The 66,882-nt window shown below is 44.1% G+C and overlaps 1 protein-coding gene across 3 annotated transcripts; it reads right to left on the bottom strand.

Annotated features, from left to right (window-relative positions):
- Positions 1-13,375: 13,375 nt before the first annotated feature.
- On the bottom strand, positions 13,376-34,066 carry LOC136402988 (tubulin alpha-8 chain). 3 transcript variants are annotated; one of them, XM_066381158.1, is made up of 6 exons: positions 33,885-34,015; positions 27,007-27,182; positions 23,027-23,249; positions 21,381-21,529; positions 16,816-17,496; positions 13,376-13,687 (listed from the first exon to the last, which is right to left on the bottom strand). In XM_066381158.1, exons 3-6 carry the CDS (start codon positions 23,052-23,054, stop codon positions 13,394-13,396), a joined length of 1,152 nt encoding a protein of 383 aa, XP_066237255.1. In that variant the 5' UTR covers positions 23,055-23,249; positions 27,007-27,182; positions 33,885-34,015; the 3' UTR covers positions 13,376-13,393. The 3 variants fall into 3 exon arrangements, with proteins under 3 accessions (XP_066237255.1, XP_066237256.1, XP_066237254.1); XM_066381159.1 differs by lacking the exon at positions 33,885-34,015 and adding an exon at positions 33,809-33,839; XM_066381157.1 differs by lacking the exon at positions 27,007-27,182 and having other exon boundaries at positions 33,885-34,066.
- Between the last annotated feature and the right edge of the window lie 32,816 nt (positions 34,067-66,882).

The raw sequence follows: 66,882 nt of genomic DNA, 5'->3' as shown, positions 1-66,882 counted from the left end.
CTGCTATCCTCCTTCATGGACTCTGAATGTTTAATCTCAAAAATTTAGAAATATTAACTCAGACTGTTCTTTCAAAAGCGGAATAGTTACAGTTTATAATTTAGTAAAAAAATCAAGCTTGTATTTAAGCTAATCAGAATGCTAATGCTAACCCACCTGTTAATATTACAAAAAATAAACATTTTAGACAAAGACAGTTTGCTAATTTACAACAGCAATGTAAACAAAATATAGGGGCAAGGCTTTGCTCTTATCTCTACAAATACAGGAGACCAGTAAATACCTTCCAGAAAATTAAAGCCTTGGCATGAGTCGTCAGAAGAAAAAATAAAGAAACTAAATGTAAAGCCAAAGGTTATTAAAAAAATAAAAATGAAGACAACTATAACACAAAAAGCTGAACTGCCTACTTAGGGACAACTAAAGAAACTTACCTAAAAGACAAAAAATATTTTAATTAAGACTAAGACTTCAAAAACATCCTTGACTCTGTTTCTAGCAATGTTAGCTATTATGTCTATAACAATAAGCAAAACTAACTATTCTTATTAAGTTTATATTCCTTCCACAAAGAATATTAAACAGCCCAACATTATGTCAAAATTATATAAATCAACCTTTAAAAAATTCATCAAAAATATCCTCAATCTTTAATAATCCATTATATAAATGACATATTAATAATTCATAAAAATAATAATGAACTTTCAGTCATCTTTAAAAATGCTTCTAAAACCTTGAATCAATATGGCTTAATTATAACTAAAGACAAAATTCAAACACCTTGTCCTTTTACATATTTAGGGAATATAATTGAAAATAAAAAAATTAATTTACACTGCAATGAGATACCACCTCACACCTGTTAGATTAGCTATTATTAACAAGACAGGTAATAACAAATGTTGGAGAGGCTGTGGAGAAAAAGGAACCCTCATCCACTGTTGGTGGGAATGTAAAGTAGTACAACCATTATGGAAGAAAGTATGGTGGTTCCTCAAAAAACTGAAAATAGAATTACCTTATGACCCAGCAATTCCTCTACTGGGTATATACCCCCAAAACTCAGAAACATTGATATGTAAAGACACATGCAGCCCCATGTTCATTGCAGCATTGTTCACAGTGGCCAGGACATGGAAACAACCAAAAAGCCTTTCAATAGATGACTGGATAAAGAAGATGTGGCACATATACACTATGGAATACTACTCAGCCATAAGAAATGATGACATCGGATCATTTACAGCAAAATGGTGGGATCTTGATAACATTATACGAAGTGAAATAAGTAAATCAGAAAAAACCAGGAACTGCATTATTCCATACGTAGGTGGGACTTAAAAGTGAAACTAAGAGACATTGATAAGAGTGTGGTGGTTATGGGGGGAGGGGGGAGAGGGAAAGGGGGAGGGGGAGGGGGAGGGGCACAAAGAAAACTAGATAGAAGGTGACAGAGGACAATCTGACTTTGGGTGATGGGTATGCAACATAAGTGAACGACAAGATAACCTGGACTTCTTATCTTTGAATATATGTATCCTGATTTATTGATGTTGCCGCATTAAAAATAAAATTATTAAAAAAAATAAAAGAAAAGAAAAAAAAGAAAAAAATTAATTTACAAACTGACTCTTTAAATACTTTAAAAGACTTTCAAAAATTATTAAATAATATTAATTAGTTAAGACCCTCTCTAGAAATTCCTATTTATACACTAACAAATTTATTTAATATTCTTCAAGGAAATTCTAATTTAAACAGTCCTAGACAATTAACAAAAATGTCAAAAAAACCAAAATATTAAAATAATTTCTACCACATAAAAATAAAAAAATTATGTACATACTTAAAGAAAATCTATACTTTAATTATTAAAAATAAACTTAAAATAAGATAACTAACTAAAAATAATCTGAATAAAATTATTGTACCTTTGACATATAATCAAATTTCAGACAACTGGAAGTTAAATATTAATTGACAAATTGCATTAGCTGATTATTTTGGTATTGTAAATAATCAGTATCCTACAAGTAAAAAAATTCAATTTCTAAAAAGAACACAATAAATTTTGCCGACTAAGGTATTGGCTCAGCCAATTCAAAAATCTTTTACTTTTTATACTAGTGCAAATAAATTAAGTATCACTAAATATACTGGACCAATGACAAAAATAATAAAGACTCCATATTCATCAATTCAAAAGGCAGAATTATCTGCTATATTATTACTTCTTAATAATTTTTCTTATCCTATTAACATTATCACTAATTCACAATATGTAAAACATACAGTTAAACTTATAAAAACTATTTATATTTCAAGTAATAGTTCTGAATTACACAAATTGTTTCAAGAATTACAACTTTTATTGTGGGAACGAAATTCACCTATCTATATAACTCATATTTGTTCTCACACAGCTTTATCAGGACCTATGTCTACTGCAAATAATAAAATTAATTAATTACTCATTAAATCAATAAAAATAGCTACTAAATTTCATACAAAGACTCATACAAATAAAAAAAGTTTAATACAAAAATTTAAAATAACCAGGCAAAAAACTCAAAATATTATTAGAAAATGTCCTCAGTACAATGTCATAAACGCTCCTCCATTACCAGGAGGAATGAATCCTAAAGGACAGCACAGTAATGACCTGTAGCAAACGAATGTTACTCATATTTTTACTTTTGGAAAACTATCTTATATACACTATTTTATTAATACTTATTCTTCCTTTCAAAGAGCCACACCTTTGCCTGGAAAAAAGGCAAATTGTGTCATTCAACATCTTAGTAAAACTTTTAATATTATGGGCATTCCTAAAGCAATTAAAACTGACAATGATCCGGCCTATACATCTGCTAAATTCCAACAATTCTTTTCTTATTTTTATTTTTTTATTTTTCTGAAGTTGGAAACAGGGAGGCAGTCAGACAGACTCCCACATGCGCCTGACCAGGATCCACCCGGCATGCCCACCAGGGGGCAATGCTCTGCCCATCTGGGGCGTTGCTCTGTTGCGACCAGAGCCATTCTAGTGCCTGACGCAGAGGCCATAGAGCCATCCTCAGAGCCCGGGCCAACCTTGCTCCAATGGAGCCTCAGCTGCGGGAGGGGAAGAGAGAGACAGAGAGGAAGGAGAGGGGGAGGGGTAGAGAAGCAGATGGGCTCCTCTCCTGTGTTCCCTGGCCAGGAATCGAACCTGGGACTCCTGCACACCAGGCCAACACTCGACCAGTAAGCCAGCCGGCCAGGGCCCCAACAATTCTTAACATTTTAAAATATTAAGCATACTACTAAAATTCCATATAATCCACAAGGACAAGCAATTATTAAGTGCAGTAATTGCACTTTAAAAAAATATGTTACTTAAGCCTAAGGTTTAGTTTTAAGACTAAGCTTTTCCCCACACCCTTAACTGATTGTATAATCTGGGTGGTGCACTCTCATGAGGAATCCAATTATGCCTCAGATAAGTGACTGTATCAGAGACTTCCTTATTTGTATATTGGATTAAGGGTTTTTGGTTTTCTACACTATAAAGTGGGACAGACCAGGAGCTTGCTCACACAGTTCCTGCTATCACGATTGCAGGGCTTCCCTGATCCCTTGCCCTTCATGGGAAAAGCTAGTTTTCTGCTTTTCCTTTGTCTTCTTTTGTGGTTTGCCTGTCTTGGTGAGACACCAATAAATAGGATGGCCCACCAAAAAATAATAAAAAATAAAAAAATAATAAAAATAAAAAAATAATAAAAAATAAAAAATATGTTACTTAAACAAAAGGGAGGAAAAGGAAGGAGATTATCTCCTAGAATTATGTTACATAAAGCTTTATTTACTTTAAATTTTTTAAATACAGGAGAAGATAATTTGACTGCTGCAGACAGACATTGGACAAAAAATAACAGTTCTAAGATTAATCAACCTGTGCATTATAAAAATGAGCTGGGTCAATAGGTACCTGGTGTAGTGCAACATTGAGGAAGAGGGTTTGCTTGTGTCATTGCAGAATCCGGTGAAGTCCTTTGGAGTCCTGTTCACAGAATTAAACTAACAACATGAAAATGAGAAATAGACTCTTTCCATAGCTGCCCATTGCCAAAATAGAAGCATTGAATTTCAGAAGAAGAACCTTAAAGGTGCCGCTGCTTGGTACTGAAAAGGCTAAAATACCAAATTGGGGTCAACTTAAAAAGCTGACCTTTGAGGGTAAAAAAATGCTACAAGCTACTAGAAAAGAACAAAATGCTACTAATCTGTTTTTAGCAATGATTGCTTTGGCAACAATTCCGGTAAGTAGAGCTGAAAATTTTAGTTATTGGACATACGTCCCTAATCCTCCACTATATAAAGCTATTGATTGTGAAGATAGTGCCATTCCTATTTTTGTTAATGACTCTAATTGGCTTCCGGGACCTTTTGATGATAGAGGCCCCTTAGCACCTTTGGAAGAAGGAATAAAATTAGAAAATTATACAACAGGAGTTGAGGGATTACCTATATATATAGGACATGAGCCACATTGTTTAAAAATAGAAGCTCAAGTTTGGCTCTCTATCATATGGCATAGAGGAGGGATGTCACCTCAAGCTCCTCACATAAAATTTGGTCCTATACAATATCATTTGTGGAAAATAGCCACGGCACTTAAACATATGTCAATGTGGAAAGGAGAAATCTGGAGAGATCATCCTTCTAATCATACTATGTTAACCTTTAAAAAAAAATGAGACATATTTCATATCTACTTGTGTTAGATTGCCTTATATGTTTGTTATAGGTGAAACCAAATGGACAGCTGAAAATTATTCAATAACTTGCAATAAGTGTGCTTTTTATACATGTATTAACTTTTCTATTCTTTTTAATAAAAATACAAATATTGATCGACTTACAACCTATGCAACTTACAACCATTCAACTTTACAACCACAATCGCTAGCCACTACTGCTCCACATCTGGCAGCGCAAGCGTTGCCCAGTTGGGCGTACGACAGTGCGGACCAGCTTCCGGCAGCACTACCATCTCTGCGTGCACCATTTCAACTGTTATCCCAGACTCGGTACAGCAATTTGTGTTTTGTGTCTTGGATATTTTACATCAAACCCCTCCCAAGATATCTACCAAGAGGAAATTGTCTTTGCAAATATTAAACCAATTGTACTGGTAATGCAGTGTTTTACTTAAACCTGACAAATGTAGAAATAAGAAACAAAATGGTGTAGAGATGATACAAATGGCATAAAATGAACAAAGAAAATTATGATATATAACAATAATGAAAGAAAATTATGATAAAATATGACTTAAAGATTTTTTTAAGAATGCTTTTTTTATTACGGAGACAGAGAGAGAGTTAGAGAGAGGGATAGATAGGGACAGACAGACAGGAACAGAGAGAGATGAGAAGCATCAATCATTAGTTTTTCATTGCGACACCTTAGTTATTCATTGATTGCTTTCTCATATGTGCCTTGACCGCGGGCCTTCAGCAGACTGAGTAACCCTTTGCTCGAGCCAGCGACCTTGGGTTGAAGCTGGTGAGCTTTTGCTCAAACCAGATGAGCCCACGCTCAAGCTGGCAACCTCGGGGTCTCGAACCTGGGTACTCGGCATCCCAGTTCGATGCTCTATCCACTGCGCCACCGCCTGGTCAGGCTGACTTAAAGATTTTTATAACATCATTTCACAGTACTTGTACATATAGCCTACTCAACTTACAACCAAATCGTGTTACAACCGGTCTGTCAGAACCAATCGTGGTTATAAGTCGAGCACTAGCTGTAGTCAAAGTCTGTACATTTTAAGAGCCTGAACAGGAGTCTGGATTCCAGTACAGATGCATCAGATGTAGCAGGATTCCCCTTCCATGATGCTGTTACAACATCTTATTAAGAGGCTGGTTGGACTAATCATCACTATCATTATAGGACTAATAGCTGTAACCACCGCAGCTGCTGTATCTGGAGTTGCACTGCATCAAAGTATACAGACTGTGGACTTCGTACAGAAATAGCATGAAGATTCTGAACAACTGTGGACTTCTCAAGGACATATAAGTAGTAACATTAATGCTAAAGTTAATGATTTAGAACAAACTGTGATTATATTAGGAGATCAAATTGTTAGTCTGCAAAGACAAATTAAGCTAAAATATAATTGGAATGTAACTATTTTTTTACATTTAAATTTTATTTATTGATATTTAGAGAGAGGGGGGAAAGAGAGAGAGAGAGAGAGAGAGAGAGAGAGAGAGAAGGGGGAGGAGCAGGAAGCATCAACTCCCATATGTGCCTTGACCAGGCGAGCCCAGGGTTTCAAACTGGCAACCTCAGTGTTCCAGGTTGACGCTTTATCCACTGCGCCACCACAGGTCAGGTGGAATGTAACTACTTTTTGTGTTACCCCTATTCCTTGGAATCATACTTATTTCCCTTGGGAAAATGTTAAAAAGCATTTGTTAAATCATGGAAACTTAACTATGAAAATTTTAAATTTACAAAAGCATACTGATGCTACTTTTAAGGATCAGTTGAAATTAATGAAAAAAAATTTTCTAACTTATTTTTGATGGAATCAGTAACTTGTTTCCTCTAAAACAATTTAAAATTTTTGGAGGAACTGTAGAAGGCATTGTACTAATCATTTGTTTTATATTTCTTTTATTATATATAGTTAGAAGAAGAGACGATCAGAGTTAAAGCAAAATAGAGCAGCAATCTGCCATGTTATCTCTTATGTTACATAAAGGGCAAGCAAAATAGCCTTTGCATAGCATTCAGCTCTAAAAATTAAAAAGAAAATGTGTTATAAATTTTTCAATAAATAGAAACATCAGCTGCTAAAACTAAGCATTTCGGAAAGGCTGTTGCTCCTCCCTCACTCTCTGGCCCCCAAGATGGTTGGTTAGTCAATGACAGGTAAAATTCCTGATGACAAGAACAGCCTAAGACAGGCACAGTCGAAGAGGGGCCATCAGAAGAAGACTTAAGAACTAATAAAGGTGAGGCTCAAACCCTCACCCTCGAGAATGTAGGAGACTGCTCTCCTGAAGTAGTGGTCATTATCCACTGTCCAAGCCACCTAAAGAGGAGGACTCCATGGAAACTCTAGAAAAACTAAGCAGCTGATAATACTATCAATAAAGTAGCCATAAAACCAGTAGGGTTGCCTGACCAGGCAGTGGCGCAGTGGATAGAGCGTTGGACTGGGATGCGGAGGACACAGGTTTGAGACCCCGAGGTTGCCAGCTTGAGCACGGGCTCATCTGGTTTGAGCTAAGCTCACCAGCTTGGACCCAAGGTCGCTGGCTTGAGCAAGGGGTTACTTGGTCTGCTGTAGGCCCCGGTCAAGGCACATATGAGAAAGCAATCAATGAATAACTAAGGTCTTGCAACGAAAAACTAATGATTGATGTTTCTCATCTCTCTCTGTTCCTGTCTGTCTGTCCCTATCTATTCCTCTCTCTGACTCTCTCTCTGTCTCTGTAAAAAAAACAAAAAACAAAAAAAAATCAGTAGGGTTTTTGGGAAATTTTAGTAACTTTAATAGAACCCTTATTGCCAAAGGTTTTTTTGCAACCAATTAAAAAAGATTTTACCAACAAGAAAAGGAGCCCTGGCTGGTTGGCTCAGTGGTAGAGCATCAGCCTGGCATGCAGGAGTCCCAGGTTCAATTCCTGGCCAGGGCACAAAGGAGAAGCGCCCATCTGCTTCTCCACCTCTCCCCCTCTCCTTCCTCTCTATCTCTCTCTTTCCCTCCTGCAGCCAAGGCTCCATTGGAGCAAAGTTGGCCTGGGTGCTGAGGATGGCTCTATGGTCTCTGCCTCAGGCACTAGAATGGCTCTGTGGCCTCTGCCTCAGGCGCTAGAATGGCTCTGGCCACAATGGAGCAATGCTCCAGCTGGGCAGAGCATCGCCCCCTGATGGGCATGCCGGGTGGATCCTGGTCAGGTGCATGCGGGAGTCTGTCTGACTGCCTCCCCGTTTCCAACTTCAGAAAAATACACACTAACTAACTAAATAAATAAATAAGAAAAGGACAACTAGGTATAAATAAAAGTAGTTAGAAAAGTCAGTGTAGGCTAAAGAAAAAAGAAAAAAGGGGGATATGTAGGAGATGACTCTGCACCAATGTAGACAGCAGTTGACTGCAGAGCAAGGGTTAATTGGAGACAGGAGATCTTGGAGTGTGTTGGCCATGGAGAGACACTGGCCTGGGTTACTCAAGTGCATGTACACAGGATTCTTGGAGGGATGCCTGCAAGAACCAGATGTACTTTGTGATTGATAAGCTCTGAGACTCTGACTCTTCTTGTGTCCTTGTTCATGAAAAGAAACAGTAGATGTGCAGGGTTGGGGATGAAACGGATGGGGAAAAAGGCTTGTGTAACTTTCTAGTTTTAATTGCTGAGCTATGGTTTTTGAAACTCAATAAATATGCAGAGGCACTGTTTCTTGGGGCTGGAAGCGCCTAAGAGTTTCAGTCCTCTGCATGTCGAATATATAATCTGGTGTGTCTTTTGCCTCGCGAGTCCGAACCATGAAGAAATTCATAACATTTACTGGTTGATATTCTGATAAAAAGAAGAGCTTTCCCTATGACTCAATAATTCTTTTATGTTCAATGTGTGCTGGCATCATTAATTTTGATGCTCAATTGGCCAACAGGAGTTCTGTCAGACAGACACCTATGTCCTTATGACAAGCTCCTCATCATTTTCTGAGCATTTCTTTACCTTCTGACACAGATGTTGCGGGTTCATCTTGTACTTTTCCTGCCTTAGTCCTGAAATCAGCCGGTTCTCCAATGAATCATGGTTCCTTTAGAGGGAAATGGTATTTAGAAACCAAAATCCAAGCTCTGGATGTTCTCATTGCTACTGGGGTGTCATTTATTTTAGGTCCTTTCAACGGCAGAGTGGAGGAGAAGGAAGAGAGAGGAAAAGAAGAAAAATAAATGCATACTGAAGCCTCCAATTTTTTGTCCAATATTACAGGGTTCTTCACTGCTCTATTGCATCCCATAAAGATATATTCCTTCCTCTAGTGAGAACCCTGGCTCCACTAGTGTCAATCTGACAACACATGCACATCCACACTCCTACATACAGCAAAACTGCTAAGTTTAAGATTTCTTTTTCATTCTATGCAAAAGATATATAGGGTGGGGCAAAAGTAGGCTTATAGTTGTTCATATGGAAAATAATACAATAAGTAATAAATAATAATAAAATAATAAACTCTATGTTTCACATACTCACAACTGTACATCTACATTTGTCCCATCCTGTATAGTCACATATTGGGTTTAATGCTGTGGATCAGATTGTTTTCTTCTATGTGGCTATGGTATCCACTGGATATATACAGGTTGATATATTTGTTTCACTTTATATAGTTTCAGGATGCAATGGCATCCTATGTGTCTCTGCTGTGGATAAAAGTACAGGAAAATAAAACAAGATTACCATAAAATATGACAAGGTCATTTGAGCTAGGAAGTCATTTAGCATATAGTCCAAGAGGCTGAGAAATACAAAGCTGATTATGAGAAGCAGAGGGACGTCAGGGAGGCACACAGAACAGAAGAAAGAATAATAATATAGGCTGCGGCCAGTTGGCTCAGTGGTAGAGTGTCAGCCTGGCATATGGAAATCCTAGGTTAAATTTCCAGTCAGGGCACACAGGAGAAGCGACCATCTGCTTCTACTCCACTCTTTCCCCCATCTCTCTCTTTTTCTCTTCTCCTCCCACAGCCATGGCTCTGAAAGCTCAAGCAAAGTTGGCCCCGGGCACTGAGGATGGCTCCATGACCTCAGCCTCAGGTGCTAAAATAAAATAGCTCAGATGCCAACAAAGCTGAAGCCCAGCTTGGCATAGAATTACCTGATAACAGGCTTGCCAGGTGGATCCATGTAAAGGTGCATGTGGGAATCTGTCTCTGCCTTCTTGCCTCTCACTTAAAATATATATATATATATAGGTAAATGCACTAGACTTTCCTTCTCCCTCTTGTTTTCTTGAGTACCTTTGATGTTGGAAGTGAAAATTATAACATTGCCTAATCTGGTTTTCAAAGCATCTAGAATAAATATTTAAAAGAATTACATTATAAGTGAAGGAGGATGAAAACATGAAGGAATGCAAAGTTTCTACACTTCTCTTAAAACACCACCAGTAGACTGTGATATCAGTGTAATGTGACAAATAGAGCAGCCACTTCAAAATTTACACATAGATTCTAAACCACTATAAACAAATCAAAACAGAATTCTAAAAAGAGGTCCCCATCACCCATAGGGTGGCAGGAAAAAGAAGACAGAGAAATAAAGAACAGAGGGTAGAAATAAGGGGAAAAAAATTAACCAAGAGATCTGAGCCCTAACATATCAATAATTACAAAATGTAAATGGTCTAAATATGCTTATTAAAAGACAAATTGGCAGAATGAATTACAAAAAAAAAAAAACCATGAACCAACTATGCTGTCTATAGAAAACTCTCTTTAAATATAATTGTGTCGATGGGTTAATGATAAAATGGGAAAGATACATGCCGTGCCAACAATGATCAAGAAAAGCAGCAGTGGTTGTACTAATGTCAGATAGAGTAGATTTCAGAGGAAAGAAAATTATGAGGGGTAGAACAGCATATCACACAACGATAAAAAGATCAATCCACCAAGATCACAAGGAAACCCTAAATGTATGTGCACCAAAAAGGACAGATGCCAAATATGGGAAGAAAAACTGATGGAACTAAAGGAAGAAATAGAAAAACTCACATTTATAGTTGGAGACCTCAAAACCCATATGTGTATAAACTCTATACACATAAATTTGACAAGTTATTCCAACTGGATCAGTTTCTTGAACAGCACAAACTATCACAACTCGCCAATACAAAAGAGAACGTTTACATTATCCTCTAACTTTGAAAAATATAGAACTGTTAATTTTTAAAACTCAAAAAAAAAAAATCTCCAGGTTCAGTTAGTTTTACTGTAGAATTCTGCCAAATATTCTAAGAATTAACATTAATTGTACACTTCCAGAAAATAAGAGACCACTTCCCACTTCATTTTATGAGAACAGTATTACCCTGACACCAAAATCAGACACAATGCAAAAAAGAGAAAACTGCAGACCAATATCCTTCATGAATGTAGATGCAAAATCCTTCACAAAATATTAGCAAACAGCCTGACCTGTGGTGGCATAGTAAAGCATTGACCTGGAATGCTGAGGCCGCTGATTCAAAACCCTGGGCTTGCCTGCATATACCACCAATATGAGGTGATGTTTCTTATACCTACCTCCCTTTCTCTCACCTCTCTCTAAAATCAATAAATAAATTTTTTTTTAAATTAGCACATAGAATTCAGCATTGTATAAAAATAATTCTATATCTTAATCAAGTACAGTTTTATTCTAGGGATCACAGACTAGTTCAATATCCAAAAATCAATGTGAAGAAAACAAATTATTCCAATCTAAAAAATAAAATTATGCAGCCTAATGGATATCATACATGTTTCTGCTTTTCTTTTCACCAGGTCCAATAAACACACTTTTTGGAGTTAAAAAAAAAAAATCAGTGTGATCCATCATTTCATTCTATTTTTCTCAGGGCTTCCAAAGAATATCGAGTAGAAATATTTAGTAAAAGTCAGCAATTAATGAGGCCTACATTGAATGCATAGGTACCTACTATGGCCCCAATCATGGATATCTTACCAATAGTTAATTAGAGCAGTCTTGACCCTGGCCAGTTTGCTCAGTGGTAGAGATTGGCCAGGCATGTGAATGTCCCAGGTTCAATTCCTGGTCAAGGCACACAGGAGAAGTGCTCATCTGCTTCTCTACCCCTTCCCCCCTTGCTTCGCTTTCTCTCTCCCTCTCTCTTCTCCTCCCCTCCTACAACCATGGCTCAACTGGAATGAGTTAGTCCTGGGTGCTGAGGATGGCTCCATAGCCTCCACCCCACATGCTAAGAAGAGCTCAGTTGCTGAGCAACACAGCAACTCCCCAGATAGGCAGAGCATCGCCCCCTACTTGGCTTTCCAGGTGGATCCTGGTCGGGATACATGCGACAGTCTCTCTGCCTCCCTGTCCTCTCACTGGATAATAATAATAAAAAAAAGAGCAGTCTTGATATTTTCTAAAATCCCTCCAAAGCTATCAAATTCACAGAAGAGATGCATTAATTTGTCCTCTCCTTTGTAAGTGATATACACTTTTGTTTTTCCCTCCGTTTGTCATTTTATGAGGCAGCAGTTGGAAACTGGGTGAAACACTAAAGAAGAGAAACAGTATAGGGTTTGGTGATCCCTGCTCCCTGAGCCCCATCTCTTACTGTCTCTAACACAAACTCTCTCAAACTCAGTTTCTTCAGTTGTAAAATGAGAATATCCACTTTGAGATTGTTGGGAGGACTAGAGATAAGGTACATATGGATATAGAGTACAGTCGATATCCTGCTTAAAACCTCCCAATGCTTCTGCGTGTACTTAGAAACAATCTAAACTTCTTACCGTCATCTGTGAGACTGAGGCTGCTATGAGCCCTGCTTGGCTCCTGGGTCCTACTTCCATCTCCCACCGTGTCCAGGCACACCGACCTCCTTTCTGTTCTTCAGACACTCCACACTTGTTACCAAAAACGTGTTTTGCCCTATGCCCACATCCCTACTGCAGAACTCCCCATGATGCCTCTTTTCTTTGGCCAGGCCCCTATGGGGCCTTCTCTGACAACCAGGCACTTCTTGTCACCAGAGACGGATTTAATGGCAAGAGCAGTGGGCAAGAGCACCGGGTGCGCACCCTGGACCCAGCTTCTGAAGAGCCCTGCAAAACCCCAACTTGACACTTTTTTTCTAATGTAAGGGGCCCAATATTTTCTTCTACACCCAGGGCCTCAACCAACCTTAATCCCCCTCTGCTGTCACCACTGTCTGTTTACTGCCTATCACCTAACACTATCTGAAATTTCTCATTCATTCATTCGTGTCTGCCTTGTTTCTCACTAACTTGCCAGCTCTTAAGCCCAGATCTTTCTTCTTCCTAGTGTTTTAACTTCCCCACCAGCATGCTGTGTTTCTGGGTGGACACCACTTAATCTGGAATTTTAAATCCTAATTAGGCCTCATCACTCTAACTTGGCTTCACCTTAACCCAGAGAGAGTGACTCTCATTTTCTTTATTGACACAACGCTGTTTTTGACCAAGGGAGGATCTGACAGGGCACAGCATCCATTTTTCAGCCCAGTCACTGGCAGGTCCCAGTGTCAGACAGGGACCAGGCTAGAGCTGGGCGTGTCATCTATGTGCTTGGGGGGAGCAGCAAAAATAAAGAGACACAGCCAAGAGGAGCACATATATTTAAAATTCTTCCCCTTCATTTTCTTCTTCAAATGAATCAGTCCCCACTTCTTCATAATCCTTCTCCAGGGCAGCCAGGTCCTCCCTCGCCTCTGAAAATTCTCCTTCTTCCATTCCCTCTCCAACATACCAATGGACAAAGGCCCGCTTGGCGTACATGAGGTCAAACTTGTGGTCAAGGCGGGCCCAGGCTTCCGCAATCGCCGTGGTGTTGCTCAACATGCAGACTGCACGCTGGACTTTGGCCAGGTCCCCTCCTGGCACCACAGTGGGTGGCTGGTAGTTGATGCCCACCTGGGGAAGAGATAGAGAGAAGGAGCAAAAAAGAAGAGGCAGAAAAGCCAATGGATAACTCAAGATGGGGCAACTGCACAAAACGGTGCAGGTGCAGGACACAAGTGCAGCCCAGGAGTGGGACTGCAGGGCTGGGGGTGGGAAGAGGGGAGCAGGCGGTAGAAAGCAGGCAGGTAGAGAGAGATGAGCGCGGAGGAGAAAGTAAACGTGAGTGGTGTTGGGTACAAGCAAATTCAAGAAGAAGAACTGGGAAATCTAATGGCGAAGACAAGGAGAACAGGGCTGGTAACAGGAGTGTTTGTGGGGAGAGTCAAGCAAACAAAGGAGGGTACTGAATGAGACTGTTATTAAGGGGGAAGTGTACAGTACATATTTATCTCTAAAAGGGAATTAGGTTCCCTTTTGGAGGCAAATTAGTTTCTAGACTTGAAGTTATTATAATGTTTATTCTTTCCCAAATGGTCATCTGAAGTTCCTCTCAGTGATGCTGTCAATAAATTTAGGGAAATTTCTCTGCCAAGAGTGAAGACTGTTTGAAAGGTCATGGAGATATTCCAGTGCAATAAACAAAAAGATCCAGCCCTGGTTGGGTAGTTTAGTTAGTTAGAGCATTGTCTCCAGATGCCAAGATTGTAGGCTCGATCCCCAGTCAGGGCACATAGAATAATCAACATATGAATGCATAAATAAGTGGGACAACAAATCAATATCTCTCTCTGTTTCTCTCTCCCTCCTTCCTCTCTCTCTCTAAAAATCAATCAAGGCCCTGGTCGGTGGCTCAGTGGTAGAGCGTCAGCCTGGAATGTGGAAGTCCTGGGTTCGATTCCCAGTCAGAACACACAGGAGAAGCACCCAACTGTTTCTCCACCTTTCCACATCTTGCTTGTCTCTTTCTCATCTCCTCCCTTCCTGCAGCCATGGCTTGATTGGAATGAGTTGGCTCCGGGTGCTGAGGATGGCTTCATGGCTTGCACCTCCAGCACTAAAATTGGCTCTTATTGTAATGGAGCAAAGGTCCCAGATGGGTAGCATCACCCCCTAGTGGGCTTGCCAGGTGGATCCCAGTTGGGACACATGTGGGAGTCTCTCACTGCCTCCCGTCCTCCCACCAAAAAAATAAAAATAAATATATATTTTTAAAGATCCAAAAGGTCCTGGCAATGGTGTTAGTGTTATACAGGCCCTATGTCTCTAGGGAGTGAGGCTTCTTAGAAGAAAAGCAAGGACTCCATGCAACAAATTTTAGTTGAAACTCTTGCATGGATTGAGCCTATTTTTCAGTTCTGGTAGCATGGCAGGGTCCATCAAGCGAATCCAGCTCAATCTGATGGTGAGGCACAGCTAATATTAGAAATCTTCCTTTTCCCCACACACATATGAAACTAAAGCCAACCATAAGAACTATAGGAACCTGGCAAAAATCTAAGGTGACAGACTGTGGTAATATTTATGGCACACTGAGATCTATGGTGCCATCCAAAAATACCTCTTCTACCCACACCACCATACATTAATTGCCAATCTCTTAATTCATAGCTTTAAAATGCATGTCCCCTTGAGACATGGAGGAAGGAGTGGCAGCAGGCTATACAGCCAAGGTGGTAACCCATTAAGTGGATTTCTCTGCCATTCTTCTTGGACAAAAATGGCACCTTGGTGATAAAGGTGATGCTGAGACAGAAGCAAAGACCAAAAACAAGAAGGGAAAGGACAATGACTATGATGAACTCAGCTGCATTACATATTTTGCTAGAACTGGCCCTGACCAGCAACACCTTGTTGTGTGGAGCCAACTCTCCTTTGAACAACAGCATCACTTGACTTAAGTCAAGTGCCAGACAAGCACCCTTGCGAAGGATGAAAGAGCGGGAAGTTCAACAACACCCTCACCCGCAGTGTGTGTTGTTGTTCTGGAAAGCAGATCAAGACCCCGGCACTAGCTTATCTTTCTGGACAGAACCCCAAGAGTTTCAGCTTAAAATAAAGGAGAGGGAATGAAGAGGTATCTCCTTTTTGTTCATTTCCCTGCCATCCTCACATCTCATTTTTTCTTTTTTCTTATTATTTCCCCATTAGCATGTTTTGTTGTTTGTTTCCATTTGAAAGAGAAAAAAAAAACTGCATTTTTTGTAAGGTTTTTGACTGTTTTCACAAGAATGACCAGAACTGACAAAAAAAATAGGCATAGTCTAGGGAAAAAGAGATTGTTTATAGCTAGGAGTAGAGCAGTAAGGAAAAATGCTACACTCCTTACTCAACAGATCAGCTGGGCCAGAGCTTCATGGGCAAATGGGTCAACCAAGAGGCTGGCACACAGTGCCTTTTTCTTTGTAAGTCCCACCAGGGAAAAACTGAGACGTGCTTGCCACTGTCTCCAGTCTGGTGCTCAGCAACCTCTGAATTATTGAAAACCTGACTGGGTGGTACTAATTAATATAAATGGTGCTAGCTGTTTTGATGATAGCATCTGATTAAAGGCCATGGAGCACAGGGCACAGTGATCAACCAGTTCACATGATCAGAGTCAGAGGCATGCCCTGCTGGCGCAGCTCAAAGGGGCAATTTCATCAACATTCCATATTCAACGAGCCCTGAGATCCAGAGCTCCTCCCTGGATATTCTACTTCTCCCCATGAATATTTATCTTTTCACAATAAATTAGGAGAATACTTCTTTTGTTAAAAGAAGGGAATTACACCTCTCTGGCAACTTGAGTAATTTGGTTAACTCTATTTTTCTAATCTATTGTCAGATCACAGCTACCTCCACCCCTTTATCCTGTGTACCCTACTTGCCCACACAGCTTCTTTCTGGCCTGTCCACTCCTCCTATGAAAGAAACATCCTTTTCTACCTGACCATTGAGATGTTTACAGATCTCTCCCTTTCTTTCAATAATCTTTTCAAATAAATTCTCCCCTTTCCTAAAATAAATAAAAGAATGAGTGAATGAAATTAATGTTACACTTGGCTTACGCCCCTCTTCCCATATCATTCCATAAAGCCTGACGCCTATGGAACTGCACATCAGTCCCATACCCTGGAGTTTACATAGCTTTTTCCCCGTCCTTGGTAATTCACCTCTGTCTCTCTAGTTGTCTATCTCCTTCCTAAGTCATCAGCTCTTACCTTGAAGCCTGTGGGACACCAGTCTACAAACTGGATGGTCCTCTTGGTCTTGATGGCAGCAATGGCGACATTCACATCCTTGGGTACCACATCCCCACGGTAAAGCATGCAGCAGGCCATGTACTTGCCATGTCTTGGGTCACACTTCACCATCTGGTTGTTGGGCTCAAAGCAGGAGCTGGTTATCTCAGCAACGGAGAGTTGTTCGTGATAAGCTTTCTCAGCAGAGATGATGGGTGCATAGGTGACCAGCGGGAAGTGGATGCGGGGGTAGGGCACCAGGTTAGTCTGGAACTCAGTGAGGTCCACATTGAGGGCCCCATCAAAGCGGAGAGAAGCTGTGATGGAGGACACAATCTGGCTGATGAGGCGGTTAAGGTTGGTATAGGTGGGGCGCTCGATGTCTAGGTTCCTGCGGCAGATGTCATAGATGGCTTCATTGTCTACCATGAAAGCACAATCTGAGTGTTCCAGTGTGGTGTGGGTGGTTAAGATGGAGTTGTAGGGCTCAACCACTGCAGTGGAGACCTGGGGGGCTGGGTAGATAGCAAACTCTAGCTTGGACTTTTTGCCATAATCCAGGGAGAGGCGTTCCATCAGCAGAGAAGTGAAGCCAGAGCCAGTGCCCCCACCAAAACTGTGGAAGATCAGGAAGCCTTGCAAGCCAGAGCAGGCATCTGTCTTGGGAGAGTAAGACATGAGAGGAAACCATGAAGACAAGCTTCCAATAATACTCTTGTGAGGACAGAGGAAGGCAACCCTTCTGCTGCCCCATTCCATCCCTCAACATTTTTATGTGGGTGAAATCAAAACAGCCTTGAAAGAGTAAGGAGACACATCTTAGGACTCACCTTGGGAGAACTAGCTAAAATATTAGGCAGCAAATTGTACATGCATATGCCTCTGGGTGCATGAAGGTTCCAGTCCAGTGGCTTTGAACCAGGAACGAGAGTTTCAGAACTACAGTGGTTAATGACTATGGACTTTGAGAGCCCCCAACTCCTTGCCCACATCGCCTATCCTCATCATTTGATTTTTGTGGAAACGGCTGACCTACACATTTCAGCCCAACCTTGGAAGGTGGCCCAGGGAAACAATTTCAGAAATATAAATTGTTGGGGACCAAAAATCAAACAGAGTATTTTGCAGTTTGGATATCTAGGGGACAGAAGTGTTGGGCCCAACCGCCTAATTAAGTTAACAAAGGGCTGTGCTTCTCTGCTCTTTCTGCCAGCCCCTATTCCCCAGAAGGATTAGAAACATGTTTCTTCTTGGTGTAAAGTCAGATTGACTACTATGCTGGGGGTTGTCTTTGAGTAGCCTTGGAAACGTCATTGAATTGCTAATGGCCCACATTACCCACGAATAAAGACGGATGTCTTTCTGAGGGCAGCCATGTTTCGGCAGCAGAACAGCCGTTGGCAAGCCATGGCATCCTCCCAAACCCATCTTGTATGTATATATCTTTAAGTCTCTCTCTATCTTTAATTCAATTTCGTACCTTTTCCTGCTCGGGACCCTGGAATATACTCATCGTGGCTGGGCTGTGGCAATAAATGGAGTCAGAGAACCTGAATTTTAATCAATTTTCTATTTCCCAGTTGCAAACTTTGAACAAGTTATTGAACCTCTCCAGACTTCTGTTGCTTCTTAGTTAAAGTGGGACAATAAAAAATATACTACATCTATACGTCTGATAAGGGGTTAATAACCAAAATTTATAAAGAACTTGTAAATCTCAATACCAGGAAGACAAACATTCCAATCAAAAAATGGGAAAAAGAAATGAATAGACACTTCTCCAAAGAGGACATATAGATGGCCAATAGGCATATGAAAAAATGCTCAACATCACTGATCACTAGAAAAATGCAAATTAAAATCACAATGAGATATCACCTCACACCAGTCAGAATGGCGCTCATCAACAAAACAACACAGAATAAGTGCTGGTGAGGATGTGGAGAAAAGGGAACCCTCCTGCACTGCTGGTGGGAATGCAGACTGGTACAGCCACTGTGGAAAACAGTATGGAGATTCCTCAAGAAATTAAAAATCAAACTGCCTTTTGACCTAGCTATACTTTTAGGAATATACCCCAAGAACACCATAGCACTGTTTGAAAAGAAGAAATGCAACCCCATGTTTATGGCAGCATTGTTCACAATAGCGAAGATCTGGAAACAGCCCAAGTGTCTGTCAGCAGACGAGTGGATTAAAAAGCTTTGGTACATATATACTATGGAACACTACTCAGCCATAAGAAATGATGACATCAGATCATTTACAACAACATGGATGGAGCTTGATAACATTATACAGAGTGAAATAAGTAAATCAGAAAAAACTAAGAAGTATATGATTCCATACATAGGTGGGACATAAAAATGAGACTCAGAGACATGGACAAGAGTGTGGGGGTTACAGGGTGGGGGAGGGGAGGGGCACAAAGAAAACCAATTAGAAGGTGACGGAAGACAATTGAACTTTGGGTGATGGGAATGCAGCATAATCAAATGTCAAAATAACTAGAGATGTTTTCTCTGAACATCATGTACCCTGATTTATCAATATCACCCCATTAAAATTAATTTAAAAATATATAGAGTTAAAAAGAAAGAATTGTTCTTCCTTGGCCTCCTGAATTTCAGCATAAATCAGACAAGGATAACAGAAGAATACGGACACTATTGCAAAATATTCCCCAGGCTTATTAGTCAGTGCAGTGCCACAGGCTGGTCATCTCGGACTGGTCCATGCCCTGAGGCAGTACTTTCCGTCTCTTCTGCTTTATTGCAGGGGCCTCAGCCACTGGGTAGGGTACCAGGATGAGAATCGGTGACTAGCAAGTGAAGGAAACAGATGGCACATCCAAAGTAGAAAGATTCAAGGACACTTTTATCAAGGCATTGTTCCCAGGCAGGGCAGTGTGTGGTTATGGGGACTCCCAAGTTGAGGGTCTTTTGGTGAAGGCTGGTTTGAGAAAGCCTTAAGCTTTGGTTGGGGAAAAGCCAGCCACAGGGCATTCTAACTCTTCTGCCAATCAGCTCCCTGTGCCTGCTGGGCCAGTGGGGTCCCCACAGATGACTGGCTAAGCCATCATTCTCTGAGTGGAGCACACAGCTTGTACTGGCAACAAGCCTCTAAGGAAAGATTTCTTCACCAGCCAGTGCTTGATTCCTGTGACTGGGTGTTAGGTCATGTTTTTGGTATTAATAAAAAAATTCTTTAAAAAAAATATACTACAGGCCCTGGCTGATTGGCTCAGTGGTAGAGCGTTGGCCTGGCGAGCAGGAGTCCCGGGTTCAATTCCCAGCCAGGGCACACAGGAGAAGCACCCATCTGCTTCTCCACCCCTCCCCCTCTCCTTCTTCTCTGTCTCTCTCTTCCCCTCCCACAGCCAGGGCTCCACTGGAGCAGAGTTGGCCCGGGCACTGGGGGTGGCTCTATGGCCTCTGCCTCGGGTGCTAGAATGGCTCTGGTCGTGACAGAGCGACGCCCCAGATGGGCAGAGCATCGCCCCCTGGTGGGCGTGCCAGATGGATCCCGGTCGGGCACATGCGGGAGTCTGTCTGACTGCCTCTCCGTTTCCAACTTCAGAAAAATACCAAAGAAAAAAATATATATATATACTACATCTTATAAGGTTATTGTGACAATTAAGTGAGATAGCATAATATGCTGAGCAAGAGCTTGATATGCACTAAGCACTCAATGTTAGCTCTTACCAGAATGAAGAGAATTCATAGAGTAACAGAACTTTCCCATTGGGTGTGATCTATGATTATTCAGTCCAGTGGCTTTGAACTTTTTGGGATCAGACAGCTTTGAGACTGATGACCATTACGGCCCCTTCTCTAAACTGAAAAAGTGGTCATAAAAAAATTCAGCATCCTTAGTTCCCAAGTAAAGAAGCCCTGATCAAGTTTCACCTTTTTCATTGTACAGATAAGAAAATGGGGGCTCAAGTAGATAAGGACCTCTCTGCAACTAGATCTTTCTAGTTGAACCAACCTGATTTAATCCTAAATCTGCCTCTTTCAATCTGTGTGACCTGGACTAAGTTATTGAACCACTCTGGCCTTCAATTTCTTCAGCTATAAAGTATAGGGAAGCAACTTCCTTCATATTATTATTAAGGAGATTAAATTAAGGTATATATTTAACCAACATTCACAATGGCATTTGTAAGTGCTGAAATGCATCAATAATCACTACCTCTACCTCCTCTCTTCCCAGTTCAATGCTTTGTTAACCTATGCTCCCAACAAGCAAAGTGCTTAGCCTTCCTTTGGCCTGGAATTTCCCCCAGACACTACCACAGAGTATCAGTAAGTATCAACAGGGCATCAGCCAGTAGGGTAGTCCATGATGTCCAGGCAGAGGGAAGGGCACCATCCCTATAAGTGTTTCTTACAGAACATAAGCAGAAATGACCAAATCATAGGGGCTCTACCCTGTAGCCAGGGGCCATGTGCCTCTATCCATTCTGCTCAGTGAGGTATGAGTCTAAGCCTGTCCACGTTAGCCTGGCTCACCCATCCCCTGTCCCTGTTAACACTTACCAACTTCCTTATGCGGTCCAGCACCAGGTCAATGCTCTCCTTGCCCACTGTGTAGTGGCCCCGGGCATAGTTGTTGGCTGCATCCTCCTTTCCTGTAATCAGCTGCTCTGGATGGAACAGCTGGCGGTAGGTTCCTGCTCGAATCTCATCTACCAAGGGAAGAGGATCATCGGGTCTTACCATCTTCTTTCTCATTGGAATACCACACAACACCCTTCTGGGTCTCCACCTCCCCTACCTGTAAATCTCTACTGAGATGAAGTCAGACAACCCTATAACAAATCTGCAAAAGGCTAAGATAATTCCAAGTTTACATAGGCACTAAAATAATCAGAAGCCAGTGACTCAAGCAGAGGATGAGAAGCCAGCTGCTGTACTGGCTGGAGCTTAGGAAAGCCTTCGATGTACAAGCTTACCAAACTCTCAAGTTGATCACCACTCCTTCCTGCTACCTTGACCCCTCAAGGCTTCCCTTTTATATTTTCTTTCATGCTGCAAAGTCCCCCCCCCCTGCCCCCGCCAAACTTAGATGCAATTTCACTTGCATTAAAATATTCTAGGAACACAGAGAAAGATTCAGGGTAATCTGGCCAGTTCCTAGGCTCTCCCAGGAATAGCACCCCCACCAACCTCCATCTCAAGGTGGTGATAATACATGTCAGGCATTAGGATGCTTTAGAATGGCGTTGAAGCAAAGCTATGCTGCAGGTTCTAGAGGAGCAGGCACCTTAGAAGGCTGTCATGAGGCAGGCTCTGCTCAACTCTAAGCAACCACACGAAGTGGATGCATGGCAGGCCAGATGCACCAGGCCCCAACTACACACCCTCTTCCCTTCAGAGATCTCATACTGACCCAGAGAAAGCACCCATTTGCATGGTGGCCTGGGAAGGTGATCTGCACTTTTCATATTTGTACAAAGTACCCAAGGGCTGGAGTCCTGGCGTCTGCTGTGCCTAGAAATTAGTGTTCAGGCCTTACAGACATCTTCCCAGACATCTCTGTGACACTTATCCGTACGCTGCTTGTAAGCCAGCCTTGGAGCTGAGGAAATCCTGATGTTGAGCTGAGGACTGACACGGGTCAGATGCAGGGAAGTGGTGCTTGGCGAGGAGGGCTCAAAGAAGACCTGAAATCTTGTTTTCTAAGATCCAAATGAGGTTCGTGCTAGGACTACACTATTCTCTGGCAGTAAGAGAATATGCCTTCTATTACTCCTTTTTGTGTGCCAGACTCTGCAAGGTTATATCAGACCTCTGAGAATAAGATGCAATTATTATAGAATCAGAAACCTAGACTGAGAAATTGACTACCAGTATTTGGGGATTTCTTATAATATTGAAAATCATTTGTAATTTTAACCCTTAGTATATTGTAAACAATCTTGACAGTTTCATCTGTCTCCACAGATTTAAGCAGAGGTCATGCTGTTGGCACAGTTTAGAGCTGTAATGGGAAAGCAGAGTCCTGACTCCTACTGTGAGCTCCCCAAGACTGGAGAATTCAAGGAGCTGACAGTAGTCACAGAGGGTAGAAGGGCACTAACTAAGCCACTCCTTCTCTCCAGTTAGAGAGCTTCCTGAGAATCACAGACAAAGCCTCATATCTCATGTTGCTTTCTGTGGAGAGGGCCCCCGCCCGTACTCACCTACCACAGTAGGCTCCAGGTCCACCATGACTGCCCGGGGCACATGTTTGCCATTGCTGGTCTCATTGAAAAAGGTGGTGAATGAGTCGTCATCATTGATCTTACTGGCCTGGGCACCAAAGGTGCCATTTGCCTGAATGCCATGTTCCAGGCAGAAGAGCTCCCAGCAGGCATTGCCAATCTGAACTCCTGCTTGACCCACATGAACTGATATGCATTCCCTCTGTCGGGAGAGTGCAGAATCACAGTCAGATAGCCCCGGAACCCAGCCACGTCTCTGTCCTATCTCCCTCTGTGTCTGAGGATTTGTCTCTCCTGGCATTCAACTCATCCCCCAGCCACGCCATCCCAGAACCAGGTTCTGAAGGGTCTCAGGTGTCTGAGCGCCATGGCATCTGAACCAAGAATCAGCTCTGAAGCACAACCACTTTGTGGTTTCTCTAAAGACTGCTTTCCAGGGTTAATCCTTTTGTACCAAGAAAAGGAAAAGGGAAGCACCTGCACAAACAAAACATAAACCATGAGACGCCTATACTAATGAGGATGCCAAAGAAACAAAGAGTGGTAACAGCAGAAACTACCCTTAAATTCACTAACGCACACACTGGTAGCATTCATACTCATGCTAATCCCTGACTTTCCTAGAGGACAGGCGCAAGCGTGTGTGCACACACACACACATGCATGCACAGTCTCAGAATATCATAGAGCAGATAAAAACTTATGAAAGGCATATGCTTTGGAAGTATGTATCATGAGTGTAGCTAGTGCTCTGGTTACAAATGCAGGAATATGAAAGGGTTGTTACTTGAAGAGCCTGGACTCAAATTCTGGCATCAAAGACTCTCGACTGGTACTGTACACTAAAGTGGCTCCGGCTCTAGGGCTGTTGATTACTGGGAATGCAGCTTGTCTAAACTGACATGTTTATAAATGTCAAACACACATTGGGTTTCAAAACCTAGTATGAAAAAGAGGGCAAAATACCTCATTCATAGCTTTTATATTGATTGCATGTTAAAATATGTTGGATATACTGAGTTGAATAAAATGGACTAATTGATTAACAAAAAAATAAAGGGTTGGGCATCAGACTGGGATGCGGAGGACCCAGGTTCAAGATCCTTTGGTCGCCAGCTTGAGCGCGGGCTCATCTGGTTTGAGCAAAAAGCTCACCAGCTTGAGCCCAAGGTTGCTGGCTTGAGCAAGGGGTTACTTGGTTTGCTGTAGTCCCACGGTCAAGGCACATATGAGAAAGCAATCAATGAACAAGTAAGGTGTTGCAACAAAAAACTGAAGATTGATGCTTCTCATCTCTCCATTTCTGTCTGTCTGTTCTTATCTATCCCTCTCTCTGACTCTCTCCCTGTCCCTGAAAATAAATAAATAAATAAATAAAGGGTTGGTACATCAGCACGGGAGAATTGGGAGCCTATACACTAGATTCTGCATAAACTCTGAGAAGTTGGGAAGTTTCTTTATAGCAACCATAATAACCGGCTCCCTTGCCTATTTCAGGCCAAGTGTTAAATAAAGCTGACCTTTGGAGTGTCCTTGTGTCTGTGTTACTCTGATGTGACCTGACTGGTCCTGGCACTAGCAGCTTAGGAAGGGGTGCGGGGGCTGTGTGTGAGAGATGTGTGTGAATAGAAACTAACCACGGGATTTTGCTGGGAGGAGTGCCTCACCTGGCTCTCACGCCTACCTGTGGGGAATCAGAGACCAGTACAAGGTGACTCTGTGCCCACAACTCCCACCAGAGCCCAGCAGGGAAGCATGTGCCTTGTCTGTGGGTTTCTATTCTTATCCATGACCCTACCTGGCACTTTCCAGCTCCAGGTAACCCGAGCCAGGAAAAGATCCCCAAAGCGCATGGCTGGGCAGGAAGCACATTGAGCACAGGGCGGAGATAAGGGCTACTGGGAGCTTGACAGTGCTGTAGGCATGCGAGCAGGTGGCTTCTCTGAGTCACAGCTCAAAGGGTCAGAGACATCAGGACTCGTTGCCCCCTAATTCAGTTTTCAACTAAACACCAACTCTACACCGGTCTCTGTGCTGTGGCCTTCAGAGAGGACAGAGCCAGGACTACACCCAGTTGTATTTCCATGGTCCTGGTGTCCAGGGAAGGGCTTCCCTCACAAGGTTGTCCACATCCCTGGGTTTGAATCTTGCCATGTTAACTTACTTGCTATGTGGTGTGACCTTGGCTGAGTTACTTAACTTCCCCTTTTCTGAAAATTATAACTTAGCCATGACTCTTGTTGTCATCTTTACCAATATCAATTTATTATTCTACCTTGTAGCTTTATTCTCTACTTGGAAGGAACACCTATAGAAAGACAGAGACCTTGGGTCCCATTCCACTCACCTTTATTGTAAAGTCTATTTTCTGTCTTTACCTTCGGACTGAACTATGGCCTAAGATAGCAGTATCCCACACCCAAGAACTATTCACAACCATCACATTATCAGCCAAACTACATCTTTAGATCTAGCATGTACCGGTGGCTTCCTAAGGAGCCCCTCAAGCTGAGGGGACATTGGAAAAGCCTAAAAGAAGCCTTGTGCCACATCTCATCATTCTAGGTGACCACATCCTCTTGGTGCTGCCCCTTAGCCTCCGACCTGCTCTCTCACCAGCGCCACACCCCAACACCGTCCAGGCCCATCTGTGGGCTGCTTGGTGTCCAGTCAGCCCTTCCTTTGAAACACTCTGAGCCTGTTGGGCAAGGATGCCAGGATATCTCAAGAAGATCAAAGGTCATAAAAGCAAGAGTAAAGGATTTTAGGGATCTGAAAACTACCAACCTGGTGATATTCATATTTTTGGCCTCTTTTGATATGACTGTTAGTCTTACATTAATAAACATGCCAGTCGTCACTGACAAAAATTTCCCTCTCTCTCTCTCAGACATACAGACACACAAACACAGATACACCAGACTAAACACACAGACAGACAGACAGACACACACACACACACATACACACCATAAAGAGCTATTTTCCCTGTAAAACGAATTCACAAGAGCAACTGGAGGAATAAGATATACTCAGAAGTAACTGATATCTTCATAGGTGCTTCCAAAACCCCAAAGTGGGCACAGCAAACAAGGGAAAGGCAGATGTGTCTCCACACAGTCTCTCACTACTGGGACCAGGGTATGTATGCAATGAGCCCTGAAGGCACAGACGCAAACACAGACTGGAATGTTGTCCAAACGACTCAGAGAGCAGTGTGAAGGGGCTCCCACTACCGAAGAGGAAACACACTGAGCATCAAAAGGCAGACTATCTGACTGAAGCAGGACTGAAGCAGGACGTCCGTAAAAATCCACAGGTCCTTAATGTTGAAAAAAAAAAGCCTGAAATCAAACTCATTTGTCCCCATCCAAATAGCCTTGTTGGTGAGAGAAAGTTCTCTTTAAAAGAAACAAGAACAACAACAACAAAAAAAAACGGAGTGTCAGCTATTCAATGTAAAAGGAATAAGATATTAAGAAATAGTCCCATATTACAGTTTCTAGTTACTAATTGATTTGAACAAGGATGTCAACACCAGGAAGTGAAAGGTTGATGGGAAGGTGGCTATTCACATACAGCCAAAGACTCACAGTTACCTACAGGTCACAGAGGGGTAAAAGTAGGCACAGTGGTCACCAGCCTAACACTGAGGCCAAGTTTAACACTGCTAATAGTGAGAAAACCAACCATTAAGGACCTTCTGGCGTGACAGAATGTGACATACATAGCACCACCCAAGAGGGATTCTTGTCAGAAATACTTGGCCTTTAATCCTTTAAACCTTTAGATTTAGCTTCCATTTTATGGAAAACACAGGGATCAGAGAGAAAAGTGACATCACAAGAAAACCATAAAATCCAGAAAGTAGAACATTCTACATGGAAATTGATCCAATCTTTTAATTCATAAAAAATAAAGGTGATATCAAAAGAAGCTTATGAAGTGTAATATCTTACACGTATGTGAAATTTGAATTCTGGTTTCAACAAATCAAAACCTTTGAGCTCTTGCCAGAGAGCTCGGTTGCTTAGAGCATCATCCAGAAGCACAGAGGTCGCCAGTTCAATCCCCGGTCAGAGCACACATAGGAACAGATTGATGTTCCTGTTTCTCTCATTCCCTTCTTCTCTCACTAAAATCAATTTTTAAAAAAGAAGAAGAAAGAAAACATTTTGAAGACAAACAGAGAAATTGATTAATTTTGTTAAGCATGATAATGAAAATTCAGTTAAGCATGAAAATGTCATTATTTGAGTCACTTTTGCAGCACTTGTGGTAAAATGTCATGATACTTACATTTTACTTTAAAATATTTCAACAAACACAACAGGTAAATATACCAGAAAATAACTACCTGTATTACTCAATATAGATAATGGATTTATATACTACTATATTTTTCTGAGGGTTTAAAGTTTTTCAAACAAAAAACAACTGAAGAAGGGAAATAGAGGGAGAGTAGAGGTAAGGACTTGACTCATCATTACCCTGTCCCATTGCTCTCAGTCATTTACTCAACCAACATTTACTAAGAGCCTCATTTGTCAGGGCAAATAAGAATGTTGACATTAAAAGTCCCATGAGCCCGCATGGAGCACTAAGATCAGAGGACCTGCTCAGCACCCCACCCGATTCGACACACATAGGACACAGGAGCAATCCAGAGCCCCTCCACGGGTCCCTGCAGCTCAGGCACCAGGCCAGCCCTCTCCAGTCACTCTGCCAGTCACCATTCCCAGCCTGCTGCCTGGAAGCTGTGCAGCAACAGATCCAGAGCTGGTGGCCTTGGGAGGTTGGCTGTCATGCCCAAGGACAGTCATCCAGCTGCCATAAACCAGGGATGCTGTGTTAGCTCAGACTGGTCAGGGTATCTGAGCTGGATTGGCCTCCTGGGTCACCAAATAGGACTCCATCCCCATCACTTTACAGATGAAGGAGCTGAGGCTCAGAAAGGTAAAGGAAAAGAGCCAGGATGTCACAGCTCTGTAGCCAAGGAGCCTGAACCGGAATCCAGGTCTCCTGACCCTGGTCTGAGTTATTCCCTTTGTACCACACAACCTCCTGCCTCACCTGCACTGGAACTTCAGCGCCCTTGGCTGTGCCCACAGCTACATCGGTGCAAGGCCGGGGCAGAACTTCAAACTGGAAAAAGCTCCAGTGCAGAAAGAAACTGAGAAGGGCTCATGGGCTCATGAGTATGCCTCTTTGAAAAGTAGGCCTTCTTTAATAGAATGAGGAGGTTGTTTCTCTGGAGTGGGTGGGGAGGCTGTAGGAGGGTGGAGACAGTGGTGGTGCAGGGCGGGCTCAGAGAGTGAGCTGGCCTGGCACAGGTATTTAAATCACATATTTGCTCATATTTTAGATTCCCCTCTCTAGCCAATCAGAGCTCACGCTTTTTTCTCTCTCAAGCTGTTTTTCTCTCTCAGTTCTATTTGGATCTGGGCTTGCAGAACTTAGACCAGTTCTGTGCTCGTGGGACCCTGTGAGGTAAAGGGGTTCCCTGTATGCGGCTGGAGCCTCCCTGCCCAGCAAAGCACAGGCTGCAGGTGAGGGAGATGCAGAGACCTAAGAGAGGAGTTCCTTCCTTCAAGAAAACCAGGATATTCCTCCCACTGACCTATTTCTGGGGTAACTGCAGACGTTACCTGACTCTGTCATTCCTCACGTTTACTGTGCTACTGCATGCAAAGAGTCAGTGAAAGGTACTGGGCTAACTTCTAGTCATCCTTCAGGTCTCTCACTAAAAGTCACTTCCTACAGGAAGTCTGGAAAACCACAAACCAACATACAGCCCCTCCCATGTTCTCCCCCAATCCCTGGCTTTCCTATCATTACACTTATCAAACCACTGGAGAGCGGCTTTGTTCCATCTTCTGACCTCCCTAGCAGAGGGAGGGAGCTCTGTGAGGGCAGGAGCCCTTGTTCACACATGGAATCCCCATCATTAAGTGAGGGCTTGAACATAGCAGTGCTCAGTGAACACAGATGGGGCTTACCTCTATTTCACAAGAAGAATGACCAGTGCCTAAGAGGCAATGGGAGTTCAAAGGAAAAAAAAAAAACAACTTCTGGCTTGGCTTCTTGGAGGAGGAATATTTGCAGAGACCTTGAAGAATTTAGATATGCCAACATGACCATTTCAGTTGGACTTAGGAGTGTGAACATGAGGCAGGAAAACATAGGGCAGGTCCTACAAACTGCACTACAGGCTCACGAAGGGCAGGTCTGTGCACCTACAACCATTATCTACAGGAAGAGCAGCCTACTGTTATTTCCCCATGCATAAGATGCTCCCATGTATAAGATGCACCCTAATTCTGGGGCCTGAAATTTGAAAAAAGAATGTGTTACATAAAGTTATTGAACTCAAGTTTTATTCATAAAATTCATACAATTCCTCATCACTGTCAGAACTTCCATTTGTTAGCTTGTCCTCATCTGTGCCTGATGACAAATCACTGTCTTCAACAATGAGTGCAAAAACAAGTGCGAAAAAGTGGGAAATGCAAGTAAAAAGAAAAGACTACATCCACTGTATAAGACGCACCCAGTTTTTAGACCCCAAATTTTGGGGGAAAAGGTGTGTCTTATACATGGGGAAATACATACGTTTTATAGACTGTCAGGAAAGAAGAAACTCTACAACCATACATAATTCTACTGCGAGAAATTTTTATAGGGTTTCAATCTGATATTATTTCTACTTTACTATTAGTCATTTCCTTTTGCTTTCTTCTCAAAGGACTAAAATCAGCTAATAACAGTCCTCTGTAGAAGAAGGTTTTGTAGCTTTAATAATCGTTTTGAGGTAGTATCACAAAACGATAAAACTGGCATCTTATCTAGGTAGGAACAGATGCACGCCAGGACTGTATGTCATGTGAAAACCTGAGACCAGTCCACACACCGTGACCACCCAGTGGCTTCAGGAAGCATATCATTAGAGCAAATTATTTCTAGTTGTCAGGCTGGGGTAATAAATCACCCACACTTTAGGATTTGGGTCAGAGATGCCATGGAAAACATAGCTCCAACAGTGTTACAGAGAGATAATTAAGGTGAGAACAAAGTGACCCATCAAAAATTGTTCAAATTATCTCTTCTCAAATCCCTTCAATTAGAGCATATCTGGAATAACTCAGAACTAAGACTAGATAGCAAAACAGAAACAGAAACAGCAAGGAGTCAGCTTAAATCTCATCAGTGAGTGAAGGTGGCCCTGCAGTCGGACAGCAGTAGGGGTGACACAGACCATGTTTAGGAATGGCAGGGCAAGCAGAGTCCCTGCAGGAGACCCTGTGATGTCAAAGGCCCTTGAGCTATAGCCGACACTGGGGGCAACTGCAGGAGCCAGTGAAGGAGTGTTAACAGTGCCCACACTGTTTCTCCGTTCTCTCCACAGCTCACTACCTGGGAGAAAACCTAACAGGAAGACACTGACTGACGGGGGAATGTCAAGGCTGCGGATGATGTCATCAGACATTGGTGGCCAAAGAGAAAAGGAACAGTTGGTCCACTTCCTCCCCTCAAGAGTGCCACATACTGCTAATCACCCTCTATCATTGGCTCTGTATGCAACAACTAGTTCCTCCTCAAAAATTTTTAACTTTTCATCTTCCTTTTGAGGTCACTCAGGAGTCCCCTTGGAAAGGACTCTCAGCATTAGCATTAATCAATCGTCTGTGGCCTGCGTCTGGCAACTTCCTATGAAAACGCACCAGTCCCTGAAAATGCACCCAGCACTTCTGCCCCAGCTGTGGCCTGGTGGAGCTCTGCCTGTCAGGCCTCTTCACTGCTCAGGGCCATATACTAGTGATCTCTACAAGAACCTGCATCTAGTGTTGGGGCTGGAGGAGTCATCAGTGCCCGGCAGTCCCTTGGAAATCTCAGGCAGTGCTCTGAGGTTAGAATGTAAGTACAGCCCTGTGGAGCTCAGCCACACCTGCCTACCCAGGGCTGGTTTGCAGAGGACTTCAGACACAGAAGCAGTTTCCATATTGCCCCCCCAGAACACTCTGCCTTTTAACTGCCCATTTTTGCAGGAGATGGGCTCTTCGTTGCCGTCTGATGCCTGTTTCCTCCCAAACCCCACTGGTGCTCCCCAGGCCAGCAGTAATGCAGCTAAGGAGGCTGTGTTGCCCATGATCTCACCTACCCCTAACCACATGCTTTCTCTGAACCCTGATATCATTGACATAGGCTTGGCTCAGGGACATCTGGCCAGGATTCTCCATTCCACTCCCCCAAAAAGTGTCAGAGTCTTTGTTCCCCGGAGAACTGCTTCTAGAGGGACACCGCAAGCAGATAGAAATGCTCAGTTATAAAGTCAGTTACAAATTTCTTAGCCAGAATCTATACAAATGCTGAACTTTATGATCCTGAAAACAGAAGCAGTCTCCACCCATGCCCCCGATCTTCATGAGGTCGAGTCCTTTCTGCAAGGGTGGAATTCTTGTGCTCTAGATTTATAGATGTTTCTTGCCTTTCAGGAACAAGTCAAAGAACTTTTTAAACTAGGTCTGTGAGTAGGAAAAAGGTCAATAAAAAGTGTTTTCCCATCAAGACAATGTTGCCTGTGCAATTAAATATTCTAAATAGAACCTGCTATACAAAAATCAATGTTTCAAAATAAATAAAAAATACTCTTTCAAAATAGTCAGCCATAAGTTTTCAGCTAAACACTCAAAATCTTTAGCACATTTAAATAAGATTTCACTGCTTAAAAATTATTTTTTTTTTGTATTTTTCTAAAGTTGAAAATGGGGAAGCAGTCAGACAGACTCCCACATGTGCCAGACCGGGATCCACCTGGCATGCCCACCAGGGGGCGATGCTCTGTTGCAACCAGAGCCATTCTAGCGCCTGAGGCAGAGGCCAAGGAGCCATCCCCAGCGCCCGGGCCAACTTTGCTCCACTGGAGCCTTGGCTGCAGGAGGGGAAGAGAGAGGCAGAGAAGAAGGAGAGGGGGAGGGGTGGAGAAGCAGATGGGTGCTTCTCCTGTGTGCCCTGGCCGGGAATTGAACCCAGGACTTTTGCACGCCAGGCCAACGCTCTACCACTGAGCCAACCAGGGCACTGCTTAAATTTTTGATTGTTCAGGTATTTTCAGAAACTTGCCTATTGAATACACATTGGCTCAGAGCTAGATTATGACCTTTGGCTCCCCTGTAAGCCTCCTTAGGCTCCACTCTGAGAGTCATTATGATGTTTAGGTAAAAATTAAAATATGCAAGAGAAAGCTCTTTGAAAATTATAAAGCACTAGCTAATGCTAGATATTATAAATATTAAATATAAAATCTTGACTATGTTGCCTAGGATTTGCTTTAAAATAACAGGGAGAGGAGGAAAGGAGAATCAATGAAGGAAGACTCATCACAAGAAGATACTTGTAGAAATTGAATGAGGCATATATAGGGGTTCATTACACCATTCTCCTCTTTTTGTATGTTTAAAATTCTGTATAATAAAAAGTTTAAAAGTAAAGTGAGGTAAAACCTTGCAAAATTGAATCATAACCCTTCTTCATATTGTAGGTGAGAAAAAAAACAGTCCAGAGAGGTTAAGTGATCTTCTTGAAGTCACACAGGTAGCTGCAGAGCCAGGATCCAAAATTCTGAACTCCCAGGCTGGGCTCCCTCTATGGTATGTGGGGCCTCTAGCCACCCTCTGGAATTGCCCACCTTCTTACATCTCCCAAGTGTGTCCAGGGAGCACGTTCAGAGAGGGTGCTGGAGAGGTAGAAAGCTGGAAACAGCAGAGCTGGGGCTAGAGCCAGAGGCTCTGGGCACTTCCCCCAGTGGGCAGAGGCCAGGGGAAGAAGGGAGGTTCTCTCTGGCCTGCTTTGCTGCTGACACCTGAACCAAGAGTGCCCAGAGAACCTGACCTTGCCCTGAGAGACATGCTTATTCTGACCCATCCCCCACTGAACCTTCACAACCCACCTCCCTACTGCTGAAATACCAGGAGACTCTGGGCTGCCAGGCAGTCACGGAGGTGACCGTACCCATCCCAGGTGTGGGGTGAGGTGAGGGATTGTAGAGGGTAGAACCAGGAGTGTAGAGAGGCCTCCTCCCGAGCAAGTAAGAGTAGGTCTGCAGAAGGACACAGATGGCGCGTGGGGGCCCTGGCCTTCAATGAACCGTGTAAGGCAGGGTAGGAGAGAAAACAAAAAGTCCAAGGTCCCCTGGCCTGCTGGAGGGAGAGATCTGTGTGCTGAGGTCCTTCTGACTGGCCGCTGGAAAAACTGGGGAGTTGGCACGTGTGCAAAATACCAGGGAAGCTGAGCGCTCTCAAGTTATAAGGGCCCCAAAGCAAGCCAGATGGTGGAGACAGGAAAGGAAAACTACGCCAAGCCTGGGGTAACTGTGCCACCCAAAGTCCCCTTTCACATTCTGGGACACTGCTCACTCTCCCAACCGCTGGCCCACCCGTCTGGAATCAAGGGCCTGCCCCTTCTCCCTCTATTCTGGTCCCTGAGCTGCCCATCTGGGACCCTCAGAATCTCCCTGTCCCGCACTGGGCTCCCCATACCCTCTCCCACTTCACCCATGTGCGCAAATCTGCATTAGGTCCCTCTGAGAGAAGATCTGCCCGAGGTCTATAGTCTCCCTCCGCAAAAAAAAACAAAACACAGTACTGGCACCAAGGTGTCTTACAACCGAGGGTGCAGACGCCCCCTCCACCTGCCTGAGCTGACACCCCCAGATGACTGAACTCTGCAGAGTTAAAGCGATGGATTTGTTACCCCCACACAGACCTGGCTCTCAACTGGGCGCCCGCCCCGGCCCCGGCCCGGTCCCGGTCCCGGCCCCGGCCCGGCGCGGCAGGCTCACCATCTCCGCTGTTCTCTTCTCTTCGCCGCTCGCCTCCTGGCTGGGCCTGTCCACCCCAACTGTTCCAGATACAGCCGCCTCCGCAGCTGCTTCACACAGGGCGGGAGGAGCTAGGGTCAGAGTGCTGGGCCAGCGGCTTCTCTTCAGCATCACAGTGCCAGGGAGGGGAGGAACCGGGCAGGTCACAGTGGCTCCTCCCCACCCCGAGGTTGGCCCCACCTGCCTCTCTGGCCAGCCTTGGCGCCTCCGTGCGCCTTGGGAGTGGCCTGGGAGCAGCCCTGTTACTAAGGAGCACTCCTCCACTTTGGGAGACAGGCCATCATTAATTATTCCAGCTCCTCAGGAAAGAAATGTAAAAATGCTGTTAGACAAAATATTCACCACTTGCCAAACTTTCATTGTCTTCGTGCCGCCAAACACTAGTTGCCACCAGGAAAAGGTAAGGTGCCTGGTTGGGGTCTGCTGACGGCATCTGCCTTCACCCCAGGCGACAGCAGGACTGGTGGGGGTGGTGCGGCGCTCACGAGTCCAGAGCAGGCTGCACACGCAGCTCTGTGGTTGCTGCTGTTCAGGAGGCCTTGAGCAAGCTGTGGCATTTCTGCTTTGGAAATCTGTTTCTACCCTCATCAAGTGCAACCTGGCCATTGGAGAGTTAAATGAGATAACACACATAAAGCAGGCACTCAACACTTTAGTTGCTCCTGTTTCTGTTACTTTATCAGGGTACATCACCACTCCACCATTATTTTCAAGTCTGTTTCTTGATCCATTTATCATCACTCTCTCTTCCTACTTTTACACCCAGACAGTACAGAATGATCCTAAGGTTCTGGCTGCCTCTTTGCCCAGAAAGAGGACCTTCTCTTGTGGTCACAAATGACATTGAACAGCAAAGGATTTCTCCTACCCTTCCTTTAGTTGGAGAGTGGTGGGGAGAACAAGGTTTGGCCTGAGTAAGAGCCCCTCTCTTCACACTGTATTAATCCTCCTTCTTCCCTCCCTCTCTTCCCCCATTGGGTGGGAAGCTATATGGTTATCTACCAGTCCTTGGTCTCACTGCAAAATTCCCACCATGGCCTGACCTGTGGTGGCGCAGTGGATAAAGCGTCGACCTGGAAAGGCTGAGGTCGCCGGTTCGAAACCCTGGGCTTGCCTGGTCAAGGCACATATGGGAGTTGATGCTTCCAGCTCCTCCCCCCCTTCTCTCTCTCTATCTCTCTCTCCTCTCTAAAATGAATAAATAAAATAAAATAAAAATAAATAAATAAATAAAAATTCTAAAAAAAAAATTCCCACCATGTATGTTGACATATGTGACCCAGCCTCTGTCTTTTCTCCCAACTTCATCAGGCACCTGACTACCAATCACCAGTCGCATTAGGCAAATTAATGGTTTCTCTGCTACACAGAGCTGCTCTGACCAAACATGGGGACTCTCTACATTTCCATGCACAGATACAGATATACTCTCCCTGCTATTCCTAAAAGAATCCTCTGGCCAATGTAGAATGAAAACTTATTTATGTATGTATGTATGGATGGATTTGTTCTGCTGACCACCCATCTATATACATATTTTCTTGTTTATACTGAGTTCTTAGAAGAAAGGACACATGTCTTAAACATCTTTTCATCTGAGAGAATACTAAACTCAATGCTTTACCCATTGATACATAAAGTACTTAGTATTTATGAGTTGAATTTTTGTCTCTCTTATAAGGTAAAATCCTGAAAATTGACAACCATGATTAAGCTAACTGCCTAATACATGATAAATGTTCAATAAAGGATAATGACTATTATTAACTATATATTTATCACTCTTTCAAACCCCTATGGCATATTCTATTATTTCTTCCATTATATTTATCACTTTCTACTTTGGATTCTAGAGACATGTATATGCACTAAAACACTCCTACAGAATTGGAACACCTTGAAGGTGGGGTTGTGTTGTTCAGCTTTGTGCTCTCACCATCAAAGTAGCTAGTTGAGTGCAACAAAGATGCTCAATAAGCATTGCTGAACAAATTGATTCTTTAAATTTTCTTTGTAAACCAGTAAACATGTTATAAACAGTTCTTACTATTTGATAAAAATTGTAACACTAACAATTAGGGTAGTATTTAATTGCCTTTCATTATAATGAGGCCCTTTGAACCTCATCATCTTTCCTCTCACGGAGCTTGGGGCTGAAAGGAGCCATGATTACACCGTAAATGCCAGCTATAGCATCTCTTGGTTCCAGGGAGATAAAAAGAAGAGTAACTGTTATGGATTGAATTGTGTCCTCCCCCAAAATTCATATGTTGAAGTCCTAACCCCTAAGATATTTTGAGGCAGGGCCTTCAGGGAGGAAATTAAGATTAAATGAGGTCATAAGAATGGGGCCCTTGCCTGACCAGGAGGTGGCACAGTAGATAGAGCATCGGACTGAGACATGGAGAACCTAGGTTCGAAATTCCAAGGTCGCCAGCTTGAGTGCCGGCTCACCAGCTTGAGTACAGGGTCACTGCCTTGAGCGTGGGATCATATAGACTTGACTCCATGGTTTCTGGCTTGAGCCCAAAGGTCTCTGGCTTGAAGCCCAAAGTCGCTGGCTTAAGCAAGGGGTCACTTGCTCTACTGTAGCCCCCCGGTCAAGGCATATATGAGAAAGCAATCAATGAACAACTAAGGTGCTGCAATAAAGAATTGATGCTTCTCATCTCTCTCCTTTCCTGTCTGTCCCTATCTGACCCTCTCTCTGATTTTTCTGTCAAAAGAAAAAAAAAGAATGGAGCCCTAATCCAATAGGACTGGTGTCTTTACAAGAAGAGAAAGAGGTACCAGGATTACAGATGCATAGAAGGCCATGTGAGGACACAGAGAGCAGGTGGTCATCTGCAAGACAGGAAGAGAGGCTTCACCAGAAACTGACCCTGCTGGACTTTAATCTTAGACTTTCAGCCTCCGGACATGTGAGAAAATTTTCTGTTGTTTAAGCCACCCAGTATGTGGTATTTTGTTATAGCAGCTAGAGCAGATTGAGAGGCCTTCAAATCCCTGGAATTAAAAAATATTTACTTCTTTTTGATTTTTAAGTTTCTGCCTTATAATTATTTGACTGTCGCAACTCAGATCCCACTGATAATGTCCCCCATTTCATCTCCAACCTATGCCTTTCTCCCTGAGAAGTTCTGAAAGCAGGAAGGACATACTTTTTCAGTACCTGTGACGGTTAATTTTATGAGTCAATTTTACTGGGTCACAGGATGTCAAGACATTTGGTCAAATATTTTTGGTGTGTCTGGATGAGATTACCATTTGCTCAATAGACTGAGTAAAGCAGATTGCCCTCCCCGTGTCGGTGGGATTTATCCAATTAATTGAAGACCTGAGTAGAACCAAATGGCTGAGTAAGAGGAAAGGGCTGTCTGCCTGACTGTTGAGCTGGGACATCATCAGTCTTCCCCTGTCCATTCATTGGAACTTACACCATTGGCTCTTCTGGGTCTCCAGCTTGCTGACAGCAGGTCTGAGGACTTTCCAGCCTCCATAATCACATGAGCAAATTATTTATAATAAATAATTATTTGTTATATTTATAATAAATATTTATATTAAGTAAAATAAATATTTATACCAAAAGATTTGTATGAGATAGAGTAACATCACAGGAAAGATAAGATAGTCTGGTCATTATTTTCTCTCTGAGGGCTTGGTATTGCTACCAGGCAAGTTTCGTACCGGGGGCTGGCCTTGCCCCAGCATGGTCCAGGACCTCCTTCCTGGCTCTTGACTTGCACAAAAAAGAATTCAATAACAAGTCCAAGGTAGAGCACAAGCAAGTTGTAGTAGGGCAGACAGAAAGGCTAGGACACACTGCTGTGAAAGAAACTAAAGCACATGTCAGAGTAAACGCAGGAGAAAGCATGAGTGAGCTGCACACGTGCTCAGTAAGTTCTCGGGATTTTGTGTTTACAAGGGTGGGCTGTTTCTGAACTTTGTCGCACCAATTTCTGACTCTGTCTCTGGTTGGGAGGGGGGCTCTTGTTATTAATATGGTCCATTTGGGAAGTGTCATGGTGGTTGTCCTACTCAGCATCCCTTCTACTTGTAGTGTCAGTTTTCATTATACTGATAGTCTAATGAGTTTGGGGGCTGGTCTCTGGTCAATTTTTCCTCCATCTTGGATTGATCTGGTTTTAGCCAGTCCTTGTTGTTGACTTCTGTTACCACCACAGGAGTTTCCTGACATAAACAGTTTTCCCTTTGATCATGTGTGAAGCGAGGTGGGGGCTCTGGCAAGAGGACCTAGCAGATTATTGAAATGTGAGGTCCACTCCTATTTCTTCATTCCACTAATTGGGAGCTTTCCCTAATTTCTTTCTATCCTGCCTCAGTATTCTGTATATACTTAATTTTTCACTTGTATTCCCCTCCTGTTGGACCCTGAAACTCTATTTATACGTATACAGTGTGTCCATAAAGTCATGGTGCACTTTTGACCAGTCACAGGAAAGCAACAAAAAACAATAGAAATGTGAAATCTGCACCAAATAAAAGGAAAACTCTCCCAGTTTCATACCTATTCAGTGCAGTTAGATGTGGGCTCACACACAGATTTTTTAGGGCTCCTTAGGTAACTATCCCGTATAGCCTCTACAGACTCGTCACTGACTGATGGCCTACCAGAACGGGGTTTCTCCACCAAACTGCCGGTTTCCTTCAACTGCTTATCCCACTGAGTAATGTTATTCCTATGTGGTGGCGCTTCGTTATAAACGCGCCGATATTCACGTTGCACTTTGGTCACAGATTCGAATTTAGCAAGCCACAGAACACACTGAACTTTCCTCTGTACCGTCCACATCTCAACTGGCATGGCCGTGGGCTGCTCCGCTGTATACACGGTGTTACATCATCATTTGCGCATGCGCACATGCTGCCACATCATCCTACAGAAACTGGGAGGGTTTTCCTTTTATTTGGTGCAGATTTCACATTTCTATCGTCTTTTGTTGCTTTCCTGTGACTGGTCAAAAGTGCGCCATGACTTTACGAACACACTGTATTCTATTTCTCTGGAGAACTGACTAAAATAGTTCCCTTTTTCTAGGTGAAGAAACTGAAGTCAAAATCAGGCTGTTCATGAGAAGAAAGCAACCTTTCATACAGTATGATCTAGGCTTTGTAAAGAATCACTTCATCCTTACTACATTCCCGTTACTACATAGAAGTCTATTTCTTGCATGAATTTTGTGTTGTTGGTTCACATTCTCAAATATAATTATACTGACAGCTTAAAAAATTGAGCCACACTGGGTCTTAAGTACCAGATCGGGCACCCCAGCCTAGAGCACCAGGGCCTAGAAGAGGTGCCCACATAACATTTGACAGTGAAAAGAGGCGAGGTTTCTGTCTGAGAGAAAGAGATAGGAATTCTCAGAGACTTGAGCACCCTCTTAAAGGGCCAGTGCAGAAAATCTTGTTCACATAAGGTGACCAACATTTTTACAATGAAAAGGACAAAAACAAAATGAAGAAAACAATATCATTAATGAAAGAAAGATTTTATTCATTGGCACAATTATACACTATAATAAAACATTTGTAATATTTTATATTATAATTATGCTTAGATGCCTATTAATTTTTAATAATAATTGTAAGAAAATGTACTCATTTAGTAAAACTAAATATCAAACAAAACCACTAATTTGGAGTGATATTCGGTTGTATTTATCATTTTCTAACTAAAAAACATCTGTTTTATACAACTATTTAATCAAAATGTGTTATTAATAGGTATGGTTTGAGGGTAGATTTCCACTTTAAAATTCAAATTTCTGGAAAATACTTGTAAATAAAATTATATGTATTTGGAAATTATTAAATAGATATTGAATTAATAAAATGTGAATTGTGCTTACCCATCTATGATTAAATATTCACTGAGAAAGAAATAATTGTCTACAATGTTGTATGTGCTGTGTCACATTTCAGCAAGAAGTACACAAAGCCATTTGCACGCTCAGTATATCACGCGCTCTCTCAAGGTCTCCCGTGCGGAGCACATGCATCTCGTAATTGTGTCTCGCAGCACTGTACTGATCCTTGATGAATCGGCATGTCAAATACAAATACGTCACATCACACGCAATGGATCCACTCTGCATCGATCAAATACAGACATTTACAGATTAGTCTTCCAGTATCAAAAAGGAGAACATGTAGGGGGACACTTTTCAAGGGAGGATGGAACTTACAAAAGAAGGACTGTCCTCCCTAAAGGAGGACAATTGGTTACCTTAGGTTCACAGCCACTTACCCAGGGCTCGGGTGGAGGGAGGGCTGAGAGGACTAGAGCTGCATATGAGGGGAGTATGAAATTGGCTACCCAGGGAGAGACACTGTGGGGACGGCCACCGGAACCCCTGTGCTACCCCTGTGCTGAGTCATTCTTCAATACTACAGTCACCATCTTTCTTTTTTTTTACAGAGGCAGAGATAGACAGGGACAGACAGACAGGAATGGAGAGAGATGAGAAGCATCAATCATTAGTTTTTCGTTGCGCGTTGCGACTTCTTAGTTGTTCATTGATTGCTTTCTCATATGTGCCTTGACCGCAGGCCTTCAGCAGACCGAGTAACCCCTCGCTGGAGCCAGCAACCTTGGGTCCAAGCTGGTGAGCTTTTTGCTCAAGCCAGATGAGCCCGCACTCAAGCTGGCGACCTCGGGGTCTCGAACCTGGGTCCTTCCGCATCCCAGTCCGATGCTCCATCCACTGCACCACCATCTGGTCAGGCGTCACCATCTTTCTTGGTGGAGCAGGCCCTTCAATGTGGCATCAGCCTGGGGAAAAGCATCTGCCCTACCCTTGGGAATCTATTTGCCCCACCCTATGGAGAGAAGTAAGCAGCCTTGGCCAGGAAGCAGGGTGTGGGACAGTGGTTTAGTTGTCTGACATTGAGGATGGAGCTTTCCCCCCATTCTCCTGAGAATAGAACTGGTGTTTCTGCCTCATGGGAGATTCAGTAGAAACTGTCTGGACTATAGGCAGACCAAATCTCTGGGTTTCAGAAACCACACCCACCAAGTTCCTATTTGCCACATACTACTAATCTATGAAAAAATTCAGGACACACTGATACCTACAGTCATAGGGCGGGAGCCACACCTACCACTTTACCTAATACCCGAATTTCCCCAGTCTTTAGACACTACCAGGGTTTTTTTCAGTAGCCAAGCCCAACAAGCAGCCAGCAGACAGAGGCAGCAGGAACCTTGGGTCTTTTGCTGACTTGTCCCCATGCCCAGTGTGGATAAAAGCCAGCTGAGGTGTGTAGCTTGGTTATTTCCATTTGCACCTGGTCCCAGCAGAGGCAGCCACAGACTCTGGGTTGCTTGTAGCTCCAAAAGGTTGCTGAGGGCCGGTCATGGGCATGACCTGGTGCTTACACTGGTCAGCACCAGGTTCCTCCTGAGAGCCCAGAACCAGCACATCCAGTGGCCAGCTACAGACAGCATCAGAGCAGCATATCCAGAGAAAGAGTTTGGCAGGCACCAAACCCAGCTGAGGTGATTCTGCTTCCCGGAGTCAGCATCTGCACAGCAGCTTACATGCATTGGATAAAGTGCAGCTTCACAGGCAGCTGGCCCAAATCCTGGATATCCCGCCCAACTGGGCTGAGATCCACAGGAGGAAGGGAGAGAGGCATAGAGTGAGTTCTTTGGAGCCTATTGTTGGGACCAGTTGAGGGGTTAACCACCTTCTACGTGTGGGGGGGTACGATCAGCCACAATGAAAGACTCTCTCAATCTTCCTCCCTGAGACCAGGGGCTCTCTCTCTGAAAGAACTTCTTCAGAGGGGACTGTCAGCCCCACCCAATCTGAACCTGCTGCTCACCTCTCTGGGAAAAACAGAATTGGAATATTCAGCAGTGGCTGAGGGATTAGGCTCTGGAGTAGAGGATATTTCCCCATACTGGGTTCCAGACCAAGAGAACTCCCAAGTAGGGGGTCTCACTAACATTATCATCCCAATCTCAGTTGCCCTAACCTGCTAAACTTACACCCTGTGGAAGGGTTGGGGGGTGAGAATAGTCTGTGCCAACGCTGTAGTCCTTCTACAGAAAACTCTGCAGGAAGACCAGTGTTGGGCAGATAAAATATATTATGCTCACTTTGTTAAAGATGGTGCTGCCCATGTGGAAGCCCGTTGCCCAGGTGATGATATTAGTTGCCCTTCTTGCTTGGGATGGGCGTGATTATGTTAATATTTGTTGGGGGAGGGCTTTCGCGCCAAAAGGTTTTAAAAGAGAGATCACGCTGTTCCGGGGGAAGAGTGATTATGTTCTAGGAGAAGCCCATGTTGTAGGAGAGCAGAGAAAGGCCATGTGGAGGAGAGGAGAAGCAGCCAAGATGACAGAATGCTGAAGGAGAAGCCAGTTTGTGCAGAGTTTGTGCAGAGGGAAGGAGATGGGGAACAGAGGTGAATAAGGTCAGTAGATTTGTGAGCACTGAATGGGTGTGTTTTGGAGCCCAGTGTGTGTTTTTACTTGCCCGCTGGGTGCAAGCTAGGATTAAAGGTAATGGCCCACCAGTTCTTGGCTCCATTGTTTCATTACCATCTGTCAGAATCAAATTCAAACCTGCACTGGCCAGGCAGCTGTGATGGTGGCCGTGGCTACTGGCTTTACAACCAGGCAGCAGCAAGAGGAAGTTGAGCAGCTAAAAAATGGAGGCAAATCTTAAGGAACTTGGGTTCTTTTATGGAGCTGCTGGCAGCTCTAAGCAGGAATAAGCTGAAACTTATATACAGGTTGGCCCCTCCCACACACACGCAGAAAATGTATGTACAAACAGCAAACACAGCAATAGTTCCAGACAGGTAGCCCATGGTGGGTTATAAACAATGTCTGACATCAACCTATACCAGAACCCTGCCCAAGAGGACCTAGAACAAACACAACCTGTAGTGAGTGGCAGACTACATCAATGCTAGACTCAGCTACCCACAAAAGTGCCACACAAAAATGAGGAGCTCAGCAGGTACCAGACACTGCTGAGAATAACTATGCTGGATTTGACAGACACTGCACAGCATCTAATACATATGATCAAGGTTGATTCTTAGAGCCAGCCAGCCTGAAGGGATAAACCATGAAAGGGGCAACAGCCTTCAAGACTCACATACAACAGGAGGGTAAATACAAACATCAAAAAACATTCCTAGGCCCTGGCCGGTTGGCTCAGCGGTAGAGCGTCGGCCTGGCGTGCGGGGGACCCGGGTTCGATTCCCGGCCAGGGCACATAGGAGAAGCGCCCATTTGCTTCTCCACCCCCACCCCCTCCTTCCTCTCTGTCTCTCTCTTCCACTCCCACAGCAGGGGCTCCATTGGAGCAAAGATGGCCCGGGCGCTGGGGATGGCTCCTTGGCTTCTGCCCCAGGCGCTAGAGTGGCTCTGGTTGCAGCAGAGCAACGCCCCAGAGGGGCAGAGCATTGCCCCCTGGTGGGCAGAGCATCGCCCCCTGGTGGGCAGAGCATCGCCCCTGGTGGGCATGCCGGGTGGATCCCGGTTGGGCGCATGCGGGAGTCTGTCTGACTGTCTCTCCCCGTTTTCAGCTTCAGAAAATTAAAAAACAAAAAACAAAAAAACATTCCTAGAGGAAGGAGCTCTGATGGCCTGGAGGTTAGTAACACTAAACCCATCTTTCTCATCAACATATCACAACAAATTTGGGAGTCAGAGCATGGCTACCCAATACAAAGACAAAATAGGCAGACAAAAAAATATGTCCCAAATGAATCAACAAGAGACATCCCCAGAAAAAGAGTTTAAAATAATGGTCATTATGATGCTCAAGGATCTTAGAGTAAGAATGAATGATCAGAGTAAAAACTTAGTAAGCTATAATAAGGCATTGAAACCGTAAAAAAGAACCAGTCTGGCCCTGGCCGGTTGGCTCAGTGGTAGAGCGTCAGCCTGACATGTGGAAGTTCCAGGTTCAATTCCCAGTTAGGGCACACAGGAGAAGTGCCCATCTGCTTCTCCAACCCTCCCCCTCTCTTTTTTCTGTCTCTTTATCTCTATCTCTCTTCCCCTCCCACAGCCATGGCTCAAATGGTTCGAGCAAAGTTGGCCCTGGGCACTGAGGATGGTTCCATGACCTCACCTCAGGTGCTAAAATAGCTTGGTTGCCAAGCAATGAAACATCAGCCCAGACAGGCAGAGCATCGCATGGTAAGGGGCTTGCTGGATGGATCCCGGGGGCATGTGCAGGAGTCTGTTGCTTCCTCCCCGCCTCTCACATAATAGAAATAAAAAAGAACCAGTCATAAATGACAAATACAATATCTGAAATTAAGATTGCACTAGAAGATGCCTGACCAGGCAGTGGTACAGTGTATAGAACGTCAGACTGGGATACAGAGGACCCAGGTTTGAAACCCCCAAGGTCGCCGGCTTGAGCAAGGGTTCATCTGGCTTTAGCGTGGGCTCATCCGGCTTGAGATGGGCTCTCAAGCTTGAGCAACTGGTTGCTGACTAGTGCATGGGCTCATAGACATGACCTCATGGTCGCTAGCTTGAGCCCAAAGGTCACTGGCTTGAGCCCAAGGTCACTAGCTTGAGCAAGGAGTTACTCGCTCTGCTGTAACCCCCCTGTCAAGGCACATATGAGAAAGCAATCAGTGAACAACTAAGGTGCCACAACAAAGAATTGATGCTCCTCATCTCTCCCTTCCTGTCTGTCTGTTCCTATCTGTCCCTCTCTCTTTCTCTCTGTCTGTCACACACACACACACACACACACACACACACACACACACACACACACACACACACACAAGACTGCACTAGAAGGAATCAATAGCAGTCTGGGTAAAGCAGAAAACCAAATCAGTGATTTAGACTCTAAATCACTAGAGGACAAGATAAACATAAGCCCAGAATCAGAGCAGAAAAAAAAAAAAAAAAAAAAAAAAGGCTCGCCTGACCTGTGGTGGTGCCGTGGATCAAGTGTCGACCTGGAACACTGAGGTTGCTGGTTCAAAACCCTGGGCTTGCCCAGTCAAGGCACATATGGGAGTTGATGCTTCCTGCTCCTCCTCTCTCCTCTCTCTCTCTCTGTCTCTCTTCTCTAAACTGAATAAATAAATTAAAAAAATAAAGCAACAACACTTTTTAAAAAATGTAAAAGAAAAAAGGCTCAAAAAGGCTGAGGAAACTCTAAAAGACCTCTGTGACAACATGAGGAGAAACAACATCCCCATCATAGGTATGGGAGACAGGCTATAAACTGATAGTCCTTATAGCCTAGGGCTTAGTTTAAGACTAAGCTCTTCCCCACACCCTTTTAAGACTAAGGTCTTCCCACACCCTTCTAAGACTAAGATCTTCCCCATACCCTTGGTGGGGGGTGGTGAACTGTTATGAGGATTCCTGTTTATGCCTTAGATGTGTGACTTTGTGTCAGAGACTTCCTAATTTGCATATGGCTCTGCACTATATAATAAAGCAGACCGGGGGCTTTGCTTTGGCTCTTGAAAGCTATGGGCTGTGCAGAGACCTCTTGATCCCATTCTTTTTCTCTTTGAGTTTATTTCTTCATTCCACACCATTCTCACTCAGGACCTGGACAATTACTAGCCACATTGGTTTGCAGCAATAGAGGTTCCTGAAGGAGAAGAGAACAAACAAGGGATAGAGAACTTGTTTGAAGACATCATAGCTGAAAGCTTCCTTAAATTGATGAAGAAAAAAGTCATACAAGTTCAAGAAGCACAGAGAGACCCATTAAAAGTGACCCCCAAAGAGGCCCACACCAAGACACATCATAATTAAAATGCCAAAGATAAGACACAAAGAAAGAATGCTAAAAGCTGCAAAGGAAAAGCAATTAATTACTTACAAAGGAGCCCCTGTATGGCTGATAATCTGACTTCTCAACAGAAACACTTGAGGCCAGAAAGGATTCGCAAGAAATATTCAAAGTGATGCAAAACAAGAACCTACAACCAAGACTTTTTCTTGAAGAAGAAATACAGAGCTTCCCAGACAAAAAAAGATGTAAGAAATTCATTACCACCAAACCAGTACTGAAAGAAATGTTAAAGGTCCTGCTAATAAGAGGAAAGAAAGAAAAAAAAAGGAAATCAAGAGAAAGAGGATTATAGGTTTAAAGAATAAATTGGTAATAAACAAATATATACATATCAATAACACCCTTAAATGTAAATGGATTAAATGCTCCAATCAAAAGACTGAGGGTAGCTGCATGGATAAGAAGACAATACCCATACATATGCTGTCTACAAGAGACCTGTAAGGTATTTTTCCCTGCTGAGAAGGAAGGAAGGGGGCCAGAGCCACGAAGTGTGGAATAATAAAAGGCTTTATTGAGTACAGAGCACGCATCCTGCCCGATGAGGTTCCCTGGCCCCAAGAAAAGATGGAGGCCAGGGAAGTCGCAAGGAGTGACCCGTGTGAGATATTTAAAGGGTCCCTAGGGTGGTCAAGCTAATATGACGTGATGAAATCTCACTGGCTGGCAGATGGTCGCTGTTTTCCAAAGGGTTCCTGGGAAGTTTCTTTTGGCGTGCTTGGTTGTGGGCGGTCCTAGCCAAAGGGCCTGAGTTTCCCCATTATCCACCCATTCTGACCTTACATTCTGACCTTTTGTGTTAAATAGAATAGGAGTGCCATTTATTTGTCTGGCTACTTCCTGCTGATTTGGGGCATCGTGGGGAGGGGGAGATCAGAAGGTGGTGGTTTTGAGGTGTGTCAGGAGGAACATCTGTTTGGCTGTGACTGGAAAAACTTTGCAGATGCGGTCCTGTAAGGATTTAAAAAAAGAGGAGTAATAGGGGGATTTGCAGGGTCCAGCCTTTTGGTGAGCCAGAGATAGATGGAGTCCAGTGGTTCCGACTGCCAGTGGTCCTGTAAGGAGGCAAGCTTGAGGCAAAACTGCATGTCAGGAGTGGTGTAAAAAGGGGAAAGGAAGGGGTCTCATCCATTCTCATAACCGAGACCCATGAGGGAACTAGAGGTCCAGAGTGTGATGGCAAAACAGAGAAGGTAGCCCCCGTGTCCACAAGAAATGAGATAGACTTACCCACTAGTTGCAGCATACCCTGGGTTCTCCGAGTCCAGGCCGTGTCCTAGGAATTTGAGCGATGCGCCCACATGGCTGGATTAGTCTCCCATTCGGGCGGCTTGTCCTCCACGTAGAGGTGCTGAGGAAAAGCCTATTGCTCAAAGGGGCAATCACTCCACCAGTGACCGGGCTGTTTGCAGTCAGAACAGGGCTCAGTGAGCAGCCATGGGCAGGGGCCCTGCCGGGACCAGTGACCCTGCTTGCCACACTTAAAGCAAGCTGCTGGTGGGATTTCTCTCCAGCTTGAACTTGGGTTGGGCACTTCCTGTGCCTTGCCCCTGTTGCTCTGCTGGTCTCAGGCTGCCACAAGAGCCGGGGCTTGTAGTGTTACCTTCTGCTGCATGCGGGCCTGGTGAACAGCCTTGGCCTGTTTCTACTAGCTGAGACCATTAAAAACTTTAAATGCTGTGTTCATAGGTCCCGGATAGGGGTTTGGGGGGTTGAGAATAAGAGGAAGGAGGCTCGTGCAGAGCAGGAAACGCTGGAGCCAAAGGCAGGACAGGGCCAGAACTTCCTGCAAGAAAATTGGGGTTGGACATCCTGAAAACCGGTGTAAGAGCCAATAGTAGGTGGAGAAAGGCCTGATGGAAGAGGGACTTAAGAACACAGTGGAGAAGGGAGGGGCCCCTGGCCAGCAGGGGAGGAGAAAGAGAGACTGGTAGTGGTGAATAAGAAACAGGATTTTGCAAAGGGAGGGGAGGGAGCTCTCGGAGGGAAGAGAACCAAGCGAAGAAGTCCGCAGAGGGACCAGAGAGAAGTCCAGAGAGAGGGGCGACCCCGGGGGTCAGGTAGGAGGGGGAGAGAGTTAGGAGTCCACAGAGAGGGAAAGTTTAGGAGTGGAGGTTTTAAGTGAGGTTCTCTGGCCAGAAAAAGGGCCTGCGTGGTAGAACAGGTGGCACAGAGATTAAGGACAGGTGCGTGAATAATTAGAAGCCGTAAATGTAAGAGACCTCCTATTAGTTCCCAGCTTTTTTGGCAATAGTTAAATTGGTGAGGGTGTCAACACTGAAAGTCCCTTCAGGAGGCTAATCCAGTGGGTTCTGTGGCCTGGCCACAGCTGAGAAGAACAGTTTCTTCTTTAGGGAGGGAGATTCCTGTGACCCCACGGCTGCCCTCAGTCCTCGGAGTGGTCAGATTTGAGCATCAGCATCCCAAAACTCAAGCTCTGGCCACAGACGAATAAGGTAAAGTGGACGTGTTTGGGACATCTCCACAAGCACACACTCACTCGGAACGGAAAAGACTTCCCTGATGTGGCTACAGTTTCCAGACAGGGAATCTCGGCGGAAAGAACTCAAGGGTGGCTGGAGGCAGGGGACTTACCACACTGTGTGCCAAAGGTCGGAGATCCTGGTTCTTTCTCGGAGGGGATGGGGAGAGGAGCGGTCCTTGCGGACTTCAAACTTGACTTCAAACTCCTCCCGGGTTTCGGCACCAAAATGTAAGGTATTTTTCCCCGACGAAAAGGAAGGGGGCTGGAGCCACGAAGTGTGCAAAAATAAAAGGCTTTATTGAGTACAGAGCATGCATCCCACTCGATGAGGTTCACTGGCCCTGAGGAAAGATAGAGGCCAGGGAAGTTGCAAGGAGTGACCCGTGTGAGAGATATTTAAAGGGTCCCTAGGGTGGTCGAGCTAATATGACGTGGTGAAATCTCACTGGCTGGCAGACGGTTGCTGTTTTCCAAAGGGTTCCTGGGAAGTTTCTTTTGGCACGCTTGGTTGTGGGTGGTCCTAGCCAAAGGGCCTGAGTTCCCCCATTATCCACCCACCTTACAAGACCCACCTCACAACAAAAGATACAAACTGAAAATGAAAGAATGGAAAAAAATATTCTATACAAATGGAAATCTTTTTAAAAGGCTGGAGCAGCAATAATTGCCTGTAAAACAGAGACAAAGAAGATCATTACATAATGATAAAGGGAGCAATCCAACAAGAAGATACAACCATTGTAAATATTTATGCATAAAATATAGACAAGATTGGGCACGTTCAGGGTGATATGGCAGCAGACTATGCATGAAATATAGGAGCACCTAAGAATATAAAGCAGATTATGATGGAAGTAAAGGGCAAGATTGACAGCAATACAATAATAGCAGGGAATTTTAATACCCCACTATCATCAATGGATAGATCCTCCAGACAAAAAATTAAGAAAGAAACAAAAAAAATTAACAAAGAAACAGTGGCTTTAAATAACACACTAGATCAACTGGATTTAATAGATATCTTCAGATACATTTCACCCCAAAGAAGCAGAGTATACATTCTTTTCAACTGCTCATGGTATATTTTCTAGGATAGACCACATGTTAGAACACAAAACAAGTCTCAACAAATTTAAGAAGATTAAAATCATATCAGCATCTTCTTCAACCACAATGGCATAAAACTAGAAATTAACTACAATAAAAAAACTGAAAAACATTCAAACACGTGAATGTTAAATAGCATGTTACTAAATAACAAATGTGTTAACAATGAGATCAGAGAAGAAATAAAAATTTCCTTGAAACAAATGAAAATGAAAACATACAACAACCCAAAATCTATGGGACACAGTGAAAGCAGTCTTGAGAGGGAAGTTCATAGATAAACAGGCATACCTTAACAAGCAAAAAAAAAAAAAAAGCTCAAATAGATAATCTAACAGTGTACCTAAAAGAATTAGAAAATAAACAACAACTAAAGCCCAGAGGAGGTAGAAAAAGAAATAATAACTATCAGAGTGGAAAATAAATGACATAAAGGTTAAAAAATATATAAAAGACCAGTGAAACCAAGATTCTTAAAAAGGTAAACAAGATTGATGAACTTTTAACCAGACTCATCAAGAAAAAGAAAGAGGGCCCAAATAGATGAAATTTAAAATAAAAGGGGAGAAGTAACAGCTGACATCACAGAAATACAAAAAATTGTAAGAAAATTCTGTGAGGAACTATATGCCAAAAAATTGGACAACTTAGGTAAAATGAATAAATTCATACAATCTGCCAAAACTAAATCTGGTAGAATTAGAAAACCTGAGCAGACTGATTACAACAAATGAAATTAAAATAGTTATCAAAAACAATCCCAGCAAACAAAAGTCCTGGACCAGATGGCTTCACAGGTGAATTTTACCAAACATTCAAAGAACTAACACTATCCTTCTCAAGTTATTCCAAAAATATCAAATGAGGGAAGACTTCCAAGCTCATTTTATAAGCAAACATTATCCTAATTCCAATACCTGGTAAAGACACTACAAAAAAGAAAACTATAAGCCAATATCCCTATGAACACAGGTGTTAAAATTCTCAATAAAATATTAGCAAACCAGATCCAGGAATACATTAAAAAGGTCATACATCATGATCAAGTTGGATTTATTCTGGGAGGTACGGCTGATACAATATTCACAAATCAATAAACGTGATTTATTATATAAAAGGAAGGACAGAAATCACATGATCATATCAATAAATGCAGAAAAAGCATTTGATAAAATCTAACACCCATTTATGATCAAAACTCTCAGCAAAGTGGGAATATAGGAAACATACCTCAACATAATAAAGGTCACATATGACAAACTAACAGACAACATCATACTCAATGGGAAAAATATTAAAAGCAATCCCCTTCAGATCAGTAACAAGACAGGTGTGGGTGCTCCATTTCACCACTCTTATTCAACATAATACTAGCCACAGCTAGTACAAGAAGAAGAAATGAAAAGCATCCAAGTTGGAAAGAAGTAAAATTGTCTTTATTTGCTGATGACATAATACTGTACATAGAAAACTCTAAAATCTCCACCAAAAACTGATAAGTGAATTCAGCAAAATGGCAGGGTACAAAATTAATATTCATAAATCAGTGGCATTTTTAAATATCAATAATAAACTGTCAGAAAGAGAAATTAAGGAAACAATCCCATTTACTATTGTAACAACAAAAAAGTAAAGCACCTAGGAATAAATTTAACTAAGGAAGTAAAAGACATGTACTCAGGAAATTATAAGACAATGAAAAAAAAGTCGAGGAAGACACAAACAAGTGAAAGCATATACCATATTCATGGATTGGAAGAATTAACATCATTAAATGTACAAAGCAATCTATAGGTTCAATACAATTTCTATTAAAATGACATGCTTCACAGATCTAGAACAAATATTCCAAAAATTAATATGGAACCAAAAAGAAAAAAAAAACCCTGAATAGCCTCAGTGAAAATGAACAACAAAGTGGAAGGTATCACACTTCCCAATATCAAGTTGTACTACAAGGCCATTGTAATTAAAACAGCATGGTACTGGCATAAGAATAGGCATGCAGATCAATGAAACAGAACAGAGAACCCAGAGAGCTTTTATGGTCAACTAATACTTGAAAAAGGAAGCAAGAATATACAATGGAGTAAAGATAGTCTCTTTAATAAGTGGAGATGGGAAAATTGGGCAGGTACATGCAAAAGAATAAAACTACACTACCAACTTACACTATTCACAAAAACAAACTCAAAATGGATAAAAGACTAAAGTATAAGTGGCAAACCATAAAAATCCTAGAAGAAAACATTGGCAGTAGCCTCTCAGAAATCTCTAATAGCATTATTTCTGCTGGATATATTTTCACAGGCAAGTGAAATTAAGGACAAAATAAACAAGTGGGACTATATCAAACTAAAATACTTTTGCACAGCAAAAAACACCATTAACAAAATAAAAAGACAACCCTCTCAATGGGAGAACATATTCACTGATATATCTGATAAGGGGTTAATAACAAAAATTTATAAAGAACTTCTAAAACTCAACACAAGGGAGGTAAACAATCCAATTGCAAAATGGGTAAAGGACCTGAATAGACATTGCTCCAAAGAGGACATACAGATGGCCAGTGGGCATTTGAAAAAAAATGCTCAATGTCACTAATCACTAGAGAAACGCAAATTAAAACCACAATGAGATATAACCTCACACCAGCCAGAATGGCTTCCATTAACAAATCAACAAACAAGTACTGGTGAGTGTGTGGAGAAAAGGGAACCCTCCTGCTGCTGGGAATGCAGACTTGTGCAGCCACAGTGAAAAACAATATGGTGTTTCCTCAAAAAATTAAAAATGAAACTGCTTTTTGACCCAGCTATCCCATTCTAGGAATATATCCTAAGAATCCTGAAACACTAATTCAAAGGAAGATATGCCCCTTCATGTTCATTACAGCATTGTTTACAATAGCCAAGATCTGGAAACAGCCCAGTGTCCATTAGTGGACCCATAGGTAAAAAACCTGTGGTACATTTACACAATGGAATACTACATGGCCATGAAAAAGAAGAAAATCTTACCTTTTGTGATGGCATGGATAGACCTGAAGATTATTTTGCTAAGTAAAATAAGCCAGGCAATGAAAGACAAATATCATATAATCTCATTTATATATGGAATCTAATGAACACAATAAACTGAGGAACAAAACAGAAACAGAGGCAGGATCACAGGGAACAGATGGACAGTTGTCAGAGGGAAGAGGGAAGAGGGTATGGGATCAAAGAAGGTGAAGGGATTAGCCAAATTAAATATACATAACATTTAGATACAGATTAACAGGGCAGCAAGTTCCAGAGGGTATTGGGGGTGTAAAGCCAGTAGGAACAGCCACCATCACAGCTGCCTGGCCCATGCAGGTTCATATTTGATTCGGACAGATGGTAATGAAACAACAGAGCCAAGAACTGGTGGGCCATTACCTTTAATCCTAGCTCGCACTCGGCAGGTGAGAAATACACACAGTGGGAAAACACTTCCCTTTCCATTCAGGACTCCCAAAGCCACTGACTTATCTGAGTTTCCTAGAATCAAAGGCCCCACCAGCCTTATTCACTTCTGTTCCCCATCTCCTTCTCTTTGCACAAACTCTGCACAAACTGGCTTCTCCTTCAGCACTCCGCCATCTTGGCTGCCTCTCCTCTGCAATGCTGATGGCAGGGTCTGAGTGAGAAAGCCCCTGGTCTGCCTCATTTTATAGTGTAGAAATTAAAGCCTTTAAGCCCATATACAAATAAGGAAGTCTCTGATACAAAGCCACTTATCTGAGGCATAAATGGGATTCCTCATAAGAGTGCACCACCCACATCATGCAATCAGTCAAGGGTGTGGGGAAAAACTTAGTTTTGAGAAGACTTTAGTATTAGAAAGGAGGGAAAGACTTAGTCTTAAAACTAAGCCTTAGGCTATAATGACTTTGCCAGTTTACAGCCTGTCTCCCATACCCAATGCAAACTATAAGTGAGCAAACATATACATCATATTTATAAACTTATTTGACTAATGGGGGGATGGAGGTAGGGGGTGGGGGAGTGGCAAAGGGGTGAAATGGGAATGGAAAGAGACTTTGCATGGGGTATAGAGGGCACAATGAGGGGGCTAGAGGGTGTTATATTGAGTGGGACACTTGAAACCATGTCAACACAATCAATTAAAAATTAAAATTAAAAAATTAGTTGAGCCATACCCATTTGAGTAGGAGGTAAAATAATTTCTATCAATCACCCAGGAAAATAGTTGTCTTCATTATATTTATATATTCATTATTTATACAATCTTTTCTGACACTGAGCACTTTCTATACACCAAACACTGTGCTAAAGTCTTATCTCTTTTACTCCTCACAACAAAGCTCTGAAATTAGATTTTATTGTCCCCATTTTAAAGATGAAGAATCTGAGATTTAGAAATGTTAACTTTTATTCCTGATAACATAATTAGTAAAAGGCAGAGCTGAGGTTTAATCATTACCTATAAACTAGAACTGGAAAGCTAAGCCTTAGAGAGGCTTAAGACTTTGAGACGTCCATGAATGGACCTGGAAACTATTAAGTTAAGTGAAATAAGCCAGGCAGAAAAAGAAAAATATCATATGACCTAACTCATTTGAGGAATCCAATGAACAATGTGAACCGAGGAACGGAATTGAGACAGAGGAGAGATCAAAGGACCAGAGGAAAAGAGGACAGAGGGAAAGTTTGAGGTTGGTTGGCAATGGGGGAAGGTCACATGAGGAACCACCGACACCCATGACCACCAAAAGAAACAGCCCAGGAGCATTTTGAAAAAAGACAACTGTCTGTCAGTCAATGAAATTTCACCACGACCTATCAACCCACCATCACCCTACCAACGCTATAAATTACCCCCCAGGAGGGAGAAGCTGCACGACTTCCCTGGCCCCTGTCGTGCAGACCAGTGAACCTCACCTGAGACGCACTCTAAATAAAGCTATTGTTTCTCCACACTTGGTGGCTACGTCCTTTTTTCTTCCCTGGAGGAAAATACCTTACATTTGGTGCCAAAACCCGGGAGGAGCTTGAGTCCGCAAGAGCCGCTCCTCTCCCCTTTCCTTCCGAGGAAAACCAGGACCTCTGACCTCCCACCCACTTCAGCACATGGTGCAGTAAGTCCCCTGCCTCTGGCCTCCCTTCAGTTCTTTCCAACTCCGAGACTTCCTGTCCATAATCACAGCTGCATCAGGGACCTCCTACCCTTTCCGACTGTGTGTGTACCTGTGGAGACGTCCCAGACACTCCCACTCTGCCTGACTGTCCGGTGGCCAGAGATTGAGTTGCAGAATGCCAATTCTCATCTCTGATCACCCCAAGGCTGACAGTGGCCATGGGGGCACAGGAATCTAAACCTGACTTAAAAATACCCCTAGGGTGCCTTATTGGGAATCTCTCAAACATAGATCCCTCCCTAAAGAAGAAGAAACTGATTTTCTCCCCTGTGGTCTGGCCACAGTACCCACTAGATAACCAGACCAGGTGGCCTTCTGAAGGAACTTTCGACTTTAACACCCTCACCAATTTACAGAACTATTGCCAGAGAACTGGGAAATGGTTGGAGATCCCTTACATTCAGGGCTTCTGGTATTTGTGCTCCCGTCCTAATCTCTGTGCAACCTGCTCTACAGCACAAATCCTTTTAGCCAGAGAAACCTCAGCTAAACCCTCCACTCCTGATCTTCCCTCCTTTGCCGACCCCCCTGCAGAACTCTTCCCCTCCTGCATGACCCCCTCCGTCCTGCAGGGTCTTCCTCTCCCTTCGCCGGATCCTGTTTCTCATCTGCCTGCAGATACCCGTCCCTCTCTCCTCTCCTGTCAGTGCTCACACCAGATCTCACTCCAGGCCACAAGAGGGAGACAACCTTCTCTGCCCTCTCTGCGAGGTGCCGGAGCAGAAGGAGTTGTTCAGGTTCATGGTCCTTTTTCCCTCTCTGATCTATCTGCAATCGAAAGCGCTTAGGCTCCTACTCTTCTAATGCTACCGCCTATACCAAGGAATTTCAGTATCTCACTCAGGCATATGACCTCACTTGGCATGATCTCTATACTATTATGTCTTCTACCCTTACCCCTGAAGAATGGGACCGAATCCGGATGGCAGCGCTAGCTCATGCAGATAAGGTCCATGCCTCAAACCCTCAAATGCCGGTGGGCCCAGAGGCAGTCCCTGACATGGACCCCAACTGGAATTACCAGGTGGAACACACAGGTAGGAGATGACGAGACCAAATGATTGAATGTCTTGTAGCTGGTATGCAGGATGCAGCACAAAAGGTAGTTAACTATGACAAGTTAAGGGAAATTACTCAGGGACCTGAGGAAAATCCAGCTCTCTTCTTAAATCGCCTCACTGACACTATGGTCCTCCACACTCGTTTAGACCCTACCTCCAATGCTGGGGCCACTGTATTAGCCACTCACTTTATTTCCCAATCTGCCCCGGACATTTGGAGGAAACTTAAAAAGGCAGAAGAGGGCCCCCAGACCCCTATCCAAGACCTGATGAACATGGCATTTAAGGTTTTTAACAGTCGAGAGGAACAGGCCGAGGCTGAATGCCGGGCCCACATGCAGCAGAAAGTATCATTCCAAACCCAGGCTCTTGTGGCAGCCCTAAGGCCAGAGCAACAAGGGCAAGGCACAGAGGGTGCTCGACCTAGGTCCGGGCCACCAAGAGGATCCCCACCAGGAGCTTGCTTTAAGTGTGGCAAGGAGGGTCATTGGTCCCAGCATTGCCCCTGCCCAAGGCCGCCCATTAAGCCCTGCCCTAACTGCTAGCAGCCCGGTCACTGGCGGAGCGATTGTCCCCTTTTGGCAGCAGGCTCATCCTTGACGTCTCGACGTGGAGGACAGGCCGCTCAGATGGGAGACCAAGCCAGCCAGGTGGGGCCATCATTTGAATTTCTAGGCCTCGCAGACGACTGATGCGGCCCCGGACTCGGAGACCCTCATTGCTCTCTCTGAGCCACGGGTGATGCTACAGGTAGCGGGTAAGTCCATATCATTTCTTGTGGACATGGGGGCTACCTTCTCTGTATTGCCTACATACTCTGGACTTCTAGTTCCCTCACAGGTCTCGGTTATGGGAGTGGGTGGAACTGTTTCTTCTCCTCTTCGCACACCACCTCTGACATGCAGTTTGGATGGAATTCCCTTTTCACACTCATTCTTAGTCATGCCATCATGCCCTGTACCCCTTCTGGGTCGGGACATTCTACACAGTCTTGGGGCCACTATCCAGCTGACAGCATCTTCCCACCTACTCCTACCTCTCCTGACTAAAGACTCTTCCACTACCACAGATCACCCTAACCCAGTCACACCTCCTTTTCCACCGGATGTTGTCAACCCTCAGGTCTGGGACACTTCTACCCCTGTGGTAGCAACCCACCACCCACCTGTACACATCTGCTTAAAGAATCCCTCCCAATTTCCATCTAGGCCCCAATTCCCTATTTCAGCAAGTCACCGCCAAGGCCTTAAACCCATAATTACCCGCCTCTTAAACCAAGGCTTACTCATTCCCACGGACTCTCCCTGCAATACCCCCATCCTTCCTGTTTGAAAACCTTCAGGAGCTTATCGCCTCATCCAAGACTTACGCCTAATCAATGAGGCAGTAGTTCCCCTTCATCCAGTAGTCCCTAATCCTTACACATTACTGTCACACATTCCATCAGACACCACTCACTTCACGGTCCTAGATCTCAAGGATGCCTTCTTTACCATTCCTCTACACCCTGACTCTTACTTTCGGTTTGCCTTTACTTGGACTGATCCGGACACTAATGCAGCCCAGCAGCTTACGTGGACCATCCTGCCCCAGGGGTTCAGAGACAGCCCACACCTGTTTGGACAGGCGCTGGCTCAGGATTTAGCTGCATACAGTCTCGAGTCTAGTACTCTCTTACAATATGTAGATGACCTACTTCTCTGCAGTCCCTCCCTGTCTGCCTCAAGAAGACACACAGCTACCCTTCTTAACTTTCTTGCCACGAAGGGATATCGTGTCTCTCCTGCTAAGGCTCAACTTCACTCTCAGTCTGTAGTCTATCTGGGCATTGCCTTGACTCCCACCACCCGAGGTCTCACCCTAGATCGAACTCAGACCATCCACAATCTCCAACCACCTACCACCGCTGATCAGATTCTTTCTTTCCTTGGTCTAATAGGCTTTTTTAGACACTGGATTCCCAATTTTGCTCTCTTAGCCAAACCCCTCTTCGAGGCTGCAAAGGAGACTCCTACGGGACCTCTCACATGCCCTAACACCGTCAAAAGGGCTTTCTGTACCCTTCAAGATGCCCTCATCTCCTCTCCCCCTCTTCTTTACCTGAATTCAGATGCCCCTTCCATCTTTTCACTGATGAAAAGCACGGTAATGCTGTTGGCGTGTTAACTCAACCTGTGGGGCCTACATACCGCCCTGTGGCATATCTCTCTAAACAACTGGACACTACTGTCAAAGGCTGGCAGCCCTGCCTCCGGGCACTGGGTGCAGCAGCTGAACTCACCAAGGAGGCTACTAAGCTCACCCTTTCTCAACCCATCACTGTATTCTCCTCCCACAGGCTCACTGACCTCCTTTCACACAAATCTCTTTCTCTGTTAAGTCCTTCCCGCCTACAAGAATTTCACCTCCTGTTCATCAAAAACCCTTCAATCACTCTTTTACCCTCTCTGAGACTCAACCCAGCCACTCTACTGCCAGTTCCAGTGACACTTCCAGAACCCACCCACTCCTGTACGGAACTAATAGATTTCCTCAACAGGCCTCGAGATGGATTATCAGATTCTCCTTTAAAAGATCCAAATCTAATACTCTTTGTAGATGGGAGCTCTGTACAGGGACCCGATTGGATGATGATGGGCAGCCTATGCAGTGGTCACCACCTCCTCCACCCTAGAAGCTCAACAGCTGCCAGAGGGCACCACCTCCCAGAAAGCAGAACTGATTGCTCTCACGCGGGCACTCACTCTGGCCCAGGGAAAATGCGTAACTATATATACTGACTCTAAATATGCTTTTCTTATTACCCACAGCCACTCTGCCCTCTGGAAGGAAAGGGGCTTCCTCACTACCAGGAGCTCCCCCATAATCAATGCTACCCTCATTTCTAAACTTTTGCAGGCATTACAGCTTCCCACTGAGGTGGCTGTGGTACATTGTAGGGGCCATCAAACCTCTCAGGACCCGGTGGCCTTGGGAAATGCTCGGGCCGATGCGACAGCTCGAAACCTCACCCTGGGAGCCTCCCCATCTCCTCTCATGTTTCTCTCCACCTCCTTGAGACCTTCCTACACTCCTGAGGAAGAACAGACCCTCCTCAGAAAGGGTGGAACATGTGCAACCAGGGATGGATATTTCTCAGAGATAGAATTGCCTTACCAAAAGAACAGGCTGAAACTCTCCTTTCTGATATCCACTGTTCCTTACACATAGGGCCAAAAGCTCTCTATTGGTTCTTACAACCACTCTTTTTCTTCCCAGGCCTCCAGCAGACTATCGAAAAGGTGCACGCAGCATGTGCTGTCTGTTCCAAAACCTCTACACAAGGGGACTCCGCCCTCGCTTCCCTACTCATCAGCTGAGGGGTCACGTGCCAGGCCAGGATTGGCAAATTGACTTCACTCATATGCCTCCTCACAAAAAACTCTGTTATCTCTTAACCTTTGTTGACACCTTTTCAGGATGGATAGAAGCCTTTCCAACTTCTCGAGAAACAGCAGACACTGTTGCCTCCATTCTCGTTGAAAACATCATCCCGCGGTTTGGACTGCCGACTACCATCCAGTCAGACAACAGCCCGGCCTTCAATGCCCAAATAGTCCAGCAGGTTGCCACCTCTCTCAACATCACCTGGAAACTCCACATACCCTATCACCCTCAATCATCGGGTAAGGTGGAAAGGGCCCATGGCATCCTGAAGAGTCAGCTAACTAAACTCTCCATTGAGACCAGGCTCTCCTGGCCAAACCTCCCTGCCCCGCGCACTCACAGAATCAGAGCAACCCCGCGAAACCCCACTGGACTCAGCCCTTTGAGCGATTTACGGTAGACTATTCCTAATCAACTTACCTGTCAACCCCCTCCTCTTGCCACATTCCTCCCCTTTCTATCCTTACTCCGCCATCTTCTCAGGGAACATGCAGACTAGACCCTTCCTCCCATAGGGGGTCCAGATGAAGCTCATCCAGCAGTCCCCCTCCTACCAGGGGACAAAGTTCTTCTAAGGGAACTCCAACCTGGCTCCCTACAGCCCAGGTGGACGGGACCCCATATGGTACTATTGACTACTCCTACTGCAGCCAAGCTCCTAGGGCAAACACCTTGGTACCATGTTTCCTGCCTCAAGCCTCAAGCTTGCCCCTGTACAGGACCACTGGTAGTCGAAACCACTGGGCCCCAAGCATCTCCAGCTCACTGGGCCCTGCAGATCCTCCTGTTACTCCTGTCCCTCCCACAGGGAATTTGCCACCACCTTCCGACCTCCCCTCCCCATGACCCCTAACCAGCAGGAAGTAGCCAGATGAATAGCGGCACCCCTATCTAACATAAAAGGTCGGAATGTGAGGTTGGTTGGCAATGGGGGAAGGTCATGTGAGGAACCATCCACACCCATGACCGCCAAAAGAAACAGCCAAGGAGCATTTTGAAAAAAGACTACTATCTGTCAGCCAATGAAATTTCGCCATGACCTATCAACCCACCATCACCCTACCAACGCTATAAATTACTCCCCCCCCCCACCCCGCCCCAGCGGGAGAAGACTTCCCTGGCTCCTGTCTTGCGGACTAGTGAACCTCGCCCGGGAGCGCTCTAAATAAAGCTATTGCTTGTCCACACTTGGTAGCTACGTCCTTCTTTCTTCCTCAGCGGAAAATACCTTACAAAAAGGGAATGATAGGATAGGATAAACCTGAAGGGAAGGGGAGAGGGTGCTATTGGGAGAAGGGTAAGGGAGATGTTAGGGGAATACGGGGGGAGGGGGGATGCATTTGGGGCAACACTAGAATCTATGTAAACACAATAAATTAAAATCAATTAAAAAATATCTAGGTTGGTGCCCCAGGGAGTCGATGTTAAAGATGGAGTTTGCCATGTTGTAGGGCTATGCTGGATATGGCCCTTCCCCTCTCCCCCGCTGCATGGTACTGTAGTCACAGATCCTGGCCACAAGCTATGGGATAGGGGATAGGAAAACTGTAACTAAGGTTTTACTTAGAACAATGGAACTGAGTCACCAGATATGTATCAAGGAGGGACAATACAGAATGGTGCATATTCTTCCTCCTACCCTCTGCTCACCTGCTTTTTATTCAAGAGATTTACTTGAGTACCTGCCCAGGGCTTAACTATTTAAACTGCAACCCCACCCAGTAGGGCACAGAGCTTTCACCAACCTGCCACCATTGGTGCTGCCCCTGTATGTGAGTAATAAAGGCTATGTCTGCTCCATCTGGTCCTCCTTGTGGTTTGGGGGGGATCTCACAACACTAGATCAGTTTTCCAGGTCTGGACCTCCTGCATTACCCATGTGGAGGGAGACTAGGAACCCATAGGAAGAGACACAAGAAAGATCTGTTCATTTCCAGGTACCCACACTGCTAGGGTGAGGCTTTGAATTGCAGAGAGCAAAAACTATTTTAAAATCAGATTATCTCAATGGAGGTACTTTATAGGTATATTTATTCAACTTTGGTTAATCCCTAACCTTAAGGACACTCACCTTTAAAATATTACTATTCCAAGCTTGTTTCTCCAATGCTGCAGGTCATTAATGTTACAGGTACAAGGATTGTGTACCTGGTGCTTCAAAAGAAAGGCATATTCAATACATTACAGTAATTCAATACATTACAGTTGGGAGTAATAAAAGGTTTATTGATAGAGAAAGCTCAGCTGGGAGTGCCTTATGGCTTCCACAAGTCCATCTTTAGAGAATGCAAAGTTCAGGCATCTTTTACTGTCATGAAAAGAGAGTAGGGGTGAGGCGGGGGGGGGGGGGGGGGGGGCCGGTACACAGTTAGACAGCTAGACATTGCAAAAGGACCCAAGGAAAAGCTCAAAATTTCTAAATACCTTTGTGCCAGGTTGGTTCCCCACTGATCTAAGTCTGGTCCTGGAGACTCCTGTAAATTTTTGAAAAACAGTCATTACTTTGTGGGTGAAACAGGAGGCACATACTAAGCCTGACAAGCTCAGAGGAAGCCTTCATGGTGGCCTTACGAACTCAGGGACCTAAAGTAACCACATGGAGGGTGTTAAATTAAAACTTTCTAACTAAAAGCAGTTCATGGTGGATACTGATGTTTTAGCGCAGTACCTTCCCTGACAAAGGTTGTCACCCTAACTAAGCCTGTTCTTTTTTTATCTAAGATAATATATCTGATAACATATCTTTGGAATATCAAAGCACAACCATCAGCGCTAGAGCAGAGACCACAAATTTCCTCATTATTATTATCACATTAATTGTTAACTGCTAACTATCTTCTACTCACCTATCTATGCTTATTTGTTTCACTTTTTATCCAATCCCAGAGATTTCCTCACTTTACTTTCTTCACCTCCCTAATCTATCACCAATGGATCTCAGGTAACCCCTACATCTTCCCCTTTGATTCTGATGTATAAAATAAGTGGTAAAACTGTCATTTTCTGGAGCATTTTCTCAATCCATTGAGCTTTTGCTTCCCAGCAATTATCATAAGTTTGGCTCAAATAAACTCATAAAAATTCTTAAAGGTTTGGACTGTTTTTACATTGACAACTTTGTGCATTACACCCCCCCCCCTTTCTAGGGGCTGCTAGAGCCTCAAGCAGAATTTCCCTAGTTAGCTAGCCTAACTATAGCAAGAGCTATTGGCCTGAAGGCAGCAGAGAGCGTGCATTTCACTTTGTTACATTAAGAGAAAGGAAAGGTGGGCGTATTTGCCTCAGTGATCAGATGAAATGATTCCCTTTGAGGTCTGCATATTTGTGGCAGTTGTAATCATCTAGAGACCACCAGAGAAAAAGTGAATCTCAAGACAAATTTGGAGCTACAAAATGTAGCTGGTTCTTCACTTGGGCAGGTTTCTTTCCAAAACCAACACTGGAGATTCTGGTTGTTTTGATTTAACTGGGGGATTAGAATTTTCCCATTGGACCTGCTCCTTCTCCTGCTCCCACTCCTCCCAACTGATTGATGTCAGAAGTGTCACCTGCAGAGCATCATCTGCATAGCTTTGCTGCTGGTGGACATCATGTCCTGCCATGAAGCCATAAGGAAGGCATTCCAGAGACCTGGGGATGAGGCTCTTGTAGTAAGTTTTATTAGGGGTTGAAATGGAAGGCGGTTAACAGGTTCCCAATGTCTCATCTTTGTCAGTCCCACCAAGGAAAAAGTCAAGCCTTGTCTTTATTAGACCCAGGAGAAAAGCCAGTGTCCAGCAATTCTGTGCCATGATCCAACCCATATCAAAGCTTAGTCCAGTCCAGTCTTTGTCCCTATCCTTCAGTACAGTCTGCTCTTGGTTATTCTCTGGTTGGCACTGTGTCCAGTCTGGCACTCAGAGCATGTACTTGGGAGTCCATGTGGCTGCCTGCCTTGGAGAATGCGGAAAGAACAGGACAGGTGTGTTTCCAAGCGGGAGAAGAGCGCTTCTTTGTTAGGCTTATACTGCCGTGGGTTTAGGAAGGACTAGCGTTTAAACTAACCAATTAGCTTTGTAATCTTTCATAGGCTTGCATTGGTTCCTCCCACTAACCAATCAGATCCTTCTTTGAGGCTAGACTGAGAAGCCTCTGTGGTCCCATTTTGGCTTCTACTGTGCATGCCTCAAAGTAGAAGCACCTTATCTCCACGGGCAAGGGATATAAAGGACAGGATAAACAAATGGGACTATATCAAACTAAAAAGCTTTTGACAGCTAAAGACAACATGAACAAAATAAAAAGACAACCCACACAATGGGAGAACATATTCAACAATACGTCTGATTAGGGGTTAATAACCAAAATTTATAAAGAACTTGTAAAACTCTAGCCCTGGCCGGTTGGCTCAGCGGTAGAGCGTCGGCCTAGCGTGCGGAGGACCCGGGTTCGATTCCCGGCCAGGGCACATAGGAGAAGCGCCCATTTGCTTCTCCACCCCTCCGCCGCGCTTTCCTCTCTGTCTCTCTCTTCCCCTCCCGCAGCTAAGGCTCCATTGGAGCAAAGATGGCCCGGGCGCTGGGCATGGCTCTGTGGCCTCTGCCTCAGGCGCTAGAGTGGCTCTGGTCGCAATATGGCGACGCCCAGGATGGCAGAGCATCGCCCCCTGGGGGGCAGAGCACCGCCCCTGGTGGGTGTGCCGGGTGGATCCCGGTCGGGCGCATGCGGGAGTCTGTCTGACTGTCTCTCCCTGTTTCCAGCTTCAGAAAAATGAAAAAAGAAAAAAAAAAAAAAAAAAAAAAAAAAAAAAAAAAAAAAAAAAAAAAAAGAACTTGTAAAACTCAACACCAGGAAGATAAACAATCCAATCAAAAATAGGCAAAAGAAATGAATAGACACTTCTCCAAAGAGGACATACAGATGGCCAATAGGCAGATGAAAAAATGTTCAACATCACTAATCATTAGAGAAATGCAAATTAAAACCAAAATGAGATATCACCTCACACTAGTCAGAATGGCGCCCATTAACAAAACAGATAGATACGTGAATTCCAAACTGCCCTCTTGATGTTCCGCTTATCTGTCAGATCTCACCCTTACTGGGCTATCGCCCCTGAGACAGAGGAATTCCAAGAAGCTGGTCAACCTGCCCCAAGAAGGAGCATTCCAGAAAGCTAAAATCCTAAAACCGTAAAAGAGAACATACCAGAACCTTTGCCTCAGTATCCCCTCAGGCTCTCCCAAACACTATATAATTCACCCCTAGTCTGTAACCGGTACTCTTCTCCCCAGGTGAAGTGCCCAGCAGGGTTCCTTTCTTCCTTTCAATAAAGCCTGTTACTCTGGTCTTTCGGACTCCCATGGATTCCAACATTTTGTGCTGAAACCCGGGACAGGGTACTAACTGCCTGGACGATCCCTCTTTGCCGTCCAAACTTACAACCAGGGAAGCAATGGGCAGCGGCAGCTCATCCCGGGCTTACTCCCTGATTCTGTTTGGATGTTTAATTGTAGGTCAATTGGCCAGCAGTCTAACCCTGTCCTGAACCCCTGCTGGACCAGAGAAAGGTAAGGAATTTCTCTCTCCCCTTCCCCAGTTGGCCTCCAAATTCCTCTCTAAAAACACCCCTTCCTGGTCAGATGGTTTTTACTTTGAACCCCATATCTGCGAGTGGTCTGCCTCTACTCCTTTATGGACTTCTATGAAAGTCTAGGCGCGCCTAGCCAGGCCACTCTCCTACGTCCCAGGATCTCAGCCTTGGGGTGACAACCTCTTGTCTGAGACTCTTTCTACGGAGATTTTCTCCTCTCGGAACCGTGACTGAAGGCAGGGATGCCCCCTTCTCTCACCAGTCTCCTCTACTGTGGGCTCCTCCCAGTCCAAACCGTCCAGCCAGGCTCCCCTCGGAACATGGGCTCCTCCCAATCTCAGGCCTCAGAGACTACTCCTCTACTCCTTCAGGACTCACGCTACTCTCTGGGGTTCATAGTTTGGGAGGTTTCTACTCCGAGTGGCTAGCTTCTACAGACTTCCTTGAAAGTCTGGGTGCCTAGCCAGGTTGCTTTCTACTACCATTACAATATCCTAAGAAATCTTGACAACTTTTGCCACCGGATGGGGAGGGCATCAGAAATTCCTTACATGCAGGCTTTCTTCTCCCTTCACTCCTGTCCTTAATTTCTGTGCCGTTTGTTCTACACACAGGCCATTTTTTGGCCAAAAAAACCTCACCTAAAACCTCCACTCCTAATCTTTTCTTCTCCATGGACTCCCAACTCTCTCCAACCTCCTGCCTGACCCCTGGAGGCACCCCTCTCTTAAGATCCTTCTCTGGTCCCTCTGCAAATCTCTTTTGCTCAAGTCTCTTCCCTCCAAGAGTCCCCTCCTTTTGCAGAAACCTGTTTCTCATTCACCTGCAAATACCACACTCTCTTTCTCCTCCCCTGCTGGCGGGGGGGCCTCCCTTCTCCACTGTGTTCTTCATTCCCTCCCCCCTCCTTACAAGCTATGGCTCCTGCTGCGGTGCCTGTCTCTTCTCTGATCCCACCTCCTTCCTTACAAACTGTGACTGTGCCTCTTTCCTCCTCGCCCCCTCCCCTCTCCTTAGAGTTCTAAATCTTTTTTGACTCCTCTGACCACATGGTGACACACCAGTACTTGACCCTCCTCTTCCTCCTCCTGCAGATTCTGACCCTCCTTCTTTTCCATCCAGCTGTTCACACTGTCCATCAGTCTGCTTTGTCTCTTCCTCCCCTCTATGCTGGCAACTGCCTGCCTTGAAAAACTTAAAAAAGCAGAATTGTATATTAAGCTATGTGAGTAAGTAATCCGTCTTGTCTTTTTGTTTGTCAGAAAATATCTCTAGTATAATTTGAACTGAAACAAGTAAAGCATGCTCATTTAAATTCCTTAATTCATAATTTGTAAAATCTTTGTTTAATGTGTAACTGTGTCTGTTTCTATGGCCTTAAAGCAATAATTACCCACCTCTTAAATCAAGGCTTACTCATCCCCACGGACTCTCCCTGCAATACCCCCATCCTTCCCGTTCTAAAACCTTCAGGAGCTTATCACCTCAAAAAGACTTATACCTGATCAGTAAGGCAGTAATTCCCCTCCATCCAGTAGTCCCTAATCTCTACAAGTTATTGTCACACATTTCCTCAAACATCACTCACTTCACAGACGTGAACCTCATGAATGCCTTCTTTACCATGCCTCTACACCCTGACTCTTACTTTCTGCTTGCATTTACCTTTATTTAAACTGACCCAAACACTAATGCAGCCCAGCAATTTACGTGGACTGTCTTACCCCAGGGGTTCAGAAACAACCCACACCTGTTTGGGCAGGCACTAGCTGAGGATTTAGCAGCATGCAATCTCAAAACTAGTACTCTCTTACAATATGTAAATAACCTGCTCCTCTGCAGCCCCTCCTTGCCTGCCTCCAGGAGACACACCACCACCCTTCTTAACTTCCTCACTATAAAGGGATATCGTGTCTTCTCTGCTAAGGCTCAACTTCATTCTCAGTCCCTAGTCTATCTAGGCATCGCCTTAACCCCCACCACCTGAAGTCTCACCCTAAATCTAACTCAGACCCTCCACAGTCTCCAACCACCTACCACCACAGATCAAATCTTTTCTTTCCTCTTCTAATAGGCTTTTTTAGACACTGGATTCCCAATTTTGCTCTCTTAGTCAAGCCCCTCAGTGAGATCTTCTGAGCATGGCTTTTAAGGTCTATAATGGCCAAGGAAGTAACAGAAAAGGCAAATAAGGCCCAAAAGAAGTCAGGAAATACCAGCTTTTGGCATATGCTCTTAAAGGCTCCAGCACCCTCAAGGGCTTAACAGGACTTCATCAGGGCCCTA

Source organism: Saccopteryx leptura, chromosome 4 (assembly GCF_036850995.1).
Source record: "Saccopteryx leptura isolate mSacLep1 chromosome 4, mSacLep1_pri_phased_curated, whole genome shotgun sequence".
Classification (NCBI taxonomy): Eukaryota; Metazoa; Chordata; class Mammalia; order Chiroptera; family Emballonuridae; genus Saccopteryx; species Saccopteryx leptura.
This window is presented reverse-complemented; position numbering and strand designations above follow the sequence as displayed.

Bases quoted from the DNA above. Each gene is read 5' to 3' on its own strand.
- LOC136402988 (XM_066381157.1), bottom strand. From the start codon at position 34,034: ATGCTGAAGAGAAGCCGCTGGCCCAGCACTCTGACCCTAGCTCCTCCC. The intron at 17,497-21,380 runs GTAAGTGTTAAC...TACTCTCCCAAG, and splicing joins TGGACCGCATAAGGAAGTTG to ACAGATGCCTGCTCTGGCTT. The intron at 13,688-16,815 runs GTAAGAGCTGAT...TCTCTTCCCCAG, and splicing joins GGTGTCCCACAGGCTTCAAG to GTGGGCATCAACTACCAGCC.